Source organism: Dasypus novemcinctus, chromosome 7, assembly GCF_030445035.2.
Source record: "Dasypus novemcinctus isolate mDasNov1 chromosome 7, mDasNov1.1.hap2, whole genome shotgun sequence".
NCBI lineage: Eukaryota > Metazoa > Chordata > Mammalia > Cingulata > Dasypodidae > Dasypus > Dasypus novemcinctus.
The window spans coordinates 35,656,803-35,728,891 of NC_080679.1; the positions used below are offsets into that span (position 1 = coordinate 35,656,803).

General features: G+C 35.8%; 1 long non-coding RNA gene and 2 pseudogenes across 1 annotated transcript; 1 reads left to right on the plus strand and 2 right to left on the minus strand.

Annotated features, from left to right (window-relative positions):
- Positions 1 to 16,787: 16,787 nt before the first annotated feature.
- Positions 16,788 to 22,150, minus strand: LOC111766985 (uncharacterized). The gene is made up of 3 exons (XR_009186670.1): positions 22,044 to 22,150; positions 17,912 to 18,113; positions 16,788 to 17,076 (listed from the first exon to the last, which is right to left on the minus strand). It is a non-coding gene; the product is annotated as an uncharacterized lncRNA (long non-coding RNA).
- A 7,676-nt stretch (positions 22,151 to 29,826) lies between these two features.
- Positions 29,827 to 30,732, minus strand: LOC101438949 (TATA-box-binding protein pseudogene; annotated as a pseudogene).
- A 38,965-nt stretch (positions 30,733 to 69,697) lies between these two features.
- LOC101435545 (platelet-activating factor acetylhydrolase IB subunit alpha2 pseudogene) lies at positions 69,698 to 70,836 on the plus strand (annotated as a pseudogene).
- Positions 70,837 to 72,089: the final 1,253 nt, after the last annotated feature.

Genomic DNA, 72,089 nt, shown 5'->3' on the forward strand with positions numbered 1-72,089 from the left:
AGCTTTGGTTCATTCACTTTTGTTTCTATATAGTATTTCACAGTAAAAATATACTACAATTTAGGAACATTCTGTTTTTCACGGCCATTTGGGTTATTTCCAGTTTGGGGAATAATGAACTTTTCTATACACGTCTCCTTGGACACATATTTTAGTGGTATTAGAACTGATGGTAGGTCCCTCTTCAATGTTACTGAATAATTCTAAAATGCCCACAAAGTGGTTGTAAAACATTTCAGTTCACATATCATGGTATTAGAGCTTTGTTACTTCCTATTTACCAAAACACTTTTTTAAAACGAGATTTTTAAAGTTTTTATACATTTGGTGTGTAATGATATCTTATAATTTAATTTTCTTGGGTACTAATGAATGTAGACATCTCATTTCCTCTATTGACCATTTAAAAAGAGACTTTATGATGTACTCTTTAAATATTTACCCATTTCTCTACTGGCATGAATTTTTCCCTTATTCATTTATAAGCAAGTTCCTTTGTATTTTCTAGATTCTAGGTATGCTCTTGAAATAGATATATATTGATACATGTGTTTCAAATTCTTTCTTTCTTTGTATGTCTCCTTATATTTCTCTCTCTTTATTATCTATTTTGAATTTTTAAAAACTTGCAGTCCATAAAATTTCACTTTTTTGGTACATAGTTCTGAGTTTTTAAGCCTGTGTAGGTTTTTAAACTACCACCACAGACCCAATACAGAACAATTCTAGTATCACAAAGAATTCACTTTTGCTTTCCTTTTGTATTCATATTCTCCTCCCATCTCTAAAACCCTGGAAACTATTGACCTGTTTCATGTTTCTATATATATGTTTTTTTTCTTTCTATAGTATCATATAAATTGAATCACATTGTAGGTAACCTTATAAAGACTGGTTTCTTTCTTTAAGCAAAATGCATTTAAGATTCATCTGTTGTTTTGTATCTTAATAGGTCTTTTTTTTAATTGCTAAGATTATTCCATTGTATGTATATATCACTCATTGAAGGACATTTTACTTGTTTCTAGCTATTGATGGTTGTGAATAATGATTCTGTATTCATTTAAGTGCAGATTTGTGCATGAACTTTGTTTTCAGTTGTCTAGGATAAATACTTAGAAGTGGGATTTCTGGGTCATATATATTAAATATTTATTTAACTTTTTAAGAAACTCATAAGTCTTTTGATGAAAATAAGTTTATAAATATGGTTTTAATTCTATCTTTATTATTGGTTTTTGTGCACGTGTGCATGCACATGTCTTTTGAAATAAATCATTCTCTTTCCCTGAGGAAAGAGTCATATCAAAGAGATTTTCTCCCATCTTCTTGTCTAAAAACTTCACAACTGCTCCCTTTCCATTGAGAATTTTAACCCACTTGGAATTGAGGCAAAAGTCGTCAAGTTCATCATTTTAGAACGTTCTAGGGGATTGGATGTGGCTTAAGTGTTTGAACACCTGCTTCCCACATGGGAGGTCCTGGGTTTGGTTTCTGGTGCCTCCTAAAAACAAAACAAAACAAAACAAAACAAAAACAAACAACAATCAAACAGATGAACAAACCAAATTAGGAGAGCCAGTGTGGCTCAGTGGTTGAGAGCTGGTTTCACACATATGAGGCTCAGGTTCAATCCCCTGCTTCAAACAAAAAAGTTCTGACAGTATAGCTGGCTAATGTTTATGGCTATTTTTTCCTGTAATAATAATATTTCTATCTAGCATAAAAGATTTTTAAAGGGAAAACAGACTCTCGGAACAAATTGGAATGGATTTCACAATATTATTGTCATCAAATTAATTCAGTTTAATGCTAAATTCTTACACGTGTTTTATTTCTTTGTTTTTAGTGTGAAAGGAGTTACAATAAATGCCAATCTTTACCTCTCAAAATAGGCAGTATTAGCATTGTGTCTTCTATTTGCATTTTTTTCCCAAGGAGAAATAACATTAATAAAACAATTAGGAAAATCAGCAGAAATAACAAAGTATGAACTGGTTATTTAATTATTTTTTAAAATTTTTATTTTTTAAAAGATACTTAGGTTACATAAGTGTTACATAAAAAATATAGGGGATTCCCATGTGCCCTGCTCCCCACACTTCCCCCATTTCCCACATTAACAGCATCCTTCATTAATGTGGTACATTCATTGCAAATGATGAGCACATTTTGGAGCATTGCCACTAAGCATGGATTAAAATTTACCTTGTAGTTTACACTCTCTCCCACCCAATTACGTAGGTTATGGCAAGATATATAATGGCCTGTATTTGTTGTTGGCTGTATTTGTCATTCAGAGCAAATCCCAAGTGCCGAAAATGCCCCCATATTATACCTGTTTATCTCTCTCCCTGTCCACAGAACCTCCAGTGGCCACTTCCTCCACATCAATGATATAATTTCTTCCATTTGTAGAATCACAGTAACTCTATAGTAGAATACCAGTAAGTCTACTTTAGTCCATAGTTCATTTCCCAATACTGAGGATTTTGAGATGGTCATGTCCACTCTACCTCTAATGGAGAGGGGGCTGTAATCCATTAGGGCAGATGGATGAAACGCTCTCACTTGCAAGAACTGGTAATTTAAAATAAAATCATACGAAATTAAGTTACTTTGTAATTGTCCTGCAAAGACTTGTCCTGTATGAGCTTGTTTTACTGCAATGAAATCTTACCTAGTATTTTTTATGGAAAAAATTTTTTTTCATGAAGTACTTTGCTACCCTTATTCTCCAGTATAAAACAGGGAAATATTAATGTGGGGCTTTTTCCATGGAAAATTTTGAGGGTAATTTCTGAGCTCTTCCTACATGAGTCAACAAAATGGGTCTTATGTTGAGCTTGTTTTTAGGATCTACATTACTTCCTGAATACATCTTTCAGTGGACTGAGTTTTCCAACCCTCAGTATTAACCACATTCTGTTGGAGATAACCTGCTGGGATGGGGCAGGGAGGGGACATAAAAACAACCTCATACACAAAAAGATTAGATGGCCCTGGGAATGGGAGTAATGGCCAGACCAGAAACAATCTCCTCACCAAGAAAGGCTGTTTGAGTTTAAATTGGCTTACAGGACTCAACTGGTAAAAAGTCACTTAGTTTCCCAACTGGAAAAAGATGTCCTCATTTAGCTTTCTGAAAGGGAGGGAAGAAAGCTTGGCTTCAATGTTCTCTTTTCTGGTTCTTCCTCTCTTCCATCCCTACAACCAAATTAAGCTTTTTTTTTTTAAATTTTGTATTTTGGTTCAGAAAAATTATTTTGACCTGTGTTCAAATTCACTGGTTATTTCCTTGGCTATGTTGATTCGAATGATGAATCCATCAGGGGTATTCTTCATCTCTTACTGTGTGTTTTATTTCTACCATTTCCACTTGAGTCTTTCTTATACTTTTCTTTCCTGAGATTTCAGCTGATATTGCATGTTATCCAATTTTTCTGTTAGAATGTTTAGCATATTAATCATAATTATTTTAAATTCTTTTTTGGATAATTTCTACATCTGAGTCTTATCTGAGTATGAATCTGTTGATTACTTTTCTCTTGGCAATGAGATGCTTTTCATGCAATTTTTCATGTGACATGCAGGATGGTATAGAATGAAGTAAATAAGTATTTGGAAACAAACATGCCTTTCCTTCTGCTGGCCATGTAGTGTGAGTTTGCACTGTGTTTGATATTTGTTTCTGTTATGTTAACCCTCAGTGCATAAGCTTCATATTTCTCTACTGAGATCTGGTGTTTAGGCGGGGCTGCTTTGTCAGAGGATTTTCCTTAATAGCCTGCTCCAACCTCAGATTTAGTTCTTCCACTGCTCTATGGCTCAGAGAATATGTCTTTTGTAGCTTTCTACTCCAGACTTCTTAGCTTAGTGATATAGAGTAGAGATAGGATTTTCTGATGTTCTGATTTAGCTTCAGGCTTAGACAGAAACTGTGCCCCTGGATGTTTTAGTTTCCTTGCTGCGAAATCAAATACCAGGCAGTGGGTTGACTTAAACAATGGGAATGTATAGACTCACAGTTTTGAGGCTAGGAGAAGTTCACAATCTAGGCATCAACAAGGGGATGCTTCCTCCCTGAAGACGAGCATTTTGGGGTTGGCTGCATGCAATCCTTAGTCTTTGGCTTTTCTGTCACATGACAGTGCACATGGCAGCTTCTCCTGGCTTCTCCTTTATCTTCTAGGTTCTGTTGACTTCCAGCTTCTGGCTGTTCCTGTGACTTTCTCTGTTTGAATTTAATTCTGTTTATAAAGGACTCCAGTAATAGAATTAAGATCCATCCTGATTCGATTGGGCCACAACTTAACTGTAGTAATCTCATGAAATGTCCTATTTATGACGGGATCACACCCACATGAATGGTTCAGTTTTAGAATATGTTTTTCTGTATACATAACTCCAAGCCACCAGGCCATACTTCTGGGACCAGAATAGAATTATATTCCTGCCTCTTCTCTGTGGCAGTAGTTCTCAAGTGGTGGGATTTTGTTTCCTGGGGTATATTTGGCATTACCTGGAGACATTGGCATCTAGTGAGTAGAGGCCAGGAATGCTGTTAAATATCTCACGGTGCACAGCGCAGCCCATACAAGGAAGATTAATCTGGCTCAAAATGTCAATAATGCTAAAGTTGAGACACCCTTCCCCTGAGGGATAGAGGGATTTTTCATGTTTGTTTCTGTTCCCTTCCCACAGCTGCAGTGGGTTTTCACTAGTGAGATAAGGGCTGTAGCTTTTCTTTTTTTTTAAACCGTATCCCCATGTAGATTCAGGCTTTTGTCCACAGGGAGTTGGGGGTGAAGATTACAAGTTGTTTCCTGGCACTCCTTAGTAGCTGTTGTTTCAGGTCTGCACCATACGGAGTGGAGATTGCAGAAAACAAAGCCTGAGATAGTCATGGAACTCCCTTTACTATTTTAGGCTACTGGAGCTTTGTACTTTCCTGCCTGCCTGCTTTCAGCCTGCGCTAATTCATCAAAGTTCTAACTGAATTCTTTTTACCCGGCTTGGCTGACTGGACCCCAGGTCAGTGATTGCTCCCTGTGTCCAGTCTTCCCTGAAGGCATCGTCTCCCCATATTTTGGGTTAGATGGTTGTTCTGTTTTCTCAGCTATCGTATGGGCTCCTGAACTTGCCGTATGTATGGCTTTAGTCTTAATGGAGGGGTGAGAGCAGTGTTCTTTCTAGCTCTCTTCATCCTTGAGCAAAAATTGTAGATTACAACACAAAGGTTTTGTGATAAAATAAACTGTCAAGGAATATGTCTTTCTGAAACAGACAACCCCTACCTCAAAATGCAAGAGATTTTTTGCAAATCTTTTCTCCATCATTTGTTTGAGCAAATAAGTAAATTAACCAAAGCTTAATTTTATGTAATGTTCTATGTGTAAAATACCACTTAATATTTATATTTAGGTAAGAGAAGTAATGTGAAAAATTATTCATGCCTTTTCTTTTTGCTTTGAATTACTTTTCAGTTTTAAAATGTGAGAATTGTTCAATGAATATCTACAAAATATGCATTTCAATATCACTTTTGAGAATACATTCAACACCATTTCTGTAATTTAGACTGATGCAATAAAACTCTTTGAGAAATGTGTGCAGTGTTAGAAACGTCCCTGTTTTCCTCACCTAGAAACATCTAAAAATGGAATGGAAAATAGGTGGATGACAATTTTTTCTCTTTTCTAGAAAATTCTGAATTTGCTTGAGCATTGCTGTAGTTGAAAAAGAGGACAAGGGGGTGGAAATGGGGCACCCTTTAACAGAGTTTTTTATCAAGGCATTAAAAAAAAAAAACTCCAAATAACTTTTCTTCCTTTTTCCTTCTTCTCCCTTTTCTTTTCCTCCCCACTTCTCCTTTCCCCATCTTGCTTTGCTTTTCCCAAAGACTTGACTGAAATATTCTTTAAAAAAAAAAAGATTTATTTATTTATTTCTCTCCCCGCCCCCGCCCCAATGATCTGTTCTCTGTGTCTATTTGCTGCGTGGTCTTCTTTGTCCGCTTCAGTTGTTGTCAGCTGCACGGGAATCTGTGTTTCTTTTTGTTGCGTCATCTTGTTGTGTCAGCTCTCTGTGTGGGTGGTGCCATTTTTAGGCAGGCTACACTTTCTTTCCTGCTCCGCGGCTCTGCTTACGGGGCGCACTCCTTGCACGTGGGGCTCCCCTACGGGGACACCCCTGCGAGGCATGGCACTCCCTGCGCGCATCAGCACTGCGCATGGGCCAGCTCCACACGGTCAAGGAGGCCTGGGTTTGAATGGCGTACCTCTCATGTGGTAGACGGACGGCCTAACCACTGGGCCAAATCCGCTTCCCCTGAAATATTCTGATCTTCTCTTCTTCATAATGAAAAGCAATTTCTTTCCACTTCTTTCCTTATTCCAAAGTCATTTAGTAGTTCTTTCAAGTGTATTTAAATGAAATTGAAAACTATGGGGTATTAATTATATTTTTTCAACTGAGGCCCCAATTTCTGAAATTCTTTGTGTGGGAAGAATTCACTGTCAAAGGGTAGAATGATGAATCACTGTGGGAAGGCTGATAGATTGTCCAAATCTATCAAAATGTCATGACAGAATTAAGGTTTAATTAAAAGCTTTAGCTAAAAAATATCACTTGATGTCGAATCCCAGAAAATTGTTTCAGAAAATGACTGTTTATAATATTAGAACTCAGTTTTTTAGTCTCTTTTTAATTCATATGTAAAAAATTTGAATTTTAACTGTAATGAATGCTTGTGTTCTTTGAGAATAGAATACTGGAAGCCTTACAAAATTCATCTCTGGAGATTTACTGTGTCATCCAGCTCTGATGGAATTCTTTGGACTCAGCTGGTTGGTAAATTCTCTGAATGTTCTGTGACCAAGATCAGTGCACTTACAGCTTGGTGATTTTATCATCAGTGCTGCTTTCTCTCCTGCCCCACGCAGTCCTCCTAAGTTACAAAGGAAGAGGATGGAGAAACTCCCTGGGGTAGGCTCATCATCATGTTCCTCAAGGGCATAGTATTTGTATCTCCTCAGCTTGCCCTAATAAATTACTAAACAAAATGCTAAAGAAAAAGATCTATTAAATATAAAAAGTACTAAAAAGGCAAAGAAATACAGTGTTTATCAATGTTTCTCATGAGGGCATGGATTGTTATCTCTTTGTGTCTTTGGGTATGTAAGGTAATATATTCACAGGTTCTAGAGATTAATTGTGGATATCTTTTGGGGGCATTTATTCTGCCTACCGTATCAGGTATGGAAAAACCATGGTAAAGGAATGATGTAAACATTTAATTTACTTACATAGAGGAATAAGACTGTGAAACTGGGAATTTTGGCTATAGAATGAATATATATATACATATTATAAATTTTGAAAGTTTAAAAACAATAACATTACAAAAATTGGGACATGAAAGATATTTTAAATGCAGCACTTGCCATAGTGATTCATAGTAGGTGGTCAATAGTCAAGCTAAACATTTGAAATATGTTACTAATATGAATTATGAGTTCACCCTTTAAATATAGGTCATATTTATTTTCCTTAACCTTAGCGAGATCCTTCAGAAACTAAAATATCTTGGGGTAAAAAAAAATGTATTTTTTCATTTTGGCTTTCTTTGGGTAAGTACATTACCTTTCATATATATTTTTCAAAAATATGGAATTCTACTTAAAAATTACCTGTCCTTCTATCCTGTTATCAAGGAAATACTATCAGAATGAAGAAACTTTTTGGAAAAATATTCTGATGATTAAAAAATGATTTTGTATTTGATAGATTTAGATTTGAGGGTTTTTCTCTGTTCTTTTCTGTATTGTTTGATGTTAGCTACCCATTTTTATAATACACATGTCATAGTTACAAAAACTACTTAGTAATAAAAAAAACTTAAAATTCAAAGAAACATACACAGCTCTGGCTGAAAATACAGTTTTATTTTTGGAAAAAATTATGGGAAAATAAAATATTTGTTAAAAGATTGAGAGATATACACCAACAAAATGTAAACTGATAGTCTTTCAATAGTGATATTTTGTGATTTTTAATTTATTGAAAATCCTTTATTTTTTTCAATTTCCATAATAGATATATTTGAAATTAATATACATGTTAGAATGAAATGTTATTTTCAAACACACACATATATACACATATAAACCCACATACACAAACCCAGCACACAAATAATTAGTCAAGACATTAAAAAATCCCTACATTGTAGAGAAATATGAAAAAGAGTATTATAAGAAAAAGAGTATTTTATATAAAGCACCGACCATAGCTTCAAGGCTTTCTGTTTTTTGTTGTTGTTGTTGTTGTTGTTTCCTTGTTTTGATTTGTTTTACTTATTCATTTTGTTTACAGCATATTTTAGTTTTATTGAAGTTTGGATTAAAGGAAAGTATAAAAAGTGAAAAGACACATGGGCTAGAAGGAGAACAGAATATGAAAGGGGAAGAGTGCAGATAAATATGGATTAATCATGGAGCCTAGATTTCTTTTTTTTCTTTTTTCTTTTTTGCTTTGCATTAGAATTTAGTAAAAGGAATGACAACATAGTTATGATGAGTTATGAATTTTTTTAAATAAAATAATCCTGGGTTCATACATGAATCTCTATGAGACATTCTATTTAGTTGCAGTTCTGGCGATAGTCAATATATGTGTCAACTGGTCAATATCTTGCTGTCCATATGAGTCCATAGGGAATACATATCCTTACAGAGTTGACTTGACAAGTCATCACAATTCAATTCTCCATTTCAGTGACAGTGTCTTAGCAACATAGATGCATTCATCAGTTCAACTATCAGGTACCAGACAGTGGTCAACAGACAAGGGAATCATCAATGAGCAAAGCAAAGGCTTCTGTCCTTATGGAGTTTAGTTCTAGCTTGGGAAGTCAGTCTACAAACGTAAAATCCAGTAAGTAAGTAAATTTAGAATATGTTAAAAGAAGGTAATTGTTACTGGTTAAAATTTAAAAGGAAAACTAGAGCAGAGTAATGGTGACTGAGTGCTATGGCAGGAGGCAGATGGGGAGTAGGTTGCAGTATCAAATGTGGTGATCAGACTACGTCTCAATGAGAAGATGGTATTTGAGCAGACTTGAAGGAGATGAATTTGCTAATCAAGATGATATCTGGAGATATACCAGGCAGAGGATACAGCTAGAGCAAAAGTTTTAAAAGTGAGAGCATGCTGGTTTGCTCAGTGTAGCGGTTTCAGAGTGAACAAGAGCATATCAGAGAGATTAGAGAGATAACAAGGAGTAAGGTTATTTATGATTCATAGGCTGTTCCAAGGAACTTAGTTTTTACTTTTGTTGAATGGAGACAATTTGTTGGAGTTTGAACTGAGAAGCAATGTAATATGACATGTTCTAAAAGGATCACACTGGCTGCTATGTTGGAAATACACTGTAATACTGTAGAAGAAAAAGGGACTGAAACTACTGCAGTAATCCAGGCAAAAGTTGATGGTGGGCTTAGTCCTGAGTACAAGTAGTGGAGACAATGAAAGTGGCAAGATTATGGATATAATTTAAAGAAAAAATATAGGCAGACTTTTTTGAAGGGGGAGGAGTCAAGCATAACCCAAGGGTTTTCTGCCTTTTTTTAAGCAATGGAAAGATGGCATCCACATCAACCAAGATGAAGACTGTCAGTAGAGTACATTTGAAGAAAAATATCAAGAGTTCAGCTATGAACACTTGAGTTCAAAAGAGGTTCCTTTCCAATTGGAGCTGCTAGGTGGACACTGGGTATGTGAGTACAGATTTTGGAGAGAGGCCTGGTCAGGAGATATAAATTGAGGAACTAAAGGTGTTAAGAAAAGCCACAGTCATCATCATGAAATTTGGTATTTTCATTTAAAAATCCAGTGGTCCCTAAATGAACTTCTGAGTCATTCTATTTCAGTTAGGGGATGCTAGTAATGGTAGCTATGCTTGTCAGCCAGCCCTCATCACAGGATTATTGTTATTGCACTGAATAGCAAGCGACAGCCATCGAAGATTTGGGAAAAAGACCTTCTCTGTTGTGCCTCCTGCAGGGCATGCTGAAAGTTGAGAATGGAACAGAGAAACACTCTGATACTCTAGGCCCCATATGAAGCAAAAATTAGCTTAAGATCACTTATGGAGGAATTTGTCATTTGTGATGCCAGGAAGGTAACTTTAACAACAATAAAGCCCAAATCCAGCTTAACTTTATTGACTCAATCCTCCATATAAAAGCCTGACAGAAGATGATCCATGCACATTTCCAGGCATAAGTGATATTTACTTCACTTTTGACTGCTCTTTTACTATAATTCCTAGAATTTAATAAAAAAGTTATAACACAAGAAAATTTTTTTAAGAAGGGTCAGTTGTCAAGATACAGAGTGATGAAAAAAATCCAAAAATGGTTCTCATGTTGGCAAACAGGAATATTGCAATATTATACTTATGAAAAGAAGAATTGCAGCAGAAAAAAGAAATATATAAATATATTTAAATAGAAATGGTAGGGGAAAACAAACAAAAGTGACATGAAAATTCCATTAAGAAGCTTGTCAGCAGACTGGATGGATACAATGGATGAAAGTTTCCATGAACTAGAAGATAATTGAATAGATATTATCCAAACTGAAGCACAAAGAGAAAAATTATTGCCAAAAAACAGTTACAACATTTTGGTTTTCTAGGAAAGCATTGATGATATTTGTCCAGTAATTTATAGATATATATATAAATACATAGATGATATTTATCCAGTAATTTACTATATGACACCTAAAACAAATGAAAACTTTACATGAACCAATACATATTAAATCCAAGAATCAATTAATTAATATGTCCTAATTCCACGTAGTACAACTATGCTTAATGTGGACAACTCTTTCATCATTAATGTCTGAGAGTTAAAGATTTATCTAATACTTTACATAAAATCTGAGAGGCATTCTTTTACTATTTCTTTCATCACATATTATCAGTTAAAACTTAGTTTTGTTAAATTTGTGAACTAGTTTAGAATGACTGTACGTATCAAAATCAAAAATACATAAAGTCAGATTTTCATGCTGTAAAACAGCACAATATATTTATGCCGTTTCCTAAATCTGAATGCAATATGTCTTTTCTGGATGCACAATCATTATTCCAAAGAAAAAGATAATGAGTTCATCCTCCTATCCCAATATAATAAAAAATTATATTAAAATTCAAATTCATACACCAGACTTAATGTGTGAGGGCTTTCTGAGGAAGATATATATCCTAGGTATATCTTCAAATCAGAGAAATTCTAAGGATTATTCATTTATTTTGAAAAATTAGCATTGCTGTATAATAAATATTAAATAGAATTCAATTAAGCAAAAAAAAATCTTTCATCTAGAGATAAATGTGTAGAACTGAGATAAAAATCAGAAATATGAGTATGAAAAGAACACTGATATTTGATATGTCAAATATATCTGGAATTCCTGAGATGACCTGTTTTATAATTTTGCTGATACTGAATGATTACTGGTTTTAATACTGATTGCCTATGTTTCTCTTTTAGTCTATATTCTTTTGAACATTGAATGAGTTTGAATAGATCTAAACTTAAAGGAAATAATAGAATCAAAATTAGAAAAGGAAAGGCTTTTACTCATATCTGAGCGTGATCGTTACGTAATCTAGACTTTCTTAGTTACAGATGACTCAATTTCATCTATTCATTCTGCCTTATTGAACAGATAAAAATACCAAAACACAGAGAGAAGTAAAAACTTTTCTAGGATTTTAGTGGTAGCTAATTTTTGGCTTCTGACCTGCAGTTTCATTAAAATTTGTCATGCCTATCTCAGTACCTCCAGGTTATTTAAGTTTTTTGTAAAAGTTTAAAAATTTATTTCCTGTGCCATTGATTTCACCCTAGTAACACATCCATTCCACAATTAAACCCATTGTTTGGTAATACAGTATCTCATGCTGGTTAAGACCATGTGCTTTGCAATAAAAGAGACTTGCATTAAAATCTTAGCTCTCCTATCCTTTCGCTTTGTAATTTGGGGCAAATTACTTAACCTTTCTTAGTTTTACTATTGTCACGATAATAGTACATATATAGCTGTTTTATATTTTTGGTAAAATAACAGGAAGTGTATCATTCAATTCATGGTATGAATACAGTAGACTTTCTATAAAAATATTCGTGAATATCAAATTATGTGAGAGAATAAAAAAGTCAAACATTTTAGATAGTCATTCAGAAAGGGTTTTTTTGGTCAAGTGAGGGAATTATCTGTGAATATGTTAAGCATTGAAATAAATGCTGTCTTCCTTGAGGATTTAATAATTGACTCACATGTGTTCATGTACACACACACACACACACACAAATACAATGATGGAAGGAATATGGATTTGGAAGCCAAGAGTAGAATTTTTTTAAAGTTAAGAAGAATTAATTTGGATAACTTTGTGAGAGATGTGAGTTGAAAATCAGGTTTTGAAGAAAACAGGAACACAGTCTGGCAACTAAAGGAGTGAAGCCAGGTAAGCCATGTGAGGCTTAAAGCGGTTTAGCACCTTTCAAGGAGAAGATTGTCACTGCTCACACAAAACCTTTTTAAATTGCTTTATAATATTTTTCTAAAAATGAAATGAACTTTAACACTAAAAAAGTGCAAACACTATAAAAGCAACAAGAAAGATAAGAATTACGTAACATAAAAGAGAGTCAAATTTGCTGCCATGGAGTACTTACTTAAAGATTGCGGCTGTGATGAGCTTTATGTACCATTAATGGTCTCTCTTTCCTTCTCTAGCCCAGTTACTGTTCCCTCCTTTTTTAACAAACATTACTGTTTACCAGAATTTCTCCTCCATTCCTCCTTCTCCCCTTTTTTGGTTGGGAAGAGGATGTATAGCTTCCTCCTAATTGTAATCATCATTGGCCACGGATATGTACCGGACGTCATTCAGCCAAATGCAAAACCAGTGCACCAAAAAGACATGGGCAATTGAAGCAACTTGTAAATAAATGTAAACAGAAGTTCATGTTTTCTTCTGAAACCTGAGTGACTGTCCTTTCTGTTTGTCACCTATCTGATTGCTCTCTTCCATGGTTATTCACAACATGGGAGGACACTTAAAAAAAAACAAAAAACCGTTATCTATACGTCTCTTTGGTTAACTTTAATAAAAAAACAAGCCATTGTCCAAAAACAGAGGTGGATCCTTGGTAGTAGAAATGTGTTTAGTTCTGTGAAGAGGAAATGAGGAAGACAACGATATAGGTCTGGGAAAGTTAAGAATTTTCAGTGCTGGCAATATAAAAACAAGAGAAAAATCATTTTTTGCTAGAACAAAGACCATCACCTTCAACAATGGCATTTTTGAGTCACCTCTCAGAGAGACCAAATGTCTAAAACATAGCTCAGGGTTTTTAAGGGTAGCGAAGACAACAGAAATGTTAGGAGGAACAAGACACACAGGAAGTCAAAAGGCTGATCTTCTTGGGGTAAGACCAGAGAAACCTTTGAGGAAAGTGTTTGCTTTGTGTCTTTTCAGCCAGAGTGCATTCCATTTCCACTGCAGTAAGAGATGACATGAAATGACTCATTTGATCTGAGCTATTAATAAGGACAGAGCTGATTGAAATAAGGTTTAAATAGGTCTTCACAAAGACTTACAACCTTCAGCTCTTACTTGTCTGTTTTAGAGTACCCTGTTCCTCTTGTCCTCTTATTTCTCACCAGGATTTCTTCATCTCACAGTGCACTGAACACCAACATATAATTACAAAATTAATGAGTGAGAGACCAGGAAAATAATAGACTGTCATTCAATAGCTTGAGTTATATCTTCTTCCTAAGCAATCATTCTTGCAATAAAAAAAAAAGAAAGAGGCTTTTAAAATCACAATATGAGGTAAGAAATTATTCCATTTAACTTTGGCTTGAATGAGCTCTGACCTGCTTGTATTGCATTTTCAAAATCCATCTTTTTTTTTTTTTTTTAAATAGCATGTTCCCTGTGCCTATATATCCTAATTTTAGATACCATTTCAGATTCTAGGCATGGATATTTGGGACCAGCATCCAAAAGTGTCATATTGCTAGGACACCATGTCTTAGGTTGGAAATTAGAGAACCAGGCTGCTGTTTGCACATCTGTTGCTGATTGAGGAGGACTTTTTGGAAACTGCTTATACTTTCTGCATATCCATTTGTTCAGTAAGATGACCTTTTTATAAGCCCTCTGCTAAAGGATCAAATATAAGAACCAATTGTAGAGCAGAACATTAAAGAAAGTTATTAGTAAGAAGAAAAATAAAACTGGCATTAAAAAATTTCAGGAATATTTTGTCCTTAACAATGTGATCCAAATACACAGAGGCCTTCCTCTCTGCTTTTAACAGCTTTATTAAGATATAATTCACATATTACCTAATTCACTCATTTAAAGTGTATGGTTCAATTGCTTTTAGTATGTTCACAGAGTTGTGCATCAATCACTATAATTAATTTTAGAGAATTTCATACTTTTCCAAAGAAACCCAGCAACCTTTAGCAGTTGACTCTGACATCCCCCATCTCCCACCCTGCCCCCTCCAGCTGTTTCCACTTGGGATCTTCTATCTGTCTTTATAAGATTTGCCTATTCTGAACATTTCATATTAACAGGATCACACAACATGTGGCCCTTGTTCAATGGCCTCTTTCACTAAGCATGTTTCCAAGGTTCACCTGCATTGTTGTGTGGGTCAGTACTTTATTTCTTTGTATTACCAAGTAATATTCCATTGTATGGTTGTACCACATTCTGTTTATCCATTTATCATTAAATGGTCATTTGACTTGTTTCTACATTTTGGCTGTTATAAATAGTACTGCTCCAAAGATTTGTGTACAAATTTTTGAGAGGCCGTGTGCTTTCATTTCTCTTGGGCTTATACCAAGGAGTGCAATCGCTGAATCATATGGTAGCTCCATATTTAACTGTTTGTGGAACTGCTAGACTATTATTTAGACTATTTTCCAAAGTGGCTGTACCATTTTCTATTCCTGCCAATAGTATATGAGGGTTCTAAAATTTTCCACATCTTCACCAACATTTGTTATTATCTTTTTTGTTTTTAATTTTATTATAGCTATCTTTGTGGGTGGGAAAACGTATACCATTGGGGTTTGATTTGTATTTCCCTGGTGGCTAATGTTTTTGAACCTCTTTTCAGGTACATATTGGACATTTGTATGTCTATTTTGGAGAAATATATGTTCTAGTCCTTTGTCCATTTTTACTTAGATTATTTGCCTTTTGATCATTGAGTTGTAATAGTTCCTATCTGGTTTTTTTTGTTTTGTTTTTTTAAAATCAAGTTCCCAAGCCCTGTATCTCCAGGCACAGAGTTGGCATTATGTGACAAAGGAAAGCATCTTCCTTCTCCAAGCATGCTACCTTCCCCTCGCTAGGAATTCAGCAGCACAAAGTCCCTACATTTGTCCCATGGTAAATTCAGGCTGGAGTTTCTGTCTAAGAAAAACCCATACTTAACAGTGAATAAGCCTGCTTTTCAATGCCAGAAAATAAAAGCTATACAGTCCATTGTTTCTATTGTTTGCAATGAAAGCCAGATAGCTTGGAGACAAATAATTCAGTGCCCCAAAGTGCTTTAAATATACTAAACTGAAGTGCATTTTGTTTACTTCAAATGAGATCTGATTTGTTTTAGACTTAAATGACTCTTTCACCTTATATTTTATTCTCTAAGCCACCGCAATTCCTTTCAGAAACAGGCATGACATACATCTTGAGGGATAGATGCTGGAAGATGTGAACAAAGTACTTAAAGATCTTTATCCATTAAAGAAAAAAGTCACTTTTGTTCCCTTTCTGCCACAGAAAATGAGCAGTGTCTCTGAGGATGAGGTCTAAAGTTACCTGTGGTGTATTATATTGTAAAGGTACAATTCTCTTCACCAACAAAAAGGAAGCATGAAGTCTTTCTGAATGCAAGAAAGTAAAGTGTAGAAGGAGCTTTTGAATTAATGAAAGTTAGATACAGTAAATTCTATCATTTATACTGCCCTGGAGATGACCTCTCTCCCCATTAGCTGTCAGAGCCTTTTGTTGTATGGAGATATCAAGCAGTATCCATTCTCCTACTCCTTAGATTAGACCTAGGCCAAACTTTAAATTAAAGGTTTTTTTTTTCAGGTGGATTCTCCTCTCCACTGTCAACAATCACCTCTCTAATACTCTCTCTTCCAGTTTCTACATTTGTCATGATTATTTTTGAGAAAGTATTAATTTAGCAGGTTACTTCCAACTCTCCCACCCAGAAATACTTGCTTTTTCAAAAAATGTCCTTAAAGAAGAAAAAATTTCCTTAACCAAAGGAATACATTTCTCATGATACACTAGCACTCTGCTATGAAAAAATTTTAACTTAGGAAACAATTTTTCTGTTTTTCTGAGGATGGCAGGTGTTCTTCTTAGTTCCACTCAAGTCAGAGAAAAAATATTAAACATATGCCTGCCCATAGTTTTTTTTTCATAGTCTCACTTCATTTTAATCACCCACCTATATCACTCCTCTAAATCATTGGTACTGACTGATGAATAAACTGGTTCTCCACTCAATATGAAGTTTGCCATCATGGACAATTGTGAAAACAATATATCAAATGCTACAGCAGATTTTCAAAAAGAGAATAATCCCCAAAATATTTCTTAACAATGGAAGCATCACTGTAAAAAAGAAATAACTTCCTGACAGGACTACTTTGCAAAAGTCAAAAAATACTCGTGTTTATTTATTTAAAATATGTCATAGTATTACATGAATTAAAGGTTTTACAGGTATCAGTTTTGTCATTCTAGTAATGGAGAACATAGACTGGAGACAGATGAAAACACACAACAGAGGTGGTCAAGATGATCTCTTTACTTTGTGTAATTCCTTTCATGAACTCTTGGGAAATTCAGTGGATGGCTGACCAATCCCTTCCTCTGTCCCAGAAGCTCTTCCTTATACAACTCATGCTTCCCTGTCTTCCACTGATTAGTTCATTATGTTTCTGGAAAAGGAAAAAGAGAACCAGCGTAATTGAAATTTTGTAAGTGGATGCTAAATCCTTTTTATTGTCTTATGAGAATATTTTATAGGCTAAAATACTTCTACTGATGGATTTACAATAGGAAGTATTGTCAGTACTGTAATGAAGAAGTATTGGCGTTCAGAAAACCAAAATTTTCTGTTCAAGTTTCCTATTTTGTTACTCAGTGATGACAACTCAGAAAATTACTCAGTAATAACAAATCAGTAGATACAACCAATCACATTAGTGGAATGCTTAGATAAATGTATATTGTAAATCTAATTCTGCCAACCATTAATTTAAATTATAATCCCTTTAAGGAGAAACATGTTAGATGCTATGCTAGGTGCTTACACATTTTTCAATACCCCCATTTTACTTATGAGGCTCTGAAATACATGATTTTCCCAATGTCAACATAGATCTTCCACCATGAATCACCAGGTAAATAGGACAATCAAATTCAGTGAAGAATGGAAAAAGACATGTACAATTATTAAACATACAGTCTGTACCTGGTGCTGTGCAAGGCAGTTGTGTACAATACCTTACTCTCCTTCTTTTATAGCCAAATAAATCAAGACTTTGAGAAGTTCTGTAGTATACCCAAAGCTGCCTGTCTGAATGAAGGATGAAGGAACCAAAGTCAGGTGCTTCTAACTCTGGAGACCATTCTCACTTGACTTCCATGCAAAAGCTGCAACAATTTGGGTTAAATCATACCAGGCTAAGCTATTAGTAATGGGAATACCATTTTGTAAAAGTACAAAAGTACCTGACTGCAATTAAAGACAAGGACATATAAAAGGCTTACCTTTTCATATAGGTAAAGGAGCATATGATGTTCTTCAATTTCAAGAGCAGTGAGCAGTCTGTGAGTTTTGGAGAAAGAAGTTTGGAAAATGCTCTCCTGCCTTCATTTTCACAAAGTAGATAGAGTCAAATAAATGGTGAGTCCTGTAGGCAAATTCACTTTCCTCTCTGCATTCTCCTTTTCTTTGCCTTATTAAGGCAGGCTAGATTAGAGAATAAAGAGAAAAATATGGAACCTGGCAGAAAAATGGCTGTGGAACACATGGCCATGGGAATCCTCCCTGAGGGAAAGACCCTACAAGATGGCTGCTGGAAGAACCTCATGAGATTCCCCATTCAGAATAGGATTTGTCCAGGATCAAGAAAAAGCCCTACATGTTCTCAAGGGTCCTTGCCATTGGGCCTCTGGGGGAATTAATGGATGGGGCAACCAATCAAAACAGCAAAGAGCTGGGACCGCTCCACTGAACATTAACAAGGGACAGGGTAATGGTTTAAAAAGCCAGTGCAGGAGCTGAACCATCCCCCCGCCCCCCTTTTTTTATCCTTTTTTCTGCTTTTGTCCTTTCTTTCCCTGCCCAGATTAGCACGCAAGTAGACCTGGGGATTTGTAATCTGTAATGGGGCCTGGTAGTCTACAAAACCCTTTTTATCACATTTTAGCCCTTTTTCACTCTCTACCTAGAATCCATAATTGATCATTTTCTCCCGTTTCTCTTCTCTCAGTTTCTTAATAAGCTACTGGCCTAACTGAACTGCCGTGCATTTAAATTCTTTTTTCGTAACATAGCCAGGAACCTAGAGAAAATCCAGCAACATTATGCAATACTGTAATTGGCTAAATTTTCAATGTAAAAAGTCAACTTGTTGTAGATGTCAAGAGAGGTTCAATTATTTGTGTAAGGAAAGGCCAGTACTCAGTAATAATTTTGGGAAGAAAAAAGGAATTTATTTATGATTGGCAGGACTTGGGGAGTTTTTCATCCAAAACCTGAGCCCCAAATAAGTTTTTTGAGTTCTTTTTATACAGAGGAAGAGTTAAATGATCCTTTGTTTCAGTGCTCAATAAGTTTGAATTAACATATATCCCTTACATTCTAGGTAAGCTTTTAGCATGTAAGATTTTAACACATTTGGTTTGCATTTTCTCTGAATATTTAAAGTTTATAGAGTTTACATTGTTTAATTGTTCTTCTGGGATTGGAGTTGTTACCATGGTTACCAAGGGCAGGGCTGCAGCTTTCACACAGCTCAGGTTATCTGCAAAAAGATGAACAGACCCCCCCACCCGTAGCCTACATCATTCCCCCCTTTATGCCTGCTTAACTTGTTAAGCTTTGGCATAATTATCATTGGAGTTATGAGGTGGGTGACTGTTTGTTGTTTTGATTGATTATCCCACTTATTAATTTTCCAGTGAGGGTCTAAAGACAAAGTTCCTGGGTAACATCCGGGGTTTATCCTGTTTCCAGAAGAAGTTTTCATCCTGGACAGTAGAATCCTAGGGGTGGCCCCCGCCCCTCCCTCCCCGCCTTAGCTGCCATCCTGGGGATTACTGGTGCTTAGATGGATTTCTTGCCAGGCTCCAGATCCATCTATTAATTTTATTTTACCATTAGAAAGTTTACACCTTTAATCTTAAAGGGAGATGATCTCTTTTCTGTAATTACTTCCTGCTGGCCATGGATTGTAGTCCTTACTTAACAAGGTGTAAAAACTTTGTTATTTATTTTGACTGGAGGAAGATGGATCTGGCATTCTGTATGAAGTTGGATGAAGTTTTCATATGGCTAACAAGATGTCCATTCTGAAAGAAACAAATTTAATTAGAATTTTGGAATACCTATTTATTAAAAGAGGACACTGGATTACAGAGATAGGTGCCTGCAAAGATGACACTTCTTTTAACAGTTGGTGGGGAACAATATATATATATATATATAAAGTTATTTTATGTTTAGAGGGATATTGTAATAGATAACAGTATTAGGTACTTAACTTTGTTTCGAAGACACATTTCAGGCTGTTTAATGATTGGCACTCATGTGCTTGTCAGGTGTTCCTGGTGAACTGGAACCTTCTTGGGCAGTTGGCTTTATTTAGGATTAGTGAAACAAGTTGGAAATTCTTTTAGCTGTGGGAGTGATCAGAACTACAGAATAAAGAGTTTTTTTTTTATATTTTGGTTTTAATTGAATAATTTCTGGTAATTTTGACTGTTTAATAGGTGACCCACTGCTAGTAAGCAAGGTTTGTTTTGCTACACAGTAGAGTACAGTAGAGTAGTAGGGTGACTGAGCCTAGTATTTTTTTTTTTTTATTAAATAATTTGTTTATTGTACTGCATTTACAAAGAAAACAGACAGTGCACCCAGTAGAAAGAATAAAAATGTATTCAGGGTTGTATTTTTAACTGACAGCAAATAGAAATCCTTACTGAGATCATGGCAATTTGACAGTATTACGATAAAGCTCAATAAAGGTACATGGGGTACTTGGAAGATCAAGTTCTACAGCTACCTCTTTCTACATCTTCTACATCATCTGGCTCCTTAAATGAAAGGGAAAAAGCCCTTAGTAGAGTGGGGAAACATTTCCAAAATGAGTTAAAGCTTCTTTCTTTTATGAAAATGTCCTCTCATTCATGTCAATTGTTTGCTAAAATAGGGGGCCTTCTGGGTTTTTAACATCTTAACATCATCATGAGCATTCCCTTAATTCCACAATTGTGATTTTCCAGTGTAGAAGATAATACAGTTCTGTCTTCTATTGCTTTAGCTGTAGATACAGCTGAAAATCCAAGGAGGATATGAATTGCTGAAGGATTTCCCTGCCGTTGTTTAAACTATTTTCTTTATACTTGATAGGTGCATAGACAGCCTGTTTTAAAATTCTTTCTACAGGAACATGTCTGATTTCAAGAGTACTCAATTAAGGATCCGATGACTGGCTGGCCATAGTTACTCAGGGTAATGAGTTGATGCATTAAATGGATTGCATAATGGCACCACTCTTTCCTTTGCCATTGTTGGTGGAGAAATAAGAGAAACAAGATTCCAATCTCCCATATAGAAAAATGACTACCTAACAGTCTCATCAGGAGCTTTGCTATAGAGCCTCAAGTTGCACCTCCTTGGCTTTCTGTAAATTAAAGAGTCCTGCAGCCATTTCTGGAGAATGCTGTAATACCCAAGGCCCACTTGGTCCATGCTGAACAAGAAGCTGTGACTCCAATCCTGTCCCACTTTTGCTTTTCAATACGACCAGAGGAATAGGTAACATCTAGAGCAAATCTAGGAGAGGCCCATCCTAAAATAATATTCACAAAGCTTTTTCTTATTAAAAAAAAAAAAAGTCTCAAATACATCTCAATCATCTCAAAATTGAGGTTAAAAACTTACATTATACAAGGAAATAGCAGCGGAGAATGGCTAATCTCAAAAAAACAAACAAACAAAAAAAAACCAATTAAAAAAAAGTGCCACCCCTCCCCTTCCCTTGGTTCTTTTATCCTGGGGTTTCATGTAAGACTCTAAACCTCTGAGAAAATGAGAAAGAGGTAAAGCCACAGAAGGAATCTGCTTCAAAGCCAAAATCTTGGGCAAAGTAAAGAAAAAAAGCCATAAATAAAGTTAGGGGGCTGTTCAGAAAGAGTCTAGAGCTCAGACATTTCTTCCTCGATGGAAAGCTCTGAAACCCAGATTTCCTTTCTAGTTATCTGGAATTCTTTAGTTATAGGGCAACAAACTCAAATCCAGTGAGTTAAATGATGTGAGCCTAGTATTAATTAACTGGTTACCTGTAAACTGGTGGCCCTGTTGTTTTAGCTAGGATGGCTATTTTTTATTTTATAGACATGTTTATTAATTATTATAAAATGAAGTTTACCAGGAATTTAACATGTTTAAAGTACTTTTGTACATGATTTAGAATAGAAAGATAACATTATAATTATCAGGGATATAGTTAGAACAGGGTAAAGGTACAACACTTAATATTAATTAATTTATTTCTTAATGCTTAAGGATTCTGAATTGCAATTAATAATTTTAAGTTTCAGATTTATAATAATATATATGTTATCTCTCCATGGGAGCAGGCCATAATGCCAATTGTGTTTAAGTTTTACTTACAGTATTTATTGCTCCATTTCATATGTTCTTCATAGAAGTTGCAGTACTGTTGATCCTGGAGAGGAACTAGGGATTAGATTTTACCAGCCTGGTATATAGCGTTCTCTGGCACTATGAAACAGTGCCAGTGTGAAGATGATATTTATTGTACATTTTGGCTGTCCTTAGCCACTATTGGCTGCTGCAGGAGCTCGAAACTGCAAAGTAGTTTCCATCCACTTCAGGAGCACAACCAGAGAATTAATAGATCTTTAGTGTTTTGAAAGGTCAGTGACCAAACTAGCCAATAACTCATATGGAAAGGCAATGTATTCAAGGCCTGGTTTGAATGCACAAGAGAGTCTGACAATGTTGAAGTTTATCTTTTGAGGTTTATATATATATCCTTTAAACATTTTTAATACAATATGTTACATATTAAATGAACTTAAACTTTTAGTACTTTGCTTACTTTTACAATTTTATTGTGAAGACATTAGCAGATATTTTATTTTAGTAATAGAGGAAAATTATTTTTTTCCATTTTTAAAATGAAAACTGTAGATTCCCAGTGCAATCTAGGTAACTTTTTATTACCATTACTTAAATATGCACCTTGCAGTGGCTTTTAGACAGGTTTTGTTACTATGAATTTACTTTTGCTATTAATATTAATCCAGGTTTTTTTAAAGTTAATAATGGCTTTTTAGAACTAGAACCATTTAAATGCTTTAGTTTAGAAGATGCTTTTACAAACTTTATACAATTGACCACAATTATAGACTGGCAAATTTATTTTAGATTACAATTAGTAACTAATGGAATTTACTTTAGGCATTTAAGAGAGAGCAGTTCTTGTTTAATTTAATTTCATTGAACATGTGCTTACAGTTTTTATTATTTTAAAGATTTAACACATATAATGTTAACTTATTAACCTGGTATTCTATAACCTAAGAGATAATACTTAAGCTAAACAAGTTGAAATTGTTATTGATTAAACAAAGAATGTTGTTTTCCTTTTTTTTACAGGGGTTTAAAACTTTTTGTTTTTGATAATTTTAAAACTGAATAATTCTAAAAGAATACTAACTTTTAGGCTTTGGAATAGAAATCAATTATTTAACCTGTTCTAATTATAATTTAATAAGGATTTTATAGCTTTTTAACAGTTCTGTATTTAGATTTTTTACATGACCTTTTATATTGTTTAGTTTAATTTGGGTTTTAGGCATATATATTACTTATATAACTGTATTAAACTTTAATAATTTGAGCAAATAGGCAGACATGAATAGTTTGATACAGAAACACCATTTAGCTATTTAAAACTTTTTTATTTCCTGGTTAATTCAAAATATAGTTCCTTCACTGGCTTTCCTGGTTATATTGCTGTTTGGAGGGAACCTGGCAAGCATTTGGGCTTTTGTTTAGACTGGAAAGTAACTGGGTAGCTTTTACTTATTTTTTTCTTTGAGACAGCCTGAACAGTGGGGGGGGGGGGGGGGGTTGCTTCATAAGGCCTGGCATATTGGGAAGAGTATTGCTAACTTTTGGAAAAGCTGGCAACAGTCATTTCTGATTCCTGGTGGAAATGGCTAGACTTAATTTATATCATTTGGAAAGGTCAAGGAAAAAGGCAGCTTTTCCTTTAAAGGGTAAGGAGGAAATGAGAAGACCAAAAATATTTAGAATGACACAAAAGTGATATGCATAAACCCCCTTTGTTTTTAATTTAACTATAAGTTTTTAAAGTTTAATTATTAAGTTGAATTGTTAAGGAGTGGAACTGTAAGCTAAGGCAAATGCAAATGCAGTTTATAATTACTTTTACAATAATTGAAGACCGGGGTGAAATTAGTTATAAAATAACTATAGGATAAGTTTAAGTAATAGCTACCACCATCACAGTAATCTCTAGATAAACCCAAAGTAGCCATAAATAGAGGCAAATTAATTCAATGTCATCATTACGATAGCTGAAATCCAGGCCACATTTACTCCATTGTAATAACTTTAGTTATGAATTTATATATATATAAATTTCTCTATATAAAGATTTCTATATATATAAATTATATATAATATATATATAAATTTATATATAAATGTATAAATATATATATAAAGGTACTTATACAATGATTTTAATTCTTAGTTACAGTTTTTAGTATGCTTTTACTTTAAGATGAATTGGATACCTTTATTAATTAAGTTATAAGAACTTTATTAGTAACAATCCTGTGAAGCTTCGCTGTATTTCTAGTAACTGAACAAATTTATCTACGAGCTATGCATTCAAGTCACCAGCAAGACAGCATTGGCATTTAAAGATTCATTTTTAAGTTACCTTTTACCACAACTTCTTAGGCACAAGCAAATTGATAAAAGCCAAATACAGATTTTAAAGTTGAACACAAAGTTAAGCACAGCTCAAAACAGAAGAATTCCATATCTTTAGCATTTCCAGGGCATTGTGAGATAGGCTGATTAAATTTAGTCATGATGTTGTCAAGCTGAAATGTTTTCTTTTTCTTCTTTCATTGTTTTATGGCCTTTAATGCTGATAGTTTTCAGCCAAACCATAAAAAGGGCTATTGAGTGATTAGAGGTTTATTGTTTCAAGCAATAGCCTCCTTTTTTTGACAATGGTACTTATTATATGCAAATGGATTTTTGGCCCTAAGGAAGGAATTTTTATTGCATTCATCCTGATCCTGCTGTGCATCCCCTTCATCTCCCCCCTTCCAGGCAGTCAGATGCAATTAGATAGGAATGTGGCTTATGAATAGAAGTCCAGTGGACTCACTGGAAAGGGGCAAGCCACTCTCCCATTTCCTGGCTCTCCACTTTTGTTATGCATCCTCCTAAAGGAAGGAGGAGGGGACCTTGAGAGAATGGCTTCCCCCCAAATTTCTGGAGGTAGTGGGGCTCTCTTGGAAGTTGATCAGACTTTCTTTCCTAACAATTAAAGCTAGGGTTTTCCTGACACTATGCTCCCCCGAGGGAGTCTTACCTTTTTCTGTATTTGGAGTCTTTTTTTCATTCGCAGAATTTTTCTTCAGACCTTCCATTGCCCCCAATTTTCAATGGGAGGATTCTGGAAGAGTCCACATCTTTTCTGGACTAAACATAGTCCAGGGGCACCCAGTTTTGGGGTTCAGCTGAGTCCTCCTGGCTTCCTTGGAGATTCAGAAGGGGTAGAAAAATGCTACCTTCTCTGGCCTTCACTTGGAAATTCTGAACAAGCCCCTAAATATTGTAGACATTGAGAGAGGTTCAATTATTTGTGTGTGGAAAGGCCAGGACTCAGTAATAATTTGGGGAAGGAAAAAGGAATCTATTTATGACAAGCCAGGCTCAGGGAGTTTTTCATCCAAAACCCGAACCCCAAATAAGATTTTTGAGTTATTTTTATACAGAGGAAGAGTTAAATGGTCCTTTGTTTCAGTGCTCAATAAGTTTCAATTAACACTTACCCCCTACATTCTAGGTAAGCTTTTAGCATGAACTTTATACATTCCATGTTAGCTTTTAACACATTTGGTTTGCATTTTCTCTGAATATTTAAAGTTTATAGAGTTTACATGATTTAATTGTTCTTTCAGGATTGGAGTTGTTGCCATGGTTACCAAGGGCAGGGCTGCAGCTTTCACACAATTCAGGTTATCTATGAAGAGATGAACAGCCCCCACTCATAGCCTATATCAAACTTAAAAAGACCTCATCAGAGTTGCATATGTTAGCACTAGTGTGTAAATGAATGTGTGAATGACAATGCCTATGAATCCCATAATTATCTTTGAATTTGAGGGCTCGTTCTTTATTATAGCAACATCCAAAATTATGTGAACACTTTTTCTACATTAATGATTTTATTAAAGTGTAGCATCTTAATTTTGCTGAAGTTTTCCTTGTATTTATTTCAATTCAACATTTACTGAAGATCTGCCATATCCCAGGGCTGAGCTGGTGGCTGAACATACATGGATGAATAAAGCAGAGCCTAGCTAGCTGTTCTCAAGAAAAACAGATGGTTTACATACTGAGAGATAACAGTTAAGATAACATTGTACGGTAAGTTAGTGGAAAGCAAAGGCAATTGGCATTTATTAATGGTTCAGCTAAGATGAGTGTGGAGCAAATGACCCCAAATCCTGATTCATGGATTTGCCAATGGTCAGCTACCTCTGTGGTTATTCAACCTTTATTCCTATACCTGAATCTTTGCTGGTAAATCATTAAGAGTCAGCACCTCAAAAGAAAAAGTAGATTTTAATGATTGGGTGTATTAGTCAGGGTTCTCTAGGGAAACAAAATCAACAGAGATATTTGTGAATAGTATGAGATTTTATGAGTTTCTCATGTGACCATGGGCGTGCACAAGTCCAGGTTCCACAGGCAGGCTGCAAACCCGGAGCTCTGATGAAAGTCCAGTGAAGGTCCTTAATGAGCTTCCAGGAGATGTAGATTGTCCAGAGACAGCTGGAAAATTCTCTCTGAATGCTGAAATCACTTCCCCTTTTAAGGCATTCAACTGATTGGATAAAACATTACTCATTGCTGAAAGCAATCTCCCTGATTGATGTAGATGTAAACAGCTATCTATGCAGTAAACTCACTGATGACTAAAGCCCATAAATGTCCTTGTATTAGAATTAGCCCACTACTTGCTTGACCAAACACCTGGGCACAATTACCTGGCCAAGTTGACACATTAACCTAACCATCACATATAGCTAATGTCTGACATATACTTGTGAGTACTCTAGCCAGCATATATGTAATGGTCCTTTTGTGTAAAATACACTCTGCTTTAAGGTTGAGCTGAGTTATTATCAATGAATATTTAAGAATCAAAAGTTCAGTTTTTCTCATTCTTTTTAATTAACAAGTATGCCATTATCTCCTCTACTGGCCAGTGCAAAGGATTTTCCATGTGTACTAATCAGTACATAGAACTCTTACTAAAGTAATTTGCTGAGAGCTCAGGGTCACAAAAAATTTGATGATTAGATCAAATGTAGGAAAACTAACTTAAATAAGCATTCCAAAATATAGACATTTCCCTTGTTGGAGAGCCCCAGGAACACTAGGACATGGGTCAATGGTTGACGATAAAGTGCAAGTTTAAATGAAGTCAGGAATAACAGTTCCTTATATATAACTATATGCTCAAATTTTTCCATCAGGGAAAAACAAACCAAAATGAAACTGAGAGATCTAGCAGTTTGGGAGAAGTCCAAATTTTAACATGTTCTGTAGGCAAAGCAGTGAGGAAACAGGTTATCATTGCTGGTGGAAATGCAAACTTATATAAACCTCTATGGTTGGGAAGCTGTCAATACTTATGAAGAGTGTATATATATATTTACTCTTTGACCCAGTAAGCTCATGACTAAGAATTTATCCCAATGAATTACTTTCATAAATATGAAAAGAAAAATGCAAAAAGCTTTTCATTGCAGCACTATTTTTAATAGTGAAAAGCTATAAATAGTGGTTGATCCTATATCTCGTTCCTGGATCTAGAGCAGGAAATATCCCCTATGACCTAAGAGCATCCAGAAAGGAAGGTAACTATCTGAAACAAATGGGATCATATCAAAGGAACCAGAGCCAACTTAAAGAGGTCCCCCAAAAGCCAAATAAGGAACAATTTCATCATAAAAAAGGATAATAACTTTAAATGACAAATGCCTCACATATTGAAAAATCTGTGCAATTTTTCTATACACCTAAAACTTCCCTAAAAAATAAAGTCATTAGACAAAACAATATTCAACAGCAATTGTTTAAAATTTAAATTCACAAAATATTTTTTTAGGAAGGGGTATTTATCACTTACATTGTTTAATATTGCTGATGCATGATCATCTTAAAAAAGCTGACAACATTATTTAATCAACATTATTACTGTTTTCATTATCTACAGAGAATGCATTCCCGTATGCCTGTACCTGTGGCACACTGCTCCCACCAGCTCATTCTTGGTACCCATATTTTAAAACCCATGAATTTAAAAGGATGCCGTGGAATGTCTCCTTTGAAGAATCCCAGGAAACTAACTCTTTATTCTAAAAACCATTTAAGAAAGGAAAAAAGAATAAAGTATATACTCCGCCTCTGATGAAATATTAGCAAATAGTTCATGAAGGAAATATTTTCTTCATATAAATATTTCAATTAAAATGACTAAGGAATTGTATAATGAGAAAAGTTACCATTTTCAACTTCTTATGAAAAAGAGCTGAAAATAGTTATCAATGGCTATAGAAAGCTAATGGGAACTTTATCATGGATGGATCAGACCTGCAATGTGTGTGCCCAGCGATTAGTTGTTGTCCTACAAAAAGAGAGACTACCAAATAATTTGTGCTTCTGGATGATGTACACAACTCACCTGCAAAATATTCATGACAAAATATTGAACCAGGATCTGACCAAGTTTCTTGATAAAAATACCATTTTGAAGGATGTATAAGAATAAAAATATATGTTAAATGATGCTCTGGACTTGTAATCAGCAAAATCCAGGCTGATAGAAATTCTATAGACAAATGACCCAGTTTCTTCACAAATAAATTCTAAGAAACATGTCAACCAAATGCAAAGTGTGGACCTCTTTGTGATTCTGATTTCTTTTTTTCTTTTTTCTTTTGGTTTCAGTTATTATGTCTGAAATACAACATTTAGAAAAAACAGTATGATCATATGACACTTAGAAGATATCATTTATAACAGCAATCTAACACTTTTATGAACAGTATTTATTGTACAGAGTACACTGAAGAAAGAAAAATATGTATAGCCATTCATTTTTATTAATGCATCTCTTCTGTCCTACAATACCAGAAAGATGGAATATGTCTGACACAAAAATCACCCCTAGGAATTACTTAGAAAAAAAAAAATGCTTTAAAAAAAGATACTTTACTTTTCTGGTAGAAATACAAAAACTGGTTTAGAGGTGGAAAATTAAACAAAATACAAAGTCCAATCACATTTAGAGGCGGCATTAACACTTAAAGTTTTGTGTTTTTTTTTTAAGATTTATTTATTTCTCAGTCCCATCACCCCACCCTCCATCGTTTGCTCTCTGTGTCCATTTGCTGTGTGTTCTTTGTCTGCTTGTAAATTCTCATTAGATGGCTCTGGGAACTGATCCTGAGACCTTCTGGAGTGGGAGAGAGTCGATCATTCTCTTGTGCCACCTCAGCTCCCTGATCTGCTGGGTCTCTTATTGTCTCTCCTCTGTGTCTCTTTTTGTTGCGTCATCTTGCTGCACGAGCTCTCCACGTGGACTAGCACTCCTGCGTGGGGCAGCACTCCTGTGTGGGGCAGTACTCTGCGCAGGCCAGCACTCACCACACAGGCCAGCTTGTCTTCACCAGGAGGCCCTGAGCATCAAACTGTGGACTCCTATATGGTAGATGGGAGCCCAATTGCTTGAGCCACATCTCTTCCCACACTTAAAGTTTTGACCTTTAAGCCAAGTTGTCAAATAGCAGCAAGGGTTTAAAATCTAAATCTAAATAAATTACAGTGCTGTCCAAATAGCAGCACACTACTAGCGACTCACAGTAATGCTCAGCAGGTGTTCTCTGTGCAGAATTAATACCCTATCCTAGTGTCCTTCAGTGAGATATGCTCCAGAAAAGCAAGATGTGGTACGGCAGTTTGCCACTGAAGCCCACCTTCTCAAGAACTGCTGAACCATTCACAATAACATCATTTAAATGTACCAAAAATGATTTGTTTAAAAAAAAAAGTGAGCTGGGGAGAGAGGAATTTCTGAAAGCCATTACATTGTCTCTCTGAATCCTTTTAAAATATGATAGATGTTGTCAAACCTTCATAAATTCTTGCTCTGATTTTAACACCTATCAATACAACTTTTCCAGAAATAAAAATAAGGAGAACAATTCTGGGCTTGATCATTCTGTAGATTAAACCAGGAAATAAATCTAGCACATAACTACTAAACCGTTGGTGGGTGAGTACCAGGCCTTCTAATCTTACAGGAAATTTCACACCACAGCTACCCAACAGATTCTGAATCTTGAAATCCCAGAATTTAACTGGACAACCCAACTTCTGCACAACTCTGACATATTTTCTTACTGCTAGTTTGGACTGTTCTTCACTTTTAGCTCCTGTACACAGCACTTTTCCAGAAATGAATATCAGTGCAATAGGTCGTGTCTCTCTTACTCACAACTCTCTCACTCTTGTAACAGCAGTTTGGGATAGTATTCAGCATTTCGGGCATGAAGAGCAATGGTCTTCAAGTCCAGTTTACAACCACGATTCACTGTGGATACAATGTTTTGAGGCTGTGGTACAGTTCCAGAGTTCTCAATACTGGGGTGGCAGGAGGAATGGGCATCGTGGGGGAAGGATACAGAGGAGTGGTGCCTGGCAAAGGCGCAGATGTAAGAGTTTGTGAATGAAAGTGCTGCAGGGTTTGGCCAGAGGCCCAATGTGCCCCTGGCTGAGATGAGGATTGCTGAACTGCTACTGCCGTGGCTATAACCTCTGCTTACTACTCCTGCTTTTGCTGCTCTTTCAAAACATAGAGACTATTGTTATTCTGAATAGTCAGTCCTGTGCCACAAGTCATCGTTGGACTAAAGACAGGAATTCCAGGAGTCATGGCGTCCCAAGTTGAAGCCAAGCCCTGAGCATAAGGTGGTAGGCTGTTGTTTTGATCCACGTCGTTCACTCTCTTCTTGGCAAACCAAAAACCCTTGGACTGGAACTTGCCCTCAGCATTCAGTCTTTTCCCTGAAGCAGCATCGGTGCACTCTTAGCAACTTCCTCAACTATTTGAGTTATCATTACATACACCAAGAATAAGTGATCCTGACGTAACTGTCACTGACCCACGCAAACCAAGTTCAGCTCCAGGTGGCCTGGGCACTTGCTATGGCTACTTGATTCTGATTTTAATAAAATAACTGTTAAAAAAAAGGGAGGAGTCAATCAAGTTAATTTGAATTCTAAGGAATGGTTACTATCTTCTATATGCATTAATGATATTGTATTTATGTTATTTTAAAATTATTATTTAATGATAAATCCTGAGTATTATATTAATGACAAACGATTATGCCTAGGATTTGCATCATTATTCTCTAGTGGGGAGAAAGGAGAAGGAAAGGTTTGCCAAATTTGACAGGCGTTGAGAATTTTTGAAGGTGGTTTATTGGTTTGGGGGGAATTCATTATACCTGGGATTGCATATTACCATTCTTTCTACTTCTGTACATGTTTAAAATTTTCCATAAAAAAATTTTCATAAAATGAGGGATCAATTCCTCTTCCCATAACCCAAAGAGATAAATGATTAAGAAATTAAACATAAAAACAACCACACCGTTTTAGTTTTGGTCATAAGACATTGTTATGTCTCTGAGAAAGGAAACTCTTTTCTCAAGTGCTATAAACAATTTAGCATATAAGCATTCAAAGAGTCTTTTATCAATTCTAGTTTCTGCAACTGTGGAGAATCCCTTCAGTCAGTCAGCCTGACATATTTCTCTTCAAATGTGGCAGAGTAAAAATAATTGCATGTTCAGAACAGTCATCCTGGAAACTTCTCAGAGGCCTTATCTTGTTAAAGAAATTACTTGAACTGAATTTTGAAAACCAGCACCTGAATTTAAAAATATATGTATTTCTCATTTTGATATCGTTCCCTCTGCTTTGATCTATTAGCATTTTTCATAAAGGACAGCATGCAATATTTAAGTTTTATGCTGGGCTTATTCATAAATGGGTCATGGATTACCCCTAATCCCTAGGTTTTGCTTTTCAAATTCTGTAAAGAGGTGCTTTCACCCAGCTATTTGACAGTTTCAAATGTTGCTCAAAACATCAGGATTTGTATCTAAGGGAAAATCTCTCCCTTTGAATATTTGAAATAAGATTTTATTCTTTGAAACGAACAAAAGTCTAAGGATGTGTCAGGACCACTGACAGGGAAGCATTTAAGGACTCTCTTTTCTAATTATCCTCCTAGGTCATATGTATAACCTTTATGTTCCAGAGACTATCATTTCAACTCCGTTTTACCAGATCTTTCCCCTGTAGTTTAAAAAGTAAAATGAGTAGGTATGTGTGGGAGGTGCTGGATATCAGGCACACATGGTGCCCTCTTAAACATTTGCAATCTGAATTCTACACACAATAAACTACAGACGCTTTCTTTAAAGGATTGCACAGCCTCTTTTTCTCCTGACATTTCAACATTGGTTGATGACAGTAACTTCCAGGACATTCTACTCTTCCTCCCTCCCACCTCACGGATCATTTTTGTCTCTAGCAGTTTACTGTTTTTTCTCTTGTCATTACCACCCTTTTAAATAAAATGTGATGATTCTCCTGAGAACTAGCAGGTGATCTTGCTCAAAAATGTCTAAAGTACTAATTTGGCCAGTTATTTTTCATGCCCTTTACAAAATCTATAACAACGGGAATAGCATTTGAAAAATTAAGAGAAGAATTCGGTTTTTTTCCTTTTAAAGTTTTATTATTTTCTTTAGATTATTTGATTGGCTTTCTTATTAGAAAAGCAATAAATATTTTAAGAGAAGAATCATAAAATGTAGACAGGTAATCCGAGAACATAAGGAACACAGAATCGCGCTTATACCAAGACAACCACTATTAATATCTCTTGGGATATGTTTTTTCAGACCCCTACACACATACACACTCACACTTTGAGACACCTTTCTACACACACATATGCACATATAATTTTAGTGTATTACATACAACTTTAAAGGTATATCCATGAATATAGGGTCTATTTCACCAAATATTTTAAATGATTTCATGGCTTTTAATTTTATGGATTCACAGAGATTTATTTAATTATTTATTTAATTATTTAAATAATGCTTTATTGTTAGTCTTCAAATGGCTCAAAATGTTTTCCATTATAAATGATCCACAGCAGTTATAACTGGATGAAGGTGAATTTGAAATAAAAATCTAAACAAAATCCTGAAAAATAGTTTAAATTGTTTAAAAAGTGTAAAAGTTTGGAGTTCTATCCTTTGGTGTACCCAAATTTCCAATAGATGAGCAAAAGAGTAACTGACAAAATCTATTTTCTACTGATTTTACTTAATTCCTTTTCTCAAATAATTTGTTTTTTATTAGGTCATTAGGGTGCTATCATTCCCTGGGTGGGGAGAATCACCCTCAGTTGAAAACCACTGGTCTGAAAGTATTAGCCTCTGGCCTGTTGTCCCACTGTTGTCACACTACTGCACTAATGAGAGGCTTTGTAGACTCTGGTTGTGGTGCTGCAGAATTCCTTAAAGATACTCTCAGGCAACTCAGAGGGCAAGTAGGAGGAGTAGGGGTGAATGCTCCTGACCTGCCCCCATGGCAATCACCGTTTTCACTTTCTTTGCTTTTACATAAAATATTTTTTGAAAATGGATTATTACTAGATAATGATAATTTTTAAAAAATAAATATTTGAAACCCATTCTTTCCAGATATTGTGCCTCTCATAATACCCTTTAAAATGCCAGTACATTACCTACTTAGTAGGTAATGAAATTGTCATTCTTTTACATATCAGTGTAAATGAGTTTATCAGGGCAGCCAGCTACTTCCTCCTATAAAGAAAGAGGCCTGATAAATTTATATGTGAAAAGGTCTTGAAAAGTTGGGTTATGGCACTATGCCAAAGAGAACAAGCATGAGGAGGGTCACCACATGGAAGATTCTGTTCAACCAGGGAATAACCTCTGAATAGTGGGCCCAGTAAAAGGGACTTTGAAGGACTGGCAGAGAATATGGTAAATATGGGCGTTGGCAAATTCACGATCTGATTTCGATGCTGATTTCAGTTCTGTTTTCAGGGTTTCTGCATAGCTCATTGTAGTCTTTATTTGAAGATGAATCAGGGATATTTTGGTTTCTTTATTTTGAATCATTGAGTATTAGTTATTTTTGATGCTTTTGTAATCTCAACTTCAACCTTCTAACATTCAAAGCTTCTGCTGAGTGGAGTCCTTTTTAAGTAAAACTTTAAAGGGAATGGAAAACAAAAAGCATCAATTTATATATTAGTTAGGAAGTCATGGAGAAAGCCTTCTTTTTTGCTGTTTGAACAATAAAACACAAATACTTTTAAAGATATTTTCCCTCATGCTCTTGGATTTTTTTTTTAAACAGTCCTTTAGAAAATAATGTAAAGTGATATGGGAATTTGAAGCACTGTACAATAAAAAGCACATTACTAAGTAGGTTAGCAAGAGAATTTAAAAAACAAAACCACCAGATTCTCCAAAGTACTTTCTCCTAAAGGCTTGTAACATGTTTTCCCATAATATAGCAAACCTAGTTCTTCCAAGTGACTGTTATATTAGTATTTGAAAATTTGATCAGTGTTGAAACTATTAATTCCCAAGACAAGATTCAAATAATGAATTTTCTGGTAAGTGTATTCTTTCCTGAAGTATTCTTAAGGCATCACAAGGATAAAATAGTTCAAGCCAACTAATTATATTTTTACTTTACATCATATGCTATTCAACGAAATTCTGTAATTGAGGTCATTTAAACAAGAGGCAGTTGCAATTCCCTAACACTGATCACAGGAAAGGACCAAGGTTCTTAATGGAGGTATGTAAATATGTTAGTCAGCCAAAGGGGTGCTGATGCAAAATACCAGAAATTGGTTTGTTTTTATAAAGGGTATTTATTTGGGGTAGGAGCTAACAGATACCAGGCCATAAAGCATAAGTTACTTCCCTCACCAAAGTCTATGTTCACGTGTCGGAGCAAGATGGCTGCCAATGTCTGTGAGGGTTCAGGCTTCCTGGATTCCTCTGGGCTCAGCTCCTCTGTTTTCTCCACAAGGTCAGCTGTAGACTATGAGGCTCTCTAGGCTTTGCCTCTCTCTACAAGGTCAGCTGTAGCCTATCAGGCAAAATGCTCTGTCTCTTTCCCCAGGGCTCCAGCATCAAACTCCAACATCAAAACTCCAACATTAAGAACCTTCAACTCTGTCCTTTGCCGTGCCTTTTATTTGGGAATCCCCACCCACCAAGGGGGGTGGTACTCAATGCCCTACTGACACAAGAGGTTCACTCGATTAAGTAATTAAGTAAACCTCTGAATCCAATATAATCTCATATGCCCAGAGGAAAAGGCCAATTTACAAACATAATCTAATATTTTTTTTTGGAATTCATCCATAATATCAAGCTGCTACAGTAAGTAACTACAAAGTGTTACTACCATGAATATTAATCAGCTGATTACAAGTCTCTTCCATAAAGGCCTTACAAACCATTTTCATATTTAATATGAGAACTATTTTCTTTTAATATATATGTCGCATCCATGCTAATAGCAGAAAATAATTTAAAGGTAATTCATACTTGAGTCTGTGATAGCAATTGTGAAATGGAAACTATGCAAAACATGTATAAAATACCCTTCATGTCAGGATGCTAAAATATATGCTAAAAATAAAAGTTTCCTATTGCAAGACACTGAAGAAAAAAGGAAAGAGGTGTAATGCATTATATGAATTTCAAATTCATATAATCCTAAATTGCCTCTGTGATAAAAAATATGTATGTATAATTACTGAAAGAGAGTCCTTTCCAAAATGGAAAGGGAGAAAATAAACTTGCAATTAAAGTTTAAGGTTATTAATTTTATTTATAGATTACCAAACTATATATATATTTCTTTTTACCAAGGGATTAAATTGTAATGCATTTTAATTATGTTATTTCAAATAATTGATCAAAACCATGAGAAAGGAAATACAAAAAAACAAACAAAACAAAACAAACTAACAAAATACAGGAAGCAAGATTGACTAGTGACTGATCAAATTTATGCCATTAACTTTCTCTACCAAGTCACTAACAGTTAAACTAGGAAATATAGCAGAATTTTCTGATGGAAAGAAATTAATTACATCTAAGATAAATAAAAAACATAGCAAATAAACATTTCAAAGAGGTTGTGATCCATATTTTATTCTGTTTCTTTGAGCTATTGTTACTAATGTCCTAGGAAGCATCATCCCTTTGACAAGATATAAATAAGAAAATCTAAGAATATTGTAGCCTAGAGAAAATGTTTGCCAATAGTTTAATTTTTTTTCTTTAAGAGCCTTTTATATGTCAAATTGGTAGTTATGTAAATCAAACCCTACACTAAAATGAAAACCTATATTTTTTTGGAGAAGGAAAATGAAAATAAATAATATTTATTTATAGATTGGCTAACAACCCAGATATCTAAAAATAAAAGTTTTTCATTTATAAAGGAATATTAGGATAATTATCAATTACTAAAATGAAATATAAATCATACTAAATATTAAGGAAAAAATATCAGTTACTAAAACAGAATATTTTACAACATATTTTAAAACTCTTGGTCTTTGAAATACTTTAACAGTGTATAATTAAAATGCATTTAATGTACACTTAGCTCTATGATGATAAGTTACAAAACCCTCTGGTTTCCTTTTCTACAAAATAAGGGTGTACAGGTTAGAGATTTCAGAAATCTTAGATGCCATCTTAAACATATAAAATTATTTTCTTCATAAAAGAGAGAAAGAATTGCCTGCTGGCAGGTGCAAGAGTAGACTGATTTTATGTTCCCCTTTTTTTAAATTAGAAATTAATATACAAAAAATGTATATTAGACTTGCTGATGTATATGGCATTCCTTCTTAGTTTAACAGATAAATTAACTGCTCACTCAGATGCAAATTACATTAACAGAGAATTATTGCTCCTTAAATAAATTTATTTTAAAGACTTCTTCATTTTTGCCAGTGTGGAGACAAAACTCAAATCACCTTGTCTTAGAGAATGAGGACATAAAGCAGCAGCCTTGAATAAAATAATTAAGTATATCTTGCCCAGCATTACACAAATTATTAATAATATCTAATTTCTACAACTCTCAATCTCTTCTTTCTATAATTCTTAAATCATTTTCATCAACAAAATGTACCTCTTCTATCTCTAATTGTGTTGTCAAAAGAATATACAAAAACAGAATCACCAGGGTTTCCAGTATACTTTCTCCTAAAGGGTTGGAATTAAATTGTCATTATTATAAAACCCTTCTTCAAGGACTAGTTAAACTTTATCCTTTTACTATAAGACTTCAGGAAAAAAGGTACACTCTTACCAAATGTTTATACTATTCTTTGCCAGGTTACTGTTCTAGGTTGCTTGGACTATAGCACTGAACAAATTAGGTGAAAATCCCCACAGTTTCAAATTTTATTCTAACTGAGGAAGATGGATGCTGAAACATAAACAAAATAACAAAACTGTTTATCAAAATGTGATATATCATGGGGAAGCCAGGGAAAAAAAGAGGTTTTCCACTTTGAGTAGAGGGAAATAGGAATTAATCCTGGTCCTAGGGGAGCCCCTAGGGTCATTTGATCTGCTTCTTGATTAACCATTATGAAATATTGTTACTTTTTCCTATTCATTCACTAGTGTAATGTTCAATCCTACTTGTATCTCAGTCTTATCCAATAGTAAAATGCAATGATTGGATTTCTGTTGTTCAACACATGCCCACTCACAAAATAGAATTAATATTGTTTTTTAACAGGACTAATGTGGGAAACAAAGGCATGTTGTTTCCATGGAAGCAAGTTACTTCCTTGACCACTGAGTCATGCTGTCCCTTATGATTATCGGTGCGGATCACAATCATGGCTGGGAAAGTACACCTACAGGTGGAACAATAACATATAGAACAGAACAACCTGAGTAACAAGATTTATGAGTATAGTTACTGATTTTTATAATAATAGTTCCGGTAAAGTTTGCTGGTGTTCATCAATCACTAGTTAATATAGAATGAGGTAAGGGTAATAGGTAACTTGATTTGCTGATGAATGTCACGTAAGTTAGGGGTATATATACTAGCCCCTCGACTCAATAAAGTTGTCTGATGAGCTTGAGAAATCAATGCTCTCAGATCCCCTGAACCCAATCTTTCTTTGTCTGTCATTCCCGATACCCTCGGGTCACCGACTCCGTCAGACTAACCACAAAAGTGTAAAGATTTAGACTCATTTAAAATAACTCTTCTAGACTCTTGTAGCATTCGATCCTTTATGAAAAGCATATTTTGTTCAATTGGCCAAACTTGTAACACACTAAAAAGCATGCTAATTTGCTAAAAATAAAAGATTAAACAATACACTAATAGGTAGTATGCATTTGAAAAAGTTCATGAGTGTGGAATGTTATACAAGAAGTTCCTTAAGTCCTCTGGTAACTCTAGAGGTTCTGCTGTGTCAGGTGTCAGGAACTCTGCAGCACTTGAACGTGAGAGACTGCAGCTTGAAGGAATCTCAACTCAAAGTCCTTCTGCCTGCCCTATGCAGCTGCTCCCAGCTCTGCTCCCTTTTCTTAGGTGATGTCATCTCCAACTCCAGTGTCACAAACTTGTTTGAACAGTTTGCAGGGCTTAGGGAGCTGACACAAGTGCTCCCTGTGCCTGCCAAATGCTTCTGATACTTGGATGAATCCTGGTGGAGAAAAGTCAATAGTCTGGAACTTGCCTGGGTGCACACCAGCTTGCAGAAGTTGTTGTAAGCAATAAATTGGAATGACATAATGTTGACTCATAGTAAGATGTAGGATTTTCATCACAATAAGTAATGGAAAGGCACAGGAGATATGATAGAGAAGAGCAGCAACAGTGGGTTGTAAAGCTATAGCTAATGAATTTCCCTAATGGATGATATGGATTAGAGAAAATTATCAAAACAAACAGTTCTCAGAAATATCTAGGGGTGACCACTTTCACTAGATAGAACTGGGGCTCACTTGTTGAAAGTGGACAGTGGCTTGTGTTAATATAATGTTGAAGATTAAATGAAATAAGCTCTCCATGCTCTACTTCTGATCTGTTTTAATAAAGTCCCTTTCATGTGGCTTTAATGACTCCACTACTTTATACAACTAGTTTTGGGGCAGTTTCTTCTCAAAACTTCAGTTCACTCATTTATAGATGTGACGTCTCTATCTCCCCCAAGGACACGTAAAGTTAGCCTGTTCTCACAGTCCTTGTTCTCCCCTCTAACAAAGAATAACCAGCATCTTGATTCTTACTCAGCCTTAATTCTGAGTAAGTATGTATAAGACCTATGTCTTAGCCACACCAAGTGAAGGGTGGCATCAAGAGTGAAAGGACAGATGACTAGAGGTAAACTCAGACTTGATGGATCAGTGAGTGTGTGTGAATTTTAGGTAATTGTTTTCTAAACTCTGTATTCTCCTTTCTGTCTTGTGGATCCAGGCAATCAAAAGTTCTTCCCTTGATACTAAAAACCAATGTAAAGATCAATTTTCCCTTGTTTTTATAAAGAGAAAGGGTAACAGGTAACATACTTTGCAAAATTGAAAGTCAAGTCAATGGAGAGTTCAATGTTTGCATTGTAAGTGCAAAACCTTTCACAAAATAACAGTGGAAGCAATCAGTTTTTAAAGTTTATGATGATACGATTGGGAAAAGTCAACTGATGGCATCAGATTACCCCCAAATTATCTGGAAAATATCTCTATTGGCTGGGTTATTAAACACTAAAACTCTTCTTCAAGAGCAGAGAATGTGGCCATTCATTCCCCATCTATAATTTATATAATTTTGGAAGAACTCTAAATGTGGGTGATAAGCTAAGATAATGCCATATGGTAACCTTTGAATATCTCCAAATTGATGTTATGGAATTGTCTCCTTCTATGAGACATCAATATATACTAGTAACTGTATGTTTATTTTCTGGGTAGATTAAAAACTCCCTTTTCAAAATGACTTAAAAATATTAGATTTTCTATTCTAACTGGCCATTCCAATTTATATACCCAATGATTACTTGGATAGTTAATAAATTATGTAAGATTTTTCTCTTGCCTAATACCAGTATAACATTTAAATTACAAAGAATTGTTCTTGACACACAATTCCCAAATAAAATGACATACATTAGCATCAAATAACAAGAATTGGAAAGTTAGGCTCACTGAAGATTTTAATTGAAGTTTTCCATAGAAACTCCAGAAATAGAGTATCCAGTTACAGCTAATTCATCATTATCAAAATAAGAGGACAATTGTATAAAACAGATAGCTTTCATCCAAAGCCATTAGAATTATAGTCTTCTAGATGCTTATATCCCTTAACTATCACATTTTGCTTTGCACACTTTATTTTCTTCATTGTTGGTTTAATTTACCTATAATTTTCTCTTAATGATAAAAATGTCTTTTCTAAATTTGACCTTTTCTGGGGATAATCACTGTTCTACTTAAATCCGTAAAAATTCTGCTCTCCCAATTTATTAATACTGCAACTAATTTAAATAATTGCTGGGTATATTTTGTGGTGTTAATAGTTAATAGAGCATTCCAGTTTTATGACTCCCAAATGTTCTTAGTGTATGGATTACACTAATGAAGGTATAAATCTTTTACCTGGGGAAAATTATAACTCCTGCTAATAAGAACAATAGCCATAGGAGAAGAACAGCTTATAGTGATCATGAAAAATAAGTTTCTTATCTTGGTTGACATAATATATACTACATCCCATCCTCTGTGGACACAATGGACCAGTTCACAGTCCTTTAGTCTTTTTAAACAATTTTCTTTCAGCAACCTGGAAGGGGTGGGAAACTACGCAATTGCTAGCATGTCATGTTTTACCTGGATTAATACTGTGGGCAAAGTGGAACAATCTTTAGGCAAGAAAGGAATGACTGGATAAATAAATGAATGAAAATAGAATAAATGAAAAAGAAGTTCTGGCTATCTAAGATAGACTCAGGAAGTTATTAGAACTGTTTCTATTTGTTTGGCTGGGAATCTAGAGTAATGGTTCCAAAGTGCCTTCCATTTTCTTCTAATATTCGTAGTTATAGTTTTCTCACAGTCCTTGAAAGTTTCTTATACAGCATCTCAAATCCTTTAGCCCAGTCACTGTTCTGGAAGATGTTTTGACATCTTTGAGATGTCAACAGCATGAAATCAGGCTAACATTTAAAATTAAAATCGGCTGTCTCCAAATGAAACATTGTCTTCAATGTTCAAGAATAGTACTTAAGATCTGGTCAATCTTTAATTTTCTTTACTGAAGCATTGAATGAGGATGGAGCGAAAAGGAAGACCAAAAATAAGAGAAGTTCCCACATTCCTAGGAAAATATTGAATAGTTGCCATGGTAACCATCTGAACCTGCTTTAAATCTTTTGGTCAATCATACCTTGCCTCTGAAAGGCAGCCAATTAGTGACAAGCCCATAGGTCTGAAAGTAGCCAATCAAATAACCTCACTTTAATCAAAGTGCTCTGTAAGCTAGCCATCAACAATATTCATGCTTGCCTGAATGATCATACTTCTATTACTGACATTTCCTCACTTCTGCCCAAAAATCCCTGGAGACTGTGTTTCCCTAAATCCCTCTATAAGGTCAGTTCTATGCTTTATTTTATTTAGAGAAACTTTGTCTGACCAGCACAGTTCTCGCTTATATGAGAAAGCAATAAATCAATCTTCAGGTTTTTGTTTCAGATATTAAATCTTGGGTTTAAATATTAAATCTTGATAAGTTCTTGGAAACATTTTACAAGTGAACATAATATGTAGAATAAAATACTTAGGTTTCCATGGTCAATAATATTTATTTCTAGCACAAAATGGAAGTATCAGTCAACTTTACCAAAGAATCAAGAAGAATCAGGTTGGAATACAAACTCTAAGATTTTCCATGAGAATTTCTCATATCTGAAAGTACTTTTCTTTGGGAGTAGGGAAATTTCTTTGCATTTAATACAAGGCTGGCTGTGTACTGAGAAATTGTGTATGTAACATATAGCAAATAATTATTTAGTAATTTTAATGAGGCTGTAAAGGGTGCAAACTGTATTTATAAAATTCATGGTCAAGACCAGTAATTAGTGGGTGCAGGAACTTTTAACATATATTTAAAAACATGAAGAAAAGAAGCTAGAATAGAAAGGAAGACCAAGGTTGCTGTGACATTTTGATTTGAAAAAATATACAAATTTAAATTCAGATGTAAAACATTGATAAGATGCCTGCCCTCACAGAGCTTACAAGCCCCAGTATCTTGCATGGGAGTCGAGGGAAGAGTAGCTTAGATTACACAAAAATGTGCTCTAAATGTGGGAAGATAGGCAAAACACCTTTCAGAAAGTGAAGGGTAAAGCAGGTTTGATGTCAGTTAAAAGCATCCAGCTGGGAGCTATGTTAGGAGGAACTGACAACAGAAATAGAAATGGCAATTTGCAAAATGGTTAACACTACGACTTGCAAAACATATGAACTGCACCAAAGCCAAACAATAATGTGTACAATAGCCAATCTAGCCTTCAAAATTCTAATACCAGCTCATTTATAGCCATAGGTTTAGAGATTATACCAGGGAGAAATTGGTATAATTGTTACTCCACACAGATGCATGTGTTTGAATCATACAGCCACTAACTGTTCCAGGAACTCTCCTGACTTCCAAATTCGGATCAATCTTTGTCAAGACCCCCAAACCTTATAAGTATGCTTCCTTACAGTTCCTTGGAGATGCACCAGGGTTCTGGCAAGCCTTACGTCTTGCTTAAGTGAGCTTGGAAAAAACCTAACTCTTAAAACTACAAGTGAATTCCTGGTGGCTTTTGAGCCATGGACTTTAAAAATAAGTCTTAGGAACATGATTAAAGAAGGTTTTAAAAGGCAATATTTATTATAAGCTTAAAATTCTGTGTTTAAGTTGTTAGGTTCTTTCTCAAATGGCATTTTCCTACATGTAATTCATATATGTTATTATACATAATTATATTTTAAATGAGTTTCTATTTGAGTAAAAATGTAATCAAATGATTAGATCATTGTTTACCCAATATTTTAGTACCCACTTATGTGGGTGGGGGCTGCATCATCAAGTATCACTTGATGACTTTTACCATCTTCTCAGTTGTTTTATGGAAGTTCTGACCTATCCTTCACTGCTGAATATATGTATTTATGATTCTATGCATGTACATATCTATCCATCCATCCATTCATCCATCCAAACACAAATACATATGTTCTGTTTTGTGATATACTTATGTGGAATTCTATTAATCAAAGTCTGATATCAAGGTATCAGTGGGATTCATTTCTTCTGGGGACTCCGAGGGAGAATCTATTCCATGCCTTTCTTCTTGCTTCTGGTAGTATCTGGAAATACTTGGCATACCCTGTTCCAGAGACGCAGCTCTCCAACATCTACCTCCGTTTTCACACAGATTTCTTTGTGTCTCTCTCTACTTCAAATCTCTCCTTTCTCTTATAAGGATGTTCTCATCCCAGACCCTTCACTTAATTACATATGAAAAGACTATTTCCAAATAAGCTTACATGCACAAGTACTGGCAGTCAGCTGTTGGATAGATCTTTTGGGGGGTTGCTATTCAACTCAGTACATTTGTCATTTTTTTAATCCTCTTAATTTCTGGAAAGGAATTAGTGATAGACTTCTCAAAGACTTAGCAAATAATGATTATTATTTATATCAGTTATTCTTTCACTTAAGGCATCTTATTGGTGGAACTAAACTAGGGAAAGCTGTAGTTAAAAACTACTGCACCCAAATTTAGGGATTGAACATTTCAAGCTGTTTCCTTTAACGTGTAAATTAAACACATATAAATTTATAACTAATTTAATTTTTATGTCTTTTCAGTTTGTCTTTAATAGATACCTAACAGAGATTGACATATGAAAATTAGTTTTGATAGATGCATTTGCAACTACTTTAATGGTTGAAATATTTAGCTTTTAATTATTAAATTGATAAAAATTAGAACAGCACACTTGAGAGGGAGGAATTGGTTCTATTTATATGAATGAGATTTCATCTTGGTACATTTTGTTCTAACCTATACATTAATCATATGTTCTATTCTTAATTTATTTGTGGAAATTAACCCAAAACGAAGAGGAGATTAGGGGAGGGAGTTGAGGGCACAAGTTAGTGCAGGGCTTACAAGAGTCTTTTTAATTGTTGTAAAGGGACCTATTCACTTTAAACTCCACACTTCTAAATCTACTGAACACATGGCAAAGAAGTAGATGGCAAGCTACAGTGAGCAGAGCACCATGGATTTAAGACAAATGGTAAGGAAAATGAATATCTCCTCTAAGTTTTAATTAATGTATTTCTTTTACTCTAAAGTGCAACATTGGTCTATTGGAAATAAATGTAACACTTTTACCTGTCCTTCCTTGAAATCATGCTAAAAGTATATCTGATAAACTGACCAAGATGTGCTCTAATGTGAGCACTAACTACAATATTTATAATTACTGAGACTGGAAGAGAGGTATAGCAGATTAGTATTTTCAAGCAACTTTTCCACAAATCTTGATATTTTTATTTTAAGACAGACTGTGGCAGATTAAGATTATTTTATGAATCCCAAGAAGAGAAAGTTTGCGTTAAATTCAGTGGAGAGTCCTTTGGTTAGATTACTTGATAAGATCAATTTAGGGCTTTTGACTGGACTGTCAGTGGGATGTGATTCATGCTGAGTCTGCCCTCCTGCTGGGTCTGATAGAAACAGAGAAACACACACAGACACAGAACAAGGAAGCTACCATATTTGAACCTGTCATGTAAGAGAGGACTGGAAGTTCACTTAAGAATGGAGCCCCCAAGAAGCTGGACCCAGAGAGCAGCTCAAGAAGAGACAGGTCCTATGCCTGATAGCTGACAGCTGAGCTCCGGGAGCTGGACTCCGAGAGAGGGTAGATTCTGGAGGGGAAGGCAGAGACCTTGGCAGAGATCTATGGCCATCTTCGCCACATGGCAGCTGGCTTTAGTGAGAAAGCACCTCTGATGGTGCCTCAGTCTGGACTTTTCATGGCCTTGGAAGTGTAAGGTTTTTCCCATATAAATCCCCTTTATAAAAGCCAACTCATTTTTGGTACTTTGTATTGGCAGCCCTTTGGCAAAATAAAACACATATCAATAAGGCAAGAAACCTAGCCAACTTTGTCATCTGAATGAAATAAAGCCTTACTATGTTCAATATTTCTTACTTGCACTATCTTTATTTGGCTTTCATAGGATATTTACCCAGCAGTGATGCCATTTGACAATAGTTGGGGAATGGAAGAGGAGTGACTGGTCTATGAATATTGACGACTCTCCCATCAAATGATTCTAGTCTGACATCTAAATGTTGACTGTGGATGTTTGAGATTATTTATGAATCCCAAAAAGAGAAAGATTATGCTTGTAAATTAATCTATTCCTCTGGGTGTGATTCCCTTTGACTGCATTAGATTCACCTGTGATGTCTTAGATTAAATTATCTATTAAGATTAGGGTTTTGATTCAAACCCATCAGTAAGGTATGACTCAGGTTGAGAACCTGCTACCTTGGTGGGCTGATATAAACAGATATTCACTCAAGAAGACACATAGAAGAAGAGAGAACTTTGTCAGTTTTGATCCTGGAGCCATGGGAGGAGAGATAAGCCATTTGCCTGATAGTTCACGACTGAAGAGAACAGAGCAGCTGAACATTTGAGAAGCCCTGGAAAGAAACAAGCCCTATGTCCTGAGAGACCAGGCCGATATCAGTGACTAACTTGTGTGAACATGTGGCAACTGACTTCGGTGAGAAAGAAACCTTGAGTTGGACTCTTTATGGCCTTGCAACTGTAAGCTTCTTCCCCAAATAAATACTCTTTATAAAAGTCAAAGATTTCTGCTACTTTGCATCAGGCCCCCTTTGGTAGACTAATATTAATACATTGACCAATGCAAAACATCTCTAACAAAAATAAACAGCATGCTTTGGCTTTAGCAGAAATATTTATTGGACAGCCACATAATCAAAATCCTATCATAGGTGGCTTACTTGGCCCAGTGGTTAGGGCGTCCGTCTACCACATGGAAGGTCCGTGGTTCAAAGCCCGGGCCTCCTTGACCAGTGTGGAGCTGGCCCACGCCCAGTGCTGATGCACGCAAGGAGTGCCCTGCCATGCAGGGTTGTCCCCCACATAGGGGAGCCCCAAGCACAAGGAGTGCGCCCCATAAAGAGAGCCACCCAACATGAAAGAAAGTGCAGCCTGCAGAGAGCTCACACAACAAGATGATGCAACAAAAAGAAACACAGATTCCCGTGCAGCTGACAACAACAGAAGTGGACAAAGAAGACACAGCAAATAGACACAGAGAAAAGACAACCAGGGTGGGGAGGGGAGGGGAGAGAAATTTTTTTAAAAATCCTATCATAGCCCCATGTTTCTTATATAAGGTCACCAATATTTCAATTTGTCCTTTGGCACTCTGGAATTTTTTAAAGCCCTGAAGTGATACTCAGCATAATGTGTTTTATTTATTTATTTATTTTTAGGAGGTACCAGAGACTGAACCCAGAACCTTGTATATGAAGCAGGTGCTAAACTATGGAGCTAAATCTGCTCCCTAGTGGGAGCTAATTTTTTCATTTGTTTGTTTTGTTTTTAGGAGATACTGGGGATCGAACCTGGGACCTCATACATGGGAAGCAAGTGCTCAACAACTTGAGTGGCACCTGCTCGCCTCTTTTCTTTTTTAAAGTAGGAGAAGAATGGTTGCGCAAAGGAATCTAAGAAAAAAGAATCCACATGAAATCTCAAACTTAAGTAAATTTTCAGTTTTAGGAAAGAGAAGAGATAGAATTTGACAATCTGAAATTCAATTACCTTCAAAGTGACCACCACAAGGTATCCCTTGGAAAGATTTTATGGATCAACAGAGGTATGCACACAGCAGTTTCCTGCTCTTCAGAAGATTATATTTCTGTATCTTATTACTGAACCCTTTGATTTCAGTTGGATGTAATTTACAGTAATCATTCAATTTACTTTACTTTCTATTGGATTTTTAGTATTTGTTAAAGTACAGCATTTTGGAATATAACCAAATTGGAATGGAACAAGTCAAACTTTCACTATTTGCAAGTGATATGATTCTATATACAGAAAATCCTGAAAAATCCACAACAAAGCTCTTAGAGCTAATATATGAATCCAGCAAAATGGTTAGGTACAAGATCAACACCCCAAAATAAGTAGTGTTTCCATATACAAGTAATGAATAATTGGGAAAAATTTAAGAAAAAAAATTATTTACAATAGCAATTAAAAGAATGGAATATCTAGAAATAAATCTAATCAAGGATGTAAGGAACTGTACTCAAAAAATACAAAATATCACTAGAAGAAATCAAAATCCTAGATAAATGGAAGGACAGTCTTTCTTCATGGATTTGAAGACTAAATATCATTAGGATATCAATCTGACACAAAGCAATTTATAGATTCAATGAAATTCCAATAAAAATTCCAAAAATAAAATTCTTTGCAGAAATAGAAAAACAAATCATCAAATTTATATGGATTTATATAGTAAGGGGCCCGAATAGGTAAAGCCATCTTGAAAAGGAAGAGTGAGGCTGGAGAACTCACACTTTCCTATTGGAGAATATATTACAAAGTAACATTAATACAACAGCATGACACAAGGATAGGCATATACATCAATGGAATCAAATTGAAAGCTCAGAAATCAAACCTCACTTTCATGGCCACCTGAATTTTGACAAGTGGACAAAGACCACTCAATCGGGAAAGAATAGTCTCTTCAACAAATGGTGCGGGGAAATCTGTATTTCCTCTTGCAAAAAGAAAAAAAAAAAAGGAGTGAGGAAAAAATAAAAGGAAGTAATGCCCCTACCTCACACCTTCAATGAAAGTTAACTCAAAGTAGATTAAAGACCTAAATATAAGCACCATATCAATGAAATTCCCAAAGAAAATATAGAGAAGCATCTTCAGGATCTTGTGTTAGGCAATGGTTTTTGAGATTTTATACCCAAAGCACAAGCAACAAAAGAAAAAAATAGAAAAATGGGACCTCATCAAAATTAAAAACTTTTGTTCCTTAAAGGATTTTTATCATGAAAGTAAAATAATAACCTACACAATAGGAAAAATATTTAGAAACCACATATCTGATAAATGTTTAAAATACAGAATATATAAAGAAATCCTTCAAGTTAACAAGAAGACAAACAACTCAATTTGAAAAATGGGGTAAAACATTTGAATAGACAGAGAAGATAAACAAATGTCCAGAAAGGAGATGAAAAGATGCTTACCATCACTAGTCATCAGGGAAATGCAAATCAAAACCACAATAAGATACCATTTACCATTTTACACCTGCTATTTAAAAATCCACTACTAAAAAAAGAAAAGAGCAAGTGGTGGAGAGAATGTGGAGAAATAGGAACACTGATTCATTGTGGTGGCAATGTAAAATAGGGCTGTTGGCTGTGGAAGACCATTTGATGGTTTCTCAGAAAGCTAAGTGTAAAACTACCATATGACCCAGAAATCCCACTACTAGGTTTATGCCCAAAAGAATTGAGAGCAAGAGCTCAAAGATATTTTCACACCAATGTCCACAGCAGCATTATTCAGAATTGCCAAAAGATGGAAGTGACCTGTGGCAGTTTGAGTCTTTTGTGGACCCCACTAAATTATGTTCTTGGGATGGTCCATTCCTGTGGGTGTAAAATCTATTGAAGAGAAGATTCAGTTTTGGAACTAGATTGAGTTAAGGGACCTTCTTTTGATTACATCATTTCAGTGGGGCATGGCCCAGGGTGGGCCTTAATTTTCTAACTGGTATCCTTTATAAATGGAGGAATAAAAGGTTGCAGAGACACAGAAGAACCCAGAAGCGGAGAGAGAAGGCCCTGGTGCACAGAAGATGAAAGCAATGGAGACTGAAGGAGAAGGCAGAGACCAACAGAGCTGCCATTGTTCCCTAATGTGGCAGAAGTTCAGGATTGCTGGCAGCTGGGCTTTGGGGAGAAAGCTTCATCTGATGCCTTGATTTGGGCATTTTAACAGTGTCAGAACTATAAGCTGATAAATTAATAAATGCCCATTGTAAAAGCCAACCTATTTCTGGTATATTTTTCCCAGCAACTTTTAGCAAACTAGAATACAACCCATGTGTCCATCAACTGATGAATGGATAAATGAAATGAAATATATATATATATATACACACACACAATGGAATATTATTCAGCTATAAAAAAGAATAAAGTCTTAATACATGCAACAACATGGATGAACCTTAAAGTCATCATGGCAATAAAATAAGCCATGCATAAAAGGACAAATATTCTATGATTTCACTAATTTAATAGGATAAGCAAATTCATAGAGTCAGAATCTAGAATATAGTTTACCAGGGAATGGGGCGAGGACAGCAAATGGGAAGTTAAGGCTTAAAATGTACAAGGTTCCTATTTGGATGATGGAAACTTTTTTTTTTAGGTACCAGGGCCAGGGATTGAACCCAGAACCTTATGTGTGGAAAGCCAGCGCTCAACCACTGAGCCACTTCAGCTCCCCTGAGTTGGTTTTCATTTGTTTGTTGTTGTTGTTGTTTGTTTGTTTTTAGAAGGCACTGGGGACCAAACCCAGGATGTCCCATTTGAGAAGCAGGTGCTGAACTGCTTGAGTCATATCTGTTCCTGGAAATGTTTTATTAATGGATGGTGGTGATGGGAGGACAACACTGTGAATGTAATTAACACACTGAAATACATATCTGAATCTGAATGTGATTAAAAGAGAAACTATTACATTGTACATATGGTAACAATACAAATTTTTAAATAATCCATATAACTATGTTTTGCAATAAATTTTAAGTTAAAACATGGACTTTAGTTAATAATACAGTTATAAAAATGTGCTATTGTCATTTGTCACAATTATTTCATACCAATGCAAGGTACTAATAATAAGATGGTATATGGGAATCCTGTATTTTATGCATGATTGTTCAGTAAGCCCACAACTCTAAAAAAGGGGGAAAATGTATAGAGAGCAAATAAGCACAAATAATGTTTAACTAGATTACTGGTCCTCAATTCATCTTCCTATGGAAAACTATTATGCTCCCTACTGAAAGTTACTAACATATTGTAGGTATATGCATACAAAATGTAAATTCTGAATGTGTGAATTATCTCTTCAATCTCTCAGTAAAAGGTCTTGTTACAAATTAATAAATTAAAAAATTTCATCATTCTAGAACCCAACTTACCACCCAAAATTGTATATATAAAATAAGAATATATATAAATATAACCTTTGGGGGTGAAATTTACTAAAAATAAGCTTGAATTTCACAAACATTTGTGTCTCATCAAGTTTAACTGTGGATACAGAGGATTATTTAGTGCTTCTGGAACCCAAAACAATTAGAAAAGGAGACAGAATATTTTAAAATGTGAACCCAAGGCCTGGTTTCTATATTGCTATACATAATTTGAAAATATCATGTTCAACTTGTAAAAATAAACTTATTACTTTGTTAAAATGTGATTATCTTCAGAATAAAAGTGTGAAACAAAAGAAATTTTTTTAATTTATATCTTAAATTTTCTATTTAAGATATAGGACAAGACAGCTACCCCCAGTAGAGTACATCTGTACAACCCAAATATAAATTGTGAATACTTTCTTACTATTATATGAAAAAATCCCCTAGAAAGACACCACTAAACTGTGATTAAATAGACATATTGTAATTACATGGCATAAAGAAATTAATTTTCATTTTTTAATTACCAATACACATTATGTTGCCTAATTGCTTCTTGGAAGGAGTACAGTTCAGTAACAAGGGCAAAAACCTTAGAATCAAATAGCTAGTGAAATAAATGCATTCATGTAAGTAATGGCATTCGTTTAGATTCTTTTGGTTGTTAGGGACAGAAAGTTATTTGGCTCACCAAATAAAAGAAGAATGATAGGCTTCCATAACTTGGAACTCATGTCAGTTGGAATATGCTCTAGGTTTTCAAATGACTGAGGGGCTATTTCATTCTCTCACACTTGTCTCTCTCTCTCTCTCCTATTCTGATTTCTGTGACTTGGCCTCATCCTATATTACTGAAGATAGATTTCTCCATTATATAAGAAATATGACTGCCAGCAGCTTTCTACCAGCATCATCCCAGCTTTGCAAGCTGAATGGGAAAACATGTTCTTTTCTCAGCATCCAAGAATCACATCCATGGATGTGCCTCATGTGCACTCACTTTAAAATAATCACTTATTACACTGGAAGGGCATACTATTTTTGATTAATGCTAAATGTAGTATGCTTACTATCTGGGTACTACATACAGTTTTCAAGTACCATAAAATAGAAATATAGTCAGATTCCATTAAAAAACAAAATACAATGTCTACTTTCTACTGTAAAAATAAACAAAGATATTGGTTGAAATCACAAAGAAGGAAAACTATACAAATAGAAGGAAGGCAGAATATTATGTCAGGCCCTTGATATTGATGATTGTAGTTATGAACCTTTTCTTGTGAAATTGAAACTTAGCCTAGTATAATATACAGTGTAAGAGTTACCTCCTGAAAGCCTCCTTGTTGCTCAAATGTGGCCTTCCTCTAAGCCTTTGTCCTATGAATTATTACAAGTTTGCTATTTAATTTCCAAATATATATACTTGTTATTAATTTCTAATTAAAAATCACTGTGTTGGAAGCAGATGTGGCTCAACTGATAGAGCTTCTGCCTACCATATAGGAGGTCCAGGGTTCGATACCCAGGGTCTCCTGGCCCATGTGGCGATCTGGCCCACATGGAGTGCTGCTGTGCACAAGGAGTGTTGCCCCACACAGGGGTGCCCTTGTGCAAGGAGTGCCCCCCACATAAGGAGTGCAGCCCCATGCAGAAGTGCAACCCACCCAGGAGTGGTGTCACCCACATGGAAAGCTGATGCAGCAAGATGATGCAACAAAAAAGAGACACAGAGAAGAGACAATATGAGACACAGTGAACTAGGGAGCTGAGGTGGAGCAAGAGAATGATCACCTCTCTCCTACTCTGGAAGGTCCCAGGATGGGTTCCCAGAGCTGCCTGATGAGGATGCAACAGACACAGAAGAACACACAACGAATGGACACAGAGAGCAGACAATGGGGGGGAGGGGGAAGGAGAAATAAGAAAAAATATATTCAAAAAAAATCACTGTGGTAAGAGAACATACTGTAAGATTTCAATCTTCATATATTGAAAATTATGATTCAGAAAATCATCTATCTTGGTAAACATTCTATAGGCACTTGAAAAGTATTAGTATTCTGTAACTGTTGGATACAGTGTTCTATAAAAGTCTATTAATTCAACTGATTGATCATGTTATTTTTCAAATCTACCATATACTTACCTATTTATAATCTACTTATTGTAGCAGTTATTAAAAGAGAGGTGTAAAAATCTACAACTATCTTTGACAATTTTTTATTTATCCCTTTACAGCTGACAATTTTTGCCTCAAAAATGTTGAAGCTCTATAAATAGACACATGCCTATTTATGAATGTTATGTCTTCCTGACATAACAATATTTGAAATAACTTGTGAATTTTTTAAACAGTTCATTTTTCTTGTTTAAAACTTTTCTTAAACTGTACATTGTCTCACATTAATATAGCTGCACTAACTTGCATTTTCTTTATATTTTCATAGTTTTCCTTTGTGATTTCAACCAATAACTTTGTTCTTTTAATTTCTGTTTTTAAAATTAATTTTTAAAGGAGCTTTAGATTACATGAATATCACATAAAAATATAAGGAATTCCTATATGCCCCACTCCCTCCCATCCCACATTTTCCTACATCAACAACATCCCTCACTGGTATGGTACATTTATTACTATTGATGACTACATATTGAAACATTGCTACTAATCATGGATTAAAGTTTACATTATAGTTTACACTCTGTCTTGCACAATTTTGTAGGTTATGACAAAATATACAATGGCCTGTATCCGTCATGGTGATGTCAGCCAGGACAACTCCAATATCCTAAAAATGCCCTGATATTACACTTATTCTTCCCTCTCCCATGCCTCAGAACCTCTGGTGGACACTGCCTTTATATCAATGATAGGAGTTCTTCCATTGTTTGAATAAGAATAAGTCTACTTTAGTCCATTGTTCATTCCCCAATCTTGGGGATTTGGGGATGGTGATTACCACTCTGCTTCTAAATGAGGGGAGCTTAGAGCCCATGGAGTAAATGGACGGAGCTATTTTGCTTGCAGTTTCAGACACTCTCTGTTACTTGGGATGGCATTGTCCATCATTGTCTCCTGGTTATTTGTCCTGGGTGAGTCCAATGAACTGAAGAGTAGGTATTGCAACTCTGCTCAAATTCAGGGCTCAGTGACCTCCTGACTCACTTTGAAATCTCTTAGCCACAAAAACTCATTAGTATTTACGCTTTCCCCCTTTTGGTCAAGGACTTTTTCCTCATGCCTTGCTAGTTAGCACTTGGTAATAATCCCTTGGTGACAGGAAGGCTCATCATTGGGAGTCAGGTCCCATGTGGGGGGTTAGGGGGGGAAGTAGTACATTTATATGCTGAGTTTGGCTTAGAGTGAGATCACATTTGAGCAACAAGGAGGCTTTCAGGAAGTAACTCTTAGGCAATATATAAGAGGCTGTTTCAATTTCATAAGAAAAGTTTCCTAAGTACAATCATCAATATTAAGAGCCTGGCATAGTGGCCTGTCTTCCTTCACTAGGCACTGCCCTTGTACTTAGGGGATTCTTGCTGTCCTATTAGAGAACATGGCAGAACTCCCTAGGATGGGAATTCAATATTCTTTTGGTAATTGTGTGGATCTCCACCCACTGAGACAATGCCCCATGAGTACTTGAACATATTCAAATGCCTTAGAGGCATGTCCAGGTGCACTCCTTTCCATGCATCCCTGATAACCTGCATCACTGATCCTCCTCTGACATTGTTATGAGCCTTCTGTGGTCTGAAACCTCTCCAAAAATGAAGCCAACATTTTTGCAACTCCTACCCTCTGGTTCACTGGACTTACCCTGGCCAGCTAACAGGGAGATGAAGAAGGTCAACCACCACACCAGGGAGCTGAGAATGCCTACAACTGCAAGCAGGAGAATTGCACCCATCACCCATGTGGAATCTAAGCCCCCTCTCGATATAGAGGTGGAGTGGACATCACCATCCCATGGTCCACAGGATGGAGGAATAGAGTATGGATTAGAGTGAACTTATTGATACTCTACTATGGAACTACTGTGATTAGTAATGGAAGAAACTGTAGCAATGATGTGGGGAAGGTGGTCACAGTAGCTGCTGAGGGTAGGGAGAGGAAAGAAGAGATATGATGTGGGGGCATTTTCAGGAGTTGGTGTTGTCCTGGGTGGTACTGCGGAGAGATGCTGGACATTGTATGTCCTGCGATGGCCCACTGGGTGGACTGGGGGAGAGTGTAAGCTACAATGTAAACCATTATCCATGTGGTGCAGCAGTGTTCCAAAATATATTCACCCAATGCAATAAATGTGCCATGATGATGAAAGAGATTGTTGATGTTGGAAGAGTGTGATAAGGGGGGTGGGGGCATATGGGGACCTCTTATATGTATTTTTTAATGTAACATTTTAAAAAAATCAAGAGAAAAAAAGAACATAAGAAGTTCCTGCATATACCCTACCCCCCCCCCCCAATGCACTCCTCCCACAACAGCAACCTCCCCCATCATTGTGGTCCTACTCGATGTCCTCTAATCCATGTTGCAAAGGTCTCTTTTCCATAGTGGATTCTTTGGTGCAAATATGATAGCACAGGTTCAATTATTTTTTCTGATAATCAAACTTGTCCTAATTCTGATTGCAACCATCCTTCTTATGACTTGACATTAAATCTCTAGTCTCTAAAAAAAAAAAAGAATCCAACAAAATATAACCAACAAAATATAAGATTAAGATTAATAAGAAAATAAAATAATAATTTAAAAAATAACCATTAAAATACAAAGTGTTTTTGAAATTTGAAATAATAAAAACATTTTTTTAGACAGGTGTCTTTCATCACTGTAAGATCTGTTGTCTTGTATGTACATTGATATTTTCTATATATTCCCCAGTGTCTTGTTTTTTTAAAATTTAACTTCAAAGAAGCCATAGTATACAGAAAAGTCACTTAGAGAATATAGGAGATTTTCATATACCCAATGTCCTCTCCTTTTCCCCCTCTCCCTTATTAATGACATTTTACATGCAGATGTTTTATTTGTTACAACTGATGTACAAATATTGAAGCACTGCTATTAACCACGGTCAATGGTTTACATTATGGTTTTGGATACATTTTGGATCTTTCACTTTTATAGGTTTTGATGAAATTTGAAGTGGCCTGTATCCATTATTGCAAGATCATGCTGAACAAAAGATCTTTTCCCCTCTCCCCTTAGAACTTATGGTAACCACTAAGTATCAATTTTTGAAGAATGAGTTATTTGCAATGATATTGAGGGTTTGACATATTGGTCTGTTTTCTTTTATCAAGTACTGCCTATGTTCCTATGTTCTTTCTTTCTTTTTTTTTTTTTTTTTACTTATGTAAACTATTTTGAAATAGTTTATTTCATTCATGTAGTACAAACACCATTTGTAACTTCTACATGAATCATACACTCAGTACATATTTACAACATTCTTGATGCAAAACTTTGAAAAGAATCTCCTCAAAAGCATGGTTCACAGTCCCTAAAGCCCTTTTTGCCCCTTTATTTTTTGTCTTTTATTTTTTTAAAGATATATTGATCATAAAAAACGTTACATTAAAAAACATAAGAGGTTCTCATACACCCACTACCCCCCACTCCTCCCACATCGACATCCCCTTTCATCAGTAATGCACATTAATTGCATTTGATGAATACACCCTGGAGCACTGCCACACCGCATGGACCATAGTTTACATTGTAGTTCACACTCTCCCCAAGTCCATCCAGTGGGTTATGGCAGGATATACAATGTCCTGCAACTGTCACTGCAATACCATTCAGGACAACTCCAAGTCCTGAAATGCCCCATGTCACACCTCTTCCTCCCTCTCCCTGCCCTCTGCATATCCTGTGGCCACTGTCTCCACATCAATGATATAATTTCTTCCATTGCTAGAATCACAACAGTTCTATAGCAGAATACCAGCAAGTCCACTCCAATCCATATTATATTCCTCCATCCTGTGGACCCTGGGATGGTGATGTCTACTCAACACCTAAATCAAGAGGGAGTTTAGATCCTACATGGCTGATGGATGTTATTCTCCTGCTTACAATTGTAGATACTCTTGGTTCCCTGGTGTGGTGGTCGGCCATTCTCACCTCCCCATCAGCTGACCTGGGTAAGTCCAATGCACCACAGAGTAGGTGTTGCAACTCTGCTGAGGCTCAGGGCCCTGCCTATGTTCTTGAGTGATTCTTGTCCCTCTAATTGAGAACACAGCAGGACTCCACAGGATGGGAGTTTGATATTTTCTAGTTGATTGTGTGGGTCTCTTCCCACTGATAAAACACACTATGACAAGATGAACACTTACATATTCCATAGAAGCCTGCCCCAGTTGTGCCCTGTCCCACGTACCACCCCCACATCCAACACCCTACACCAGTAACCCTCCCCTGCCATATTTGCCAAAAGAACATTCCCAAACATTGTAGTTTTAATCACAGACTTGTGAATCTCCAGAGTTCACCTGCTCCTTCCCATGATCCTCTCCCCAGTTCCATTGACAGTCCAACACAACTCCTCCACCCTACTCCCCTTCACAGACCAGCACTGTGGAACCCAATCACATCACTGCAGCACTGTTACACTCATCCTCCTTCCATTTTATTGTAGATTTTGCCCTGTGGGCATTGGCTTACCACCATCTACTCCCTTTCTGTCTCCTGATAACCTATCTTCCAGACTCTAGCTCTGTGAGTCTGCTCAATTTGCTTAAGTCATTATCAGTGAGGTCATGTAATATTTGTCCTTCAATTCTTGGCTTACTTCACTCAGCCTACGGTCTTCAAGATTCATCCACATTATCCCATGTGTTAATACTGTATTCATTCTTACAGCTGAGTAATATTCCATTGTATGTATATACCACAGTTTGCTTATCCATTCATCTATTGATGGGCATTTGGGTTTCTTCCAACTTTTGGCAATAATGACTAAGGTTGCTATGAGCATTGGTGTGCATATATCTATTTGTGTCCCTGCTTTCAATTCTTCTGGGTATACATACAGCAGTGGGATTGCTGGTTCATATGGCAGTTCTATAGTTAACTTCCTGAGGAAACACCGAACTGTCTTCCACAATGGCTGCACCAGTTCACATTCCCACCAGCGGTGGATAAGTGTTCCCCTTCCTCTGCATCCTCTCCAACACTTGTAGTCCTCTGTTTTTTTAATAGCAGGTGTAAGATGATATCTCATTGTAGTTTTGATGTGCATTTCCCTAATCGCTAGTGATGTTGAGCATCTTTTCATGGATGTTTAGCCATTTGTATTTCTTCTTTCGAGAAGTGTCTATTCAAATCACTTGCCCAATTTTTAAATGGATTGTTTCTATTTTTATTTTCAAGGTGAGGGTTTCTTTATATATGCTGGATATTAGTCCCCTATTGAATAGATAGTTCCCAAATATTTTCTTCCATTCAATAGGCTGCCTTTTTGCTTTCTTGACAAAGTACTTTGAAGCACAAAAGTTTTTACTTTTGAGAAGGTCCCATTTATCTATTTTTTTCGTTTTATGCTTATGCTTTCTGTGTAAAGTTTATGAAACCATTTCCTAATACAAGATCTTGTAAATACTTCCCTACATACTTCCAGGAGATTTATGGTCTCCGCTCTTATATTTAGATCTTTGATCTCTCTTGAGGTAATTTTTGCATAGAGTGTGAAATGGTGATCCTCTCCCATTTTTGGCTATGGATGTCCAGTTCTCTAAGCACCAGTGGTTGAAGAAGCCACTCACTCCCAGTTGAGTGGGCTTAGGTGGTCTTGTCGAATGTCAGTTGACTGTATATGCAAGGATCTATATCAGAACTCTCAGTTCTGTTCCATTGGTCAGTATGTCTATCCTTGTGCCAATAACATGCAATTTTGATCATACTACCTTTGGAGTATGTTTAAAGTCAGGTAGTTTGATTCCGTCAATTTCATTTTTTCTTTTTCAATGTTTTTGGCTATTCAGGTCCCTTGTCCTTTCAAATAAATTTCATAGTTAGATTTTCCAATTCAGTAAAAAATGCTGTTGTAATTTTTATTGTGATTGTGTTCAATCTGTAAATCAGTTTTGGTAGGATGGACATCTTAATGATGTTTAGTCTTCCTTTCCAGAAACAGGAAATATTCTTCCATTTATAATGACTTCTTTGTTTTCCTTTAACAATGTTGTGTAGCTTTCTGTGTACAAGTCCTTTACAGCTTTTGTTAAGTTTATTCCTAGGTATTTGATTCTTTTAGTTGCTATTGTAAATGGGATTTTTTTCTTCATTTCCTCCTCAGATTGCTCCTTATTGGTGTACAGAAATGCTCCTGATTTTTTGTGCATTGATCTTATGTCTTGCCAATTAAATGAACTCATTTATAAACTCTAGAAACTTTGTTATAGATTTCTCAGGGCTTTCTAAGTATAGGATCATGTTATCTGCAAATAGGGAAATTTTTACTTCTTTCTTTCCAATGTGGATGCCTTTCATATCTTTTTCTTGACTAAGTGCTTGAGCAATTACTTCTAACACAATGTTAAATATGAGTGGTGAGAGTGGGCATTCTTATCTTGTTCCAGTAATTAGATGGAAAACTGAGCATTTCACCATTGAATATGATGTTAACCGTGGGTTTTTCATATATGCCCTTTATCATGTTGAGAAAGTTTCCTTCTATTCTTATCTTTTGAACTGTTTTTATCAGTAATGGGTGCTGTATTTTGTCAAATGCTTTTTCTGCATCAATAGAGATGATAAGGTGATTTTTTCTTTCAATCAGTTAATGTGGTGTATTACATTGACTGATTTTTTTATTTTGAACCATCCTTGCATACCAGGGATGAAGCCTACTTGGTCATGATGTATAATTCACTTGATGTGTTGTTGAATGAGATTAGCAAGTATTTTGTTGAAGATTTTAGCATAAAAGTTCATTAGAAATATTGGTCTAATTCTTTCCTTTCTTGTGATGCAGGCATCATAGAATGAGTTATACAATATTCCTTCCACTTCTTTTTTGGAATAGTTTAAACAGGATTGGTGTTAGTTCTTTCTGGAATGATTGGTAGAATTCACTCATGAAGCCATCTGGTCTTGGGCTTTTCTTAGTTGGGAGGTTTTTTATGATTGATTCAATATTATTTGTGATTTGTTTGTTGAGTTCATAAATTTCTTCTTTTGTCATTGTAGACTGCTAGTGCGTTTCTAGAAATTTGTCCAATCATTTAATCTAAGTTGTGCTTCTTGTTGGCATACAGTTTTTCAAATATCCTTTTATAATACTCTATTTCTGTGGGTTAGTGGTGCTATCCCCTTCTTCATTTCTTATTTTATGCATTTGCATCTTCTGTCTCTTTTTCTTTGTTAGTCTAGCTAAGGGTTTGTCAATTTTATTAACTTTCTCAGAGAACCAGCTTTTGGTTTTGTTAATTTTTTTCTAGTGCTTTTTTATTTTCAATTTCATTTAGCTCTGCTCTAATCTTTGTTATTTCCTTCTTTCTCCTTCCTTTGAAGTTAGTTTGTTATTTTTTTTTTTTCTAATTCCTCTAGATGTAAAGTTAGGTCTTTGATTTTATCTCTTTCTTCTTTTTTAATATGTGCAGTTATGATTATAAATTCCTCTCTCAGCACTGCTTTTGCTGTATCCCTTAGGTTTTGATATGTTGCATTGCCATTTTCATTCATTTCAACATAATTACTGATTTTGTTTGCAATTCCCTCCTTGATCCACTGATTGTCTAAGAGTTTGTTGTTTAACTTCCATATCTTTGTGCCTAATCTGCTTCTCACCCCTTCATTGATTTCTAGCTTCATTCTAAATTCCAGAAAATTGTTCTCTAGTGTAGCATGTGGTTTATCCTGGAGAATGATCCATGTGCACTTGAGAAGCATGTATATATCATGCTGTATTTGAGTGTAATGTTCTATATATGGCTATTAGGTCTAGATCCTCTAATGTATTATTCGAGTTCTCTGTTTCTTAATTGGTCCTCTGTCAAGATGTGCTGTCTAATGATGATAATGGTGTATTAAAGTCCCCCAGTATAATTGTAGAGGCATCTATTTCTCCACTTAGTTTTTCCAATGTTTGCCTCATGTATTTTGAGGCACCCTGGGTAGGTGCATAAATGTTTATGGTTGTTTTTCCTTGGCAGATTGCCCTCTTTTAATTAGTATATAGTGTCCTTCTTTGTCTCTTACAATAGCTTTGCATTTAAAGTCTGTTTTGTCCAATATTAGTATACTCCCACCCTTTCTTGGTTAATGTTTGCATGTAAAACTGTTTTCCAAACATTCACTTGCAACCTCCTTGTGTACCTGGGTCTACGGTGAGTTTCTTATAGACAGCATATAGATAGGTCATATTTCCTTATCCATTTTGCCAATATGTGCCTCTTGATTGGAGAATTTAATTCATTAATATTCACTGTTATTTCTATCAGGGCATTACTTACATTATCCATATTCTCTTTAGGTTTATATATGTCATGTGTAATTTTTATTTCTCTTTTTCTCTTTTTAGTTATTTTTACCAATAATCTTAATTCCTACACTCTCCTCCAATGCTCTGTCCCCTGTTTTTTCCTTTCGACCTGCAGAACTCCCTTCAGTATTTCTAAATACTAAAGGTTGAGTATTTACAAACAAAAAGGACAGGTTTCTTGTTCACAAACTCTCTTAAGTTCTGTTTATCTGTGACTATTTTGAACTCTCCCTCATTTTTTTATGCAATGCTTTGCTGAATATGGGATTTTTGACTGGAAGTTTTTTCCTTTTAGCATCTTAACTATGTCATACCACTTCTTTCTTGTCTCCATAGTTTCAGATGAGAAATCAGGACTTAATCTTCTTGAGCTTCCCTTGATGGACCTCTTTTTTCTTGCTGCTTTCAGCATTCTCTCTTTTTCTTTCACTTTGGAAAATTTGGTAAGTAAATGTCTTGGGGTGGCCCACTGGGATTTATACTGTTTGGGGTGTGTTATGCTTCCTGGACATGTATGTCCATATCCCTCCAAAGAGTTGGGAAATTTTCAGTCATTATTTCCTCCAACTTTCCTCTGCTCCCTTTCCCTTCTCTTCTCCCTCTGGGATGCCTAAAATGCATATGTTTGTGTATTTCTTCTTGTCATGCAAATCCCTAAGACTGTGCTGTATTTTTTCCATATTTTGATCTACCTGTTCTACTATCTGTCTGATTTCCGATGTACTGCCTTTGACATCACTGACTCTTTCCTCTGCTTATTCAAATCTGCTGTTATGTGCTTCCATTGTATGTTGATTTCTTGCAATGTGTCATTCCTCACCATCAGATCCATACCTTTTTATGTATGTTTATGATTTCTTCAGTATATTCCTCCAGTGAACTTAATATCCTTTATCTTTTCCTTCACTTCATTAAGTTGATTCATGATATTTGTTTGGACATCTCTAATTAATTGTTCCATGTTCTGCATCTCCTCTTGTTTTTTAGTTTGTTCATTATATTGGACCATGTCTTACTGTTTCTTAGTATGGCCTGTAATTTTTCTTTGATGTTTAGGCATCTGTTTATATTGATGAGCTTATTATGTTGTTTAACTTCTCTTTCTACTCTATGGTTTTATTTTGTTGTTTGTTTTTTTTGTGTGTTAAGCTTCCTTTTTGACACTTAGTTCCTCCTATTCTATATCCTTGCAGTTGTCTGTGTTCCTTAAAAAATTAGGACTACAGAAAGGGAAAGAGATAAGAAGAGAAAAAATAATAAAAACTATAAGAGGAAACATACAAGAGCTAGGAAAATAAGTAAGTAATATGAGTAAAAAATCATAAAAATACAGAGGAAAAGAAATAAAAAATGAAACAAGAAACAAAAATAAAGAAAAAAATACAATGGATTAAAAGGGCAGAAAGATGAGAAGAGAGGATAACAAGAGAAGAGGAGAGAGAGAGAGAACTAAAGGCCAAACAAGAAGAGGTGGAATGAAAGAAAAACAACAGGAGATAGAAGAAAGAAAAATGAAGGAAAGAGAAGAAATAAAGTAGGCAGAAAAAATAAGTAAAAGAAAAAAGGAAACAAAGAATGGGGACAAACAAGAAACAAACAAAACAAAACAAACAAAAAAAGTCCAGGAAAAACAGCCTTACCTTTTAGGCTCTTAAGAAGCTTCTCAGTCTCCAGTACTGATTAGTCATTCGCCCTGCAGTCTGTCCTCCACAAGTGATGTACCCTGTTTTAGTGAATAAAATAAAGAAAAAAGAAAGAAAAAGGAACTGATAAAAAATAACAACCAAGAAGAACTAAAACAAGAAAATCTATACATTCCCTGTCATAATGTTCCATCCAATCCCTCATAACCTGGTGGGTTCACTTCTTTTAGGGGGTACTGGGATTTGAATCAGGGACCTTACACATGTAAGGCAGAAATTCCTCCACTGAGCTATACAAGCTCCACAGGTTTCTGAAAGCTTATCTGGGTCTTCCTGCCCCACTTCCTTCATGCAAGTTGGGCTTACAATAGTTTGCTGGAGTGGGGCTGGTTATGTGCCTGTCTCCTCCCCCTCACTGACCTAGGTCTCTCTCCCATGACAGCCTGCCTGATCAGATCCCCCTCCCCTCTCACTGGGGCAACCTCAGTACCGGTTGGGGTCTTTTTTGAGATTCAAATGGAGTTCACCTGGCCAAACTCACTGAAAAGAAACCATTCTCCACCCTCTGCCAGACCCCTCTTCGTCCCAGGGAATGCTCCCTCCCACTCAGTGGGCTGCAGTGAGCCAGGGGTTTTACCCAGGCTATTTGGGGTATATGCGCCATTTTTAGCCACAGGGGCAAGTAACTTGCAGTTTTCCTTTAGCTTCTTTATCTCTCTCTCTCCTGAATGATGAGCAGCACTTTCTTATTCTGTAGAACCCCAAAGCGGCTCTCTAAGGTAGGTTTTTGCCCTTTCTCTGTTATTTTTTTTGTGAGAGAGTTGAACTCTGCCTTTCTACTTCAATGCCATTTTCAGGATAGTATTTATAACTACTTTGGAAAACAGCTTGAAATCTTATGGAGTCAAACTTGTACCTACCCTATCACCCAGTTTCTAACAAATGTTGGATTTTGTGTTATTTTTCAGATAATAATTTCATTTAGTAAAATGAATAATTTAGCAAATACTTTAGTAAAAATAACCTTGTAATAGTCAATTATACCTTCATTCATCCTCTTAGTAGACTTCTATTCACAAAATTAGCTTAGGAAGCAAACATGGAGGAATGAAGAATAGAAAGTGACTTTGGGAAACTTGAAGGATTTTTATTTGTTAGATTTTCATTTTGAGTTAATTAAGCTTTTGAGTACATAGTGTGTTAATTCTCTAGTAGCTGTTTAAAATAATTTATGCAACAGGTTTTTTTGAAAAAAAAATTGATGTAAATAAGATCATGCCACTTACACAAATTTTCTACTTGTTCTTGCCCAACTCAGGATAAAATCTACAGTGCCCTATATTATTTAAAGCCAAAAAGAGAAGGTATGTTGATTTTATTTTGGATTTTGAATATTAAGATTAAATATATTTGTATTTTATGGTACTTTAAAATTTTACTGATTTGATGTCTCATAAAATTCGACCTATATTCTGAAAGCTTTTGGTAGTTTTCCTTGGATGTAGTCAGATATATAGCACTCTTTCATAACAGCTAAATGGGAGGAAGCTAGCAATCAACATTTCTAAATAGTGATATTACTATACGTGTCCTACATTTGAGACTCAGTTCCTTTTGTCTTGCATTTTTAGTGAAAATTAAGATTTTCTCTGCGTCTTGGCATTTTAGAATCTTACAGTCCAGATTCAATTTGGAAATATAATATAAAATCTGTTGAAACACAATTGAAGTTACTTCCATCTGGAAAATTCTTTTAAAAAATTATCTCACCATGATAGGCTACAAAAAATGAATAGTTAAGGTTAGATAAACTTTAAAAATAGGTAATTTTTCCTCTTTCTACTTTGGTTATAAAAGTCAAAGCACAGGAAGCTTATTATGCTGCCCCTCCCTTCTTTCAAGTAGGCTAAATTCCTACAATTAGTAGGAATGGTGGTCCCGCAATTATGAAAGAAAATCATAAAAAGGCAACCTCTAAAATTCCTGGAGCTTGTCTGTATGGACCTCAGGACCAAGCTTTCTTTACACTCACACATTTCTTATAAAACCAAATAAAGAAATGTTCATGTTTTAAAGTGTAGTTTGTTTTAATACTCTTCTAAACACAGGTGTTGTGCAGTGCTAGAACTATACACTTGTATCCTAATACTTTAAAAGTTACTAACAACATATTGAAATGATGTTAAAGCAATTAATAGCTCTACTATATTTCCCCTACAGAAGACAACTGAGGGGAACTCCCCTACAGAAGATTAACTTAGATATTACAAAAATTTCAAAAACTGAGTAGGAAAGATAAGGAGGTCAAAAGCTTTGTAGCAGGAGAACCAATGTTCAGTTTATAATCACAGTATAAGCCATCTTCCATAGAACAGAAAGTCTTTCCAGGGAAAAATAATACATGTTTTGCATAACTGCCAATACACCATTATTTAATTCATTCGTATAGTCTTAAGTTATGTGAAAAAAAAATAATATATATATATATAAAATATATATATATAATGTACAATAATGAACAAGTCTCAAATTGCCAGGTTTTTTGTCTTCATGTTCATTGACTTGACAGTTAAAATCAGTTACCTAAAATGTGAATTTTATTTTGGTTTTATAAGAATTACAGTTCAGTAAATGAGACTTATTTTTTTTAACTCAATCCAAACCCACAAAATACTTCAGGGGCCCTTACTAAATTCCCATAAACAAAACCCACAGATATTCCTGTCCTTGTGAATAAAACATTCTAGGTGGCTGGGATGAATAGGGAGACAGACTATAAAAAAGATATTTTTAAAAATTAAAAAATTTTAAATAATTATTACTGTTTTATGTGTTTTATGAGAAAAACTAAGAATTAGCCAAATGGGTGCTGATGCAAAATACCAGAAATCTGTTGGCCTTTATAAAGGGTATTTATTTGGGATAGATGCTTACAGTTACAAGGTCCTAAAGAGTCCAACTCAAGGTACGGTAAGAGGTACTCTCTCAAACAAAGCCATTTGCCACATGCTGTAGCAAGGTGGTGGGCAGTGTCTGTGAGGGCTCAGTCTTCCTTCTTCCTCTTAAGGGTCCATGGTCCCAGCTTCTTCCAATATCAGCTGTAGGCTGGCTTAAGGCTTATCCCTTGGGGCTTTTCAGCTGCTCTCTTCTCTTCAGCTGCAAACTGTCAGGCTCATCTCTCTTCCTGGGCCCTCTGCTGTATCTGTGGAGCTGTCTTTCTCCCTCTGTGTATCTTCTTCCTGGGTTCTCCTGTGTACCTACACTTCTGTGTTCTTGATTGAGTGCCTATTTATATAGCTCACCAAGGGGGCAGGGACTCAACCCTGCATGCCCTAATGATATGGTCAAATCAAACCCCTAATCTTAACATAATCAAGTAAATGGAAAGCCTTTGCATTTAAATCAGTCAAAGGGTACCATGCCCAGAGAACAGGCCTGTTTACAAACATAATCCAGATCTCTTTTTGGAACTCCAAATCCTCTACTTATTATGCCATTCTTATTTTGTCCTAGTTGTGAACCTGTGATTTTTTATATGAGAGTGATGATGTAATTTTTAATTAAGCATAGCAATATAATAAAGAAATATTGAAAAAGGATTTAAGATATGTTCCTTTAAAGACAGTTTATTGAATTTTTATCCTGTTCAGGTCGTTATCCCTTATAGTATAGTAGAGTTCGGGACTAATTGTACATTACTTCATGGCATGGGTTAAAGAATAAGCTTTATCAGAAAAAGGAAAATTCATAAAACCAGGGCCAGCCTTAAGAGGAATGACAGCACACGTTGTCTTCTTTTCTCATCATCACATAGAGACGCATGTCAATGCTGGGGCATACCTGGGCCAGCATTTCAGTTCAAGGGACCTCCACTTGTGTATCTCCACTTATAAAGGGCCTCCAGGGAAAGCTGCCTTGTCAGTGCAGGAATACATGGGCTGCTTGGTGTCAGGCCCAATAAACTTGGGGTGCCAACATTAAAAAAAATCTCACTAGCTTTCCTTGATTCTAATCAACACAAACAGGAACATTCTCTTTTTCACTTTCTCTGCTCCTAAACTACTTAACATCACTAAATCAGTCCTACTTGCTAAGTAAGGGAAGTTCATTAGCAGTCAGTAAGGTAATTATTTCCTCCCTCCTTCCCTCCCATCTCTCCCTCCCTCTTTTCCCTCTGGCCTTCTCCCCTTTCTCCCTTCCTCCCTTCCTCCACATTTATTATCAGCTCAGTGGTTGGTTTCTTTATTGAATGATAATTAGGAATCCCACAGGGAATTAGGTAACATGAAATGATTTTTTTTAAATTAGAGAAGTTATAGGATTACAGAAAAATCATGCAGAATATACAGAGTTCCCATATACCTTTCGTCTTATTAACACCTTGCATTAGTGTGGTACATTTGTTAGAAATCGTGAAAGCATATTATTATAATTGTATTCTTAACTATAGTCCACAGTTTATGTTAGGGTTCCCTTTTTGTGCTATACACAAACTTTTAACAGGAGTTGTCCTGGAATCTAGCTGCTTAGTCCCTAGAGATGTTGATGCCATCCTCTTCAAGGGCCTGGTCTCTGACTTGGGTGACGTCTCCCTGGCTCACTGTCCAGGAAACCCAGAGTGAGCTCCTGGCATCACTTTTAGACAACTCTGTTTGTTCTATCATGTACTTCTCAGGTGTATCCTTATGAGGAGTGAATGAAATATTTTGTTTTACTTTAAGACATTTGCAGGAAATTTCCATAGATTTTTGTGACACCGATGTTGAAGTAGTTTCAGACAGATAATATAACTTTAATTTTACTCATGACTGAGTCAATGACGTTTCATATAAAAGTCTGAGAAAAAAGTAAATTGCTGAGTGTGGGAGGGTTGTCTCTTAAAAAATGTTATGATATTGTTCATTCAGATGACAATAAGTGACTACTCAACTGCACAAGATTTAGAAAGTTTTTAACAATTTCCCCTGTGACTCAAATCTTTGTTTTAACTTTTGTCAATATAAAAATCATTTCATCAATAATTAGAACAATATATTTGTCGCCATGTGCTATCTCACAGAATGAAAGTCAAGGCCCATTATATCTCTTTTAACCAGGTCGTGTCCATTTGTTCCTTAACCAGCAGCCTGCGAAATATTGCATAGAGTATTTTAGGAAGTCTTAAAATAGTATTTAATATTTATTGCTTATTCACAATATTCACAAAATTCCTTTATTATGTCAAGGATGTGGGGATTTAGTGACTCAAAACAAGTCCCAATATTATTGGTTACTAATAACTCCTAAAATTCAAAGAAATATTTTTTTCACTCCCTCACAAGTTAGGAAGGGCTTGTGTGCAAAAAATAAGTGCAGTAAAATAATCTCAGAACTGTATTCACTCCCTTATACTTTTGACAAGTATATATGTACACTTAATGAAAGGGGCTGGCACTAAGAAAATCCATGCAAAAAACACATACTCTCTATTTAATCCTCTAGCAGTTGGGACTGGATCCAGGGCTTCAGAAAAATCTATGGACATTGACTGATTATATATAAAGAGTGTTCTGTGGGAGCCAAGAAAATGCATTTCTCAGATCTGTTGCAGTGATGGGCACAGTTGTGTGACAGCTCCAGATACGGCTCCTCTGGTTCTACCAACACATTTACACTGAGTCTATACTTCCTGAGCACACCTCCCAGCCAGTGACTGAGCTAGCAGGAGTGTGAATTCAGGGTCATGCATGTGAAACATGGGATTCCTCTGATGGGTCACTGGCTTAAGGACTCCATGAACCTGACCCCAAAGTCCTTGGAACTGTGGTCTGGAGCTCTTCCTGCCCACCCCGTCCTTCACAGATATCAGAATTGCCTCATAAGCTAAAGGTTTTCCATCTTACTCTTACTTCCTCTCCTTCATCTTTCATAGATGTTTCCCCAATAAATCTCTTGCAAATTTAGTTCTGTCTTGGTGTCTGCTTCTTGGAGGACCCATCCTAAAACAAGTTCCCTGCTTACCCTACAGTCTCAATTTATACTAATTTTCCTCTCATTTAAGATGAACACTCATAGAGAAGGAAATATTGTAGTGGTGTGGATGGAGGAGATAACAGACAAAGCCTGAAAAACAAACAACTTTTTCAGTGAATCTCTTAGCCGTGTGCTATAGCAGGACTAATCAGATTCAAATCTTTGGCTGACTATTAGATTATATTTTCCCTTTTCCCTTTTTCACCTGGCTGACTCTTTTTCATTATGAAGCTCAGGTATCACAAATTAACTTCTCTGTCCTTCTTTCTACTGATTTGTATAGAAATTCCTTTTATGTGATCCTGTGGCACCTTCCAACTCACAACACTGTGCTATGGAATTCACTAGCCAGTATTGTAACTGTTTACCATTTATCTCTCCCTAACAAGCTAGCCCTTCAAAAGCAGAGAATGCTATCTTATTCTTAGCATCCCCTAACAAAATTATTGTACCTGACACAGAGAAAAATTTGATAAATGTCAATAAATAAAAATGGTTTCCATGAAATCCAGAATTATCAGATAAGGAGTATATTCCTGAATAGATTATTTAAAGGTGATACCAAATATTACATTTCTCTTCTTCGGAAATAGATATATGTATATATGTAGAAATATCTCGAAGGGATGTCCTTTCTGTCTATGTCCAGTTGACTAGATGCTCTACAGGAATCCCCCACTACAAACAAGCAGATTCTGAATAAAATATACTTTACACTGTATTGTTGAGCTCATAGCACCATAGTGCTAAAAACCATTCCCCAAGAAATGGGGGAAGTAATTAATTATGTATGAAATGTTGAAAATAATAGAAAATGATCAGACCATATTTCAAAATGACTAGACGTATTTTATAAAAAGATGTAATTGAGAAAAGTATTAGTAAGCTAGAAGATTGATTTAATAATTACCTAGCTTTTCAGAGAGTCAGAAAATGGAAAACATGAAAAAGTTAAGAGATACAGGAGAATAGAATGAAAAATAATTTAACATATAGTTTGTGTGGTCTCAGAAGACAATAAATGAAATGGAAGAGAAATGATATTTGAGATAATGCCTAATAGTTTTTTAGAAGTGGTGAAAGATATTAATTTTCAGATACAGGAAGTACTATGTACATGAAATAGGATTAAAAAGTAAATCCTCACATAGGCACATGATGGTATAACTGCAGAACACCAAAAACAAAGGGTAACTTAAAAGTCTCATAGTGGGGGGAAATGTGATAAAAGAATAACAGACTTAAAGCCAACATCCCAGCATCAACAATAGAAGACAGGCTGGGGCCCGAGGAGGGACACGTCGGAGCGGGGCCGCCAGGACCGAGCGAGCGACAGACGCGCCACCCCCTCCTGACGCCGCAGCCTCTTGGGGCCCGCACGGACCCTCTACCTGAGTATAGAATGAGCCAAGGAGACTCAAACCCAGCAGCTATTCCACATGCAGCTGAAGATATTCAAGGAGATGACAGATGGATGTCTCAGCACAACAGATTTGTCCTGGACTGTAAAGACAAAGAGCCTGATGTTCTGTTTGTGGGAGACTCCATGGTACAGTTAATGCAGCAGTATGAGATATGGCGAGAGCTTTTTTCCCCCCTTCATGCACTGAATTTTGGAATTGGAGGAGATACAACAAGACATGTTTTGTGGAGACTAAAGAATGGAGAACTAGAGAATATTAAACCTAAGGTCATTGTTGTCTGGGTAGGAACAAACAACCATGAAAATACAGCAGAAGAGGTAGCAGGTGGGATCGAGGCCATCGTACAACTTATCAACACAAGGCAGCCACAGGCCAAAATCGTCGTATTGGGTTTGTTACCTCGAGGTGAGAAGCCCAACCCTTTGAGGCAAAAGAATGCCAAGGTGAACCAGCTTCTCAAGGTTTCCCTGCCGGAGCTGCCAATGTTCAGCTCCTGGATACGGATGGGGGCTTTGTGCACTCGGAGGGTGCCATCTCCTGCCACGACATGTTTGATTTTCTGCATCTCACAGGAGGGGGCTATGCAAAGATCTGCAAACCCCTCCATGAACTGATCATGCAGTTGTTGGAGGAAACACCTGAGGAGAAACAAACCACCATTGCCTGACTGGCTCCCATCAGTGTTAATAACATCACCGCTTCCTCAGATCAGTTATATCACTGGCACTACAGAATCCTTCTCTTTCTTAAGGCACTTTGCATTGTAGAATGTTCCTGGATGTTCATATCTAGTGTTTGAAGGGGAGGAGGGATTTAAACTGGTCCTGTACATAGAAGGTTTGTTTGACACAGGAGAAAAATTAGCCAAGGAAGATTGTTGTTTAAATTCATTTGACACCAGAAGGGGACTTTTAGTTGTATGTGTGACACATTCGTTGAACTATCACGGTTATCCTATGACAGTATCAGCCTATGTACTGACAAATATGAAAACTTTTTTTTTAACCTTTCTTTTTGTGGATTATGTCATGTGTAATAATTATCAGAATCACACCCACTTGGCTTTAAAATAGATGTTTTTTCCAGTTTTTAGGGTTCATATTTTAGCTGTTGGTTTTCATTTTGTTTTCCTCTCATAGATATTCTCAGCGTTTTTGTAACATATAGCATCCAAGTGAACATGCTCGTCGTCCAGGTATGGGAGATACTATGGCTTCTAGTGAATTTGTTCCACTCTTTTAATCTTTCCCATGCTTAGGAGTAAAAACAGGCTTTTTCCCCATTTGGGGGACTGTTTGGAGGGTTTTATTTTTATGCTGCTTAATATCATGTCTATAAGAGACCCGTGCATGCAGCCTTTCCTCCCCATTCCCTCTGATTCCCTCTTTTTTTGGTCGTCGTTGACATTACAAGCTTTTAACACATTTTTTACCCAGGAGCTCTGTTGCTGGAAATGTAAGTCCCAGCCAGTTACTCTCATGATGATATTACTGATAAATAACTCATTCTTGTGTGCTGGTCTGTATTATAGAGTCTGTGGTGTGCCATCTATATTCAGAGTTCTGGTTGGTTCTATTTGTTTTTCCTTTAAAACTTGTTACCGTTTCCTTTTTTGGGGAAAATATCAGCAGTTTCTCATTCCATAAGGCTGGCATTATTTCAAGTTTTATGTATATTTTCTTTTTATTGGCTTAGTTTTTAAAGTTCAGATAAAGTTGACCTTTTCCCATGGGGAAACTATATTCTACTTTTTCCCATCATTTTAGTAAAAAACAACTAGGTTTAACTTTAGGGTTTCTCATTAATGTATCGCCACCATCCAAAAATTTCTTAAGAGAGCTCTCTATAATCTTAATGGATTGTTTGAGCTATACGAACTGCCATTAAAAAAATAATGGGACTATATATGTTTTATTGTACAGTATACCCATGGAATATGTACAAACTGGATTTATAAACAAATATTTTAAACTGGACTGGTGGGTGTTGAAGTAACCCATCAAAATGTGCTCTGCAGTGATGGCTGCTTACTGCTCAAGTCCAGTAACTAAGGCATATGTCTTTTGTTCTGCTTGCACGACAAATGGCAGAGCTTTGTGTGTTTGGGGAGGGAGGGTACTGATTTGTGCAGAGCCCCACTTCTAATTGAGAGCTAGAACTTGGGCTGAGTTTTTCTTGTTGGAGCCTTCCTGGAGGTTTTGTTTTGTTTTGTTTTAATACATGCTTTTCTGAATGTATCATGTCTTCATTAGCAGCAGAAAA